This window comes from Gossypium hirsutum, chromosome D08 (genome assembly GCF_007990345.1).
Source record: "Gossypium hirsutum isolate 1008001.06 chromosome D08, Gossypium_hirsutum_v2.1, whole genome shotgun sequence".
In the NCBI taxonomy this organism is placed as follows: Eukaryota; Viridiplantae; Streptophyta; class Magnoliopsida; order Malvales; family Malvaceae; genus Gossypium; species Gossypium hirsutum.
Genome location: NC_053444.1, coordinates 5,673,336 through 5,744,802, shown reverse-complemented (window position 1 = coordinate 5,744,802; position 71,467 = coordinate 5,673,336). Strand labels below are relative to the sequence as shown.

Here is a 71,467-nt window from a genome sequence, read left to right as displayed (position 1 = left end):
CAATAAAAATTAATTCTACTTTCCTCTTTCCTTTGTTGTTATCTTTTTTGCAAAAAAAAAATTCTCAAAAACTCCAACAAAATGGTTTCAATAGCTATCTTCTCGAGGGACTTGTAACTAAGGGCAAATATTTTGCCTTCCTTCTTTTATGGATTCAGAAATCCCTTTCACTGCACTTGCACCACTCATTTTTAATGATGAAAGTTACCAGGTCTAGACAACAATGATAGAGGTTTATCTAGAGACAACTGATATTGGGAAGTTGTGGAGGAGGACTACAAAGTTCCTTCATTACCTTCTAATCCAACTCTGGCGCAAATCAAAAATCATGAGGAGAGGAAATCAAGAAAATCAAAGGCAAGAGCTACGTTATTTGCTGCAGTCTCATTCGAAATCTTTCTCAGAACCATGACAATGAAGTTACCCTTTGAAGTTTGGAATTTTTTTGAAGGGGGAGTATGAAAGAGATAAAAGAATTAAAGACATGAAAATGTTAAACCTTACTAGAGAGTTTGAACTCCAGAAGATAAAGGACTCTAAGATGGTGAAGGAGTACTTTGACAAATTGCTTGGAATTGTAAACAAAGTAAGATTACTTGGATCTGAATTTTCTGATTCCAAATTAGTTCAAAAAATTCTTGCCGTTGTTCCTGAAAGTAAGATTAGTTTGGCAGAGTTGATGAATGCTTTGCAGGCACAAGAGTAGAGAAGATTCATGAGATCTGAAGTGTTTGTTGAGGTGCATTAGCTGCGGAAGCTTAGTACGGTCGAGGAGGAAAGGGAAAGAAACATGAAAACAACAAGAAGGAAAATTTAGGTTTTGATTCTTTCATTACAAATATAGGAACAAAATCTGATTTACCTCCATGTAAACATTGTAGAAGAAAGGGTCATCCACCTTTCAAATGTTAGAGAAAGCCAAATGATGCAATCGTAAACCAACTAAAAATTTGATTAGTGCATCTATCAATTAATAGTATAGTTACGGTGAGCATATATATCGTTCCCACGAAGACTATAAGTACTAGTAATTACCAACTATCTATTATTTAACCGGTAAATTCGAGTGAATGATTAAAAGCTAAAATTAACTAAATTAATTAACTACAAACACGTTAAAGAACAAATCAGAAAAAGTAAATGAATAACAACCAAGAAGCGAAACAATACTCAGGAAAGGATTCACCTAGATCTCATCTATCATTATCAATCTAAATTACACAATTTCTTCACTTAATATCTTGATTCATAGAAATCTCTAAATTATGTTAATATCTCTCTTCAATAATAATATCAACTAACTCTAGGTTGATTAATTGAATTTTCTTTCTAATTAAAACTCCTATTATCACATTAATTCGATCTATAGATTCCCCTATTAGATTTGACTCTAATCCGATAAATTTATGTTGTCATATTTCTAAGATTGCATGCAAATCCACTCAATTATGCTAGATCTACTCTTAAACAGGGTTTATTACTCCTCTAATTTAAGCACATCAAACATGGTTCATCTCCTCTAGGTATTTAGAAAATTAATTCATGCTTGCAAATAAAAACATCTCAGACATAGTATAACCACAAGAAATAAAGAAATTTATAATAATATTCAAAGAAATTAAAAGGGAGTCTTCAAACTTTATGAAAATTTGTTTCAGAATCGGCTTCAATGGTATTTTTCGAGTTATTTTCTTGAATATTCTATGATAGCTCACTCCCCTCTTCTTATTTGTGTCATATATAGGTTTTAAAATGTCCAAAAAAAAACTTAAAAAACACGTTTTCCCGCATGTTTAGAGTGCGATTCACGATTTCGACACTACTTGGCACATGGTCGTATGACAGGCAGTGTGGCTTACACGGCCGTGTGTCTAGCTCATGTGGCTCTTGAAACTTGCTATGATTTTCGCTCATTTGTCACTCATTTTCCTCCCAAATGCTCTCCTAAGTATATAAACATGAATTTAAAGGATTGGGAGCATAAAATTCACCATTTTAAATCGAATAATCATCCAAAAACGCATTAAGAATAAGGCTAAAATATGTTACTTGCCAAACCAACAATATGAAAAGTGTCAGAAGATGAGGCACCATCAAAGAATTTGCAAAAGCAATACTCAGCAAAATGATGTCGCACAACTGAATTTGCAGCAAAAGAATGTTGCTCAAGTTGTTGACGAATAAGAGAAGGAGAAACTCTTTGTGGCCACTTGCTTTGCAATCTGTCATACAAGTGAGAAGTGACTCATTGACAGTGGTTGTACCAATCATGTAAATTGTGATATTTTCTAAGTATTGGATATTTTAGTAGTTGTCCAAGCAAAGATTGACAATGGAGAGTACATTGCCGTTATGGGAAAAGGCACAGTTGCAATTGAAAGCATTTTAGGTACAAAATTTATCAAAGATGTGTTATTTGTACTTAACATCAGTCAAAATTTGTTGAGTGTTGGCCAGCTAATTCAAAAGGGTTTTAAAGTTATCTTTGAAGCATATTAGTGTTTAATCCAAGATGTAAATGATAACGATGTATTCAAAGTAAAAATGAAAGGGAAGAGCTTTGCACTTGATCCATTGGAGGAGGAGCAAGTCACATTCTCTGCAACAAATGTCCATGCTAAAGTTTGGCACTAGAGGCTTGCACATTTCAATCATGCAGTTGTTGTGAATTTGCAAAGAAAGGAACTGATTCAAAGTCTATCTTGTTTTGAATCTAAAATTCCAAATTGTAGTGTTTGCCAACAAGGAAAGCAATCGAGACTTCCACTCAAGCAATCAACTTGGAGAGCTACTGAAAAGTTGCAATTGATACACATTGATGTTGTTGGATCTCACAATACTTTAACTTTCAATTGAAGTAGATTCAGAACAATGACGAGGGTAAGTCGAAATTTTAGTGATACTGTGCAAAAGAAAGCACTTTCAGCTGTATCAGCTGATGTAATATTTCCTTCGAGACGTTTTCCCAATTACAAAATTGGTGCAAATAATCATATTGCTAATGTCAAAGGAGATCCTTTTTTGTTTCCATGAAAGAGATTGTTGCACGTAAGACTGCATTGTTGTTGTAGCAACAGAGTCACCTCTCTGTTCGTGACCTTGCTAATAAATTCGATAAGGGGTTAGCTACTACTGCTAAGTTGTCTGAAAAGGCTAGACTCAGAGAGGCAGCATCACTAGGGAAACATGTCCGTTGAAGAAGTTTAGAAATGCGTTAGAATCTTTAAAAGGAGCGTGGCTGGAAGATATAAGGAAGGTGTAGAAGAAGCTATTGCCATGGTGGAAGCTCTAGCAGCTTTTAGAAAGAGCTAGCAAGAAGTAAGTTTGAGTTTCTTAGAGAGAAACTTGAAATTTGCTGCAACTAAAGCAAGGAGGAGTGTTGAAGATTTCCTTCCGTTACTATAACAAAATAATCTAGCTAATTTTAGTTCAATAAAATACACACTTTCCATTGAAATTATTTCTACTTCCCTCTTGCTTTTGTTGTTTTTTTTTTTTTCACTAAAAGTTTTTCTAAAAACTCCAACATAAGTAATGAAAGCCCAAATTGCATAAATAATGCCATTGCTACCAACGGTCAAGCCTTTAGCTAGACCTTGCCTCGACCCGAACTTTACACATCCTCGTAAAGCTTCGGACGGTTTTGTTTTCGCCGACAAAGTTGTAAACTGTTCTTATACAAGACATTGCCTGCTCTACTACTGTGTTGGCCATATTCAAGTCCACCATAACCTTCCTTGCAAGAAATAGTGAAACTTTTCCATATATTAAAGTAGGAAGCAGCAGCAGAAAGAAAAGGGAAAAACACAATAGCTAGTCTCCATAGTATCAAAAAAGCTGCTATGCAAGTTCCAATAAATGTGACACCTCTTGTTATTAAAGTCGGGACCTGACATAACAAAAAAGTCAATCAAAGCAACCTTCTATACACAAATATATAGATATATGTTAGAAGCATTTACAACCTTCTCACTTATAACTTCTTGAATAGTGAAACAGTCATTGGCAATGCCTGCGATTACTTCAGCTGTGTTTGTCATATTCAAATCAAAGTAGCCTACTTCTTGTCTTAGAACAGCTTTCAAATACCTTGTCCTCATTCTTGTGGCTTGTCTTCACCTGTTCTTGTCCAACAAAATCCGTCTGAAAATTTAAAAATGGAAAGAAATAATACATGGATTTTAATCTCTTTACTTAGAATCACCCAAGTAAAGAAATAAGCGTTGGGACTTGGATATATGAACTTTAAAATCACCTAGGAGAGAACCAACCCACCTCCCACAGGCAGTCAAAACCACATATAAATCAACCTGTTAGCCATAGAAGCAAATTAACCAAAAGGATCTTAGCCAGATTATATACACAACATAATTTGAAAATGACAAGGTACCTGGTGAACGTTGTGGGTGAGCATACCAGCAGCTGAAGCTGAACTAGCCCCACCAAACCAATATTGTAAAACATTCGGCCAATCAAATATATTATCAATGGTGCTACACTGCCATCTGCAACACCACCAATGAAGCCTGCACCCATCAACCACATATCTACACCATCGGCGTGCATGAAAATGGAGCCTATACATCCCTTTTTTCACCTTCTTTTTCTTATCTGCCGTGGCTTTTCGATTTTCTTCCTCCATTGGTATCAAAAAGTAGCTGTTCAGTTCAGCAGATTTACGGACTCACAAATTACAAACTAATAAAGAATGATTTGACTTGCATATTTTAAGTAACTTGGAGCCTTTTTTTCAGTTCAATTAGAGGGAAAATACAAAACTTTTTGACTTATAAAAAGATACTACTAATCAGTTATGCAGCAAAGCAACAAATCCGATGATATTTAGCATTTAATTATTAGCTATAAATTAGTAGAAATTTATTCATATGTTGTATATTTTATTGGATTATGAACTTAGATGAAGCCAACCGTTATGTAGGTTACTTTCTTCTAGAAAAATGAAATGATACTTAATTGGGTAAACTGCGGTTACTCATAGTCAATAAAATTTTATAGTTTCAATTATAAAAAATTTTAAATTTGTCGCTAAATTTATTGGGTTGGTTTCTTTTTCTTTTTTTTCTTTTTTTTTTGTCCTTTTTCATTATGTATTAATTTGGTCATAATTAACTCTTAACATTTATAAATTATCTCGATTTAACCCTCTAACTTAGACTGCCATGTGGATGTCATGTTGTAAACTTTTTTTATTCATTTTGGAATAATTTGACAAATAATGCAAGTTTAAGAGTTAAAAAGAGACAAAAATTAAATGAATGACTAAAATAACTTTTTCTTATAAAATTAAAAGGCCAGATAAATTATTATACCGAAAGGATCTAAATCAACTTAAGTATGCCTAAATTCAACAGCCATAAGTGTCAACTTCTTTATTAAAAATCATCCATGAATCGAATTCCTATTTCATCGCATCGACTCCCTTTTTGTGACTATAGAGTACAAAGAATTAGGATTTTCAGTGCTCACTAGTGTCAACTATGTCTTTTCGACAAATAAAATTTATACATATCCAAAAAATGTACTTTAAGAAATAAATATGAATGTAGCTAGAATTGGAAATAATATTTTATTTAGTTAAATTAAAACAAAAGAACTAAATACTCTTACGATAATATTTATTAATTTAAAAAAAGAAATTATCAATGAAGTTTTGGCTCACTGATAGAATTGCAGAGAATTTTAATGTCCAAGTTTGAGTCTTCAAATGATTTTATTCTAATGGTTGTAACTTTTAAAAAAAATACTATAATATTATTGAACTCGTGACACAAATGTAAAATACCTTAACATGAAAATTGGTATGGATATACGAATTGTCATCAATGCAGTTGTAGCTCTAAATTACATGTAGCACCCAAATGAATCTCCTTCTAACATAAACCAATCCACTTCTTGAAACTCAAAGCAGCTTCCCTCTTCTTTAGCTGGGATTCTGTCTGGAATTTAGGAGTCTTGCCCTTATAAAGTGTTTTATGGTACTTCAAGTAGAGGGTTCGATACTTGTATTTATCAATGAACATGTTTCCTTTTTCCATCATATCAACAACTTCGTTAGCTCGAACGAAAAATCCGCCCCTCACGAAGGTATATAACAAGGAATCCAGAAGTTCCTGATCAAACTTCATTGGAGCAGAAGAAGCAAGTGATTTCATTTCACCCCAGAGCTCGGTTACCTCGATGTATTTTCCTCCAATAGCAGCGTATCCAGTGACCATAGAATGGAAGGTTTGAGCATTTGGAGTATGCCCCAGGCTCCTCATTTTTGCCAAAGCTTTCTCAGCATCTGCCATTAACCTTTTCTTACAGAAAAAATGTATTACATTATTCCAGTCATGTACTCCACTATCCAGTTTCTGGCCTTCCCTGATTTCTCGCAAGAGCTTCGCCATTAACCCTGCTTCAGCATTGCCTGCACATCCCTCGACCAACTGCTCGAATTCAGGGTTACCACCTCTGGGTATCTTAGCCTCCTTCATCTCCTTGAATAGATCAAGAGCTCCTTGAGTATCCTGTCGAAGCACTTGGGATTGTATCAATGTGTCATAACAACTAGAATCTAGTTGGATCCCAGCCTTCTGAGCATCTCGTAAAAGTGAAGTCACTTCTTGTAGGCGGTTTGCTTTACAATATGCTTTTAACAGGGAGGCATATACAGAAGAACCAGTTCTAACTCCAGCAAAACGCATCTCATCCAAGAGGTCATGCGCTTGATCTAACCACCCAAGTGAAATGCATGACTTGATAACATGAACCAATGCCGAATCATCATTGGAAACTGGGGAATCTTCTTTCTCAGCCTTGATAAGAAACCGAGCCAAATCCTTGAGCTTCCCTGCTTCAAGGAAAGCCTTAACCAATTTCACGTAAATTTTTTCTGTTGGTTGTAGAATGCCATGTTCAGTAGTAATCAATTCAACTTGTGTCTGCAACTTAGCTAGCAAACTAAGAAGTACTTCCTTAGCCTCATTTCCAATTTTAACAAAATTTCTGTCTCTAGAGAACTCATCATAAGATATAATCTGGTGCTCTATTAATCTGTCCTTATGTGATCCCTCTGGTTCATTTTGGCTCAACTTTGGCCCAGAAATACGTGCAGTAAAGGCTCTGTTATCATTTCTAGCAGTTTCAAGCACAAGCGTAGCAACAGCAAGAGAATTTCGCGCATCCTTTGCTTTCCGTAGCATTTCCAAGACCATATTAGAGGCAGAATCAAGATCACCAAATTTTAAATGGCATGTAAGCAAGCAATTATAAAACTGTCGGAACTGAATATCAGTTAAGTTACAAGCTTCATCTATGTGCCTCTGAAGTTTCTTCAGCTCTTCCCTTCGCCCATTTCTTTCATATATGTGTGCCATTACAATCAGTAAGTTTGCATCAGCTTTTACACAAATTCGAGGCATTATGTCAAGGAGCTGCTCTGCTTTTCTTGTTGTGCAGAATAAAAGGCACCCGGCCAAAGCAATGTTGAAAGCGGTAGTATTAGGCTTCATAGCAATCAATGGTGCATTACTCTTCTTACGGGGGTCCACCCTCCCATCCTGGAACAAATAACCTATCTCAAGAATCAATTCAGCAGCTAGGTAAGCACCGGGAGCTGTTTGTGACATGTGGGCCAAGATGGCTGACCAGGCAGTTACAGGAGGAAATTGTTCAGTTTCTACCAATTTTCTCAGAATGGTCGATGCAGGAACCGGCAAACCGCATTTGGCAAGACCAAGAGAAAGATATATCAGAGGCTCCTTCTCCAACAAATTCTGTTTACTCTCCTCAAAGGCTTGTTCAACCATCGCATAAGCCTTCTCAAGCCATTTAACATCAAGGCTTTCCGCAAAACCTGTCAGAAGTCTGTTCACAACAGATTTTCGAGGAAACCCTTCCATCTGCATGTGCTGTTCATACAGCTTCCATGTATCTATATATCTTCGTTCATCAATTGCATTCAGTATTTCCATATTTAGTTTGGCTGGGTCTCGAGCCTGGACCAAGATTGTACCAGCCATTGTTGAAAATAGCATCAACCTATTAGGAGAACTTGAAGATGCGTTTAGTGTATTGTTTGACAACGAGTCGGAAATCCCACAAACCCACCTATGACTCCCATGAACAGGAGATGGGCATCTGCAAATCCTAGCAACACTAAAATGCCTACAAGAAAGTAAGGCAGATAAAAAGGAAGGGGAGACTGACGCGGTTGAACGTCTCATTTTCCTCTTGGCAAGCAATTTCCCAGAAATAAAATGTTAACAAGGATCAGAACCTGCAATGTTAGTAGATTTTCTGAGAAACCTAATAGACCGAAAAAAAAACCTTGAACTGACTTAAAGAGAGTTCAAATGAATATAAACCTAACTTCTACGTTTAAGAACCATCCAAAAAAAGGTGCAACATGGCAAGGACTCAATCAGCATTTCTATACGAAGAAAAGGGTTAATCATATTTAATCGATTTATAGAAAATAAGAGGCTTAACTTTCATGCAAGAAGAAGATAGAGAGCAGCAGTCTACTTCTCTCTGAGACATTTTATCAAATAAATCAAAGACATAAACCAACTGATGACACTTTTGCTAGGAAATGCTAAAAGCTTACAGGGTAAAAGTCAAGCTGACAGTCATTATTAAGGGTCATCAAAATTGGCACAGAGAAACAATGCAGGTGAGCTAGAAACTGGAAGTAAATGATGGAGAGTTTCCTGCATGCTGTTCTTCACTTGCAGTCTGATTCTCGATGAGGCATTTTATCAAATAAATCAAAGACATAACCAAACTGATTATACTTTTTGCGTAAAAGAAAAATGAATAAACACCCTTCTTCATTAAAGGGTAAAGCTGAAAACATACAATAACAAAGTGAAGTTGGAAGCCATAACTAAGCAAGGGTCATAGAAATTCGCACGGTAAAATGATACAAGTGAAGACACTCGACACAGCACGAATGTTCTTTTAAGGAAGCCGCATAGAAAAAGAAAATAAAGGAATTGGGGGCCCGTTTGGTTTTAAGTTTGGGCTCAAAAAAAGAAGAGTCCGCTTCAATTTTCTTAAACAAGAGGGAAAAAACGAATTGATTTATTGGTTTTTTAGTAAAGTAAATAATTATGCACTGATTTTAAATTTTCATTACAAAATTCATAGCATAAAATTAATAAAAAATACTTTCATTACTAGGGGTTCGTGTAAAATTAATTCAATTGGATAACATTTTTAAACTTTATTTTTTTTTAAATCTTGTTAAATCGCTAATCAATAATTCAACAATTTATACGTAAAGAAATAGCAAAAATTAACTGTTCGACCATTTATATGTAACAGATTAGCAAAAATTAATAGTTCATGTGTTAACGACAACTTGAGTAAATTTTAAATTTTCGTAGAGTATAAAGATCAAATTCTGACAAATTAAAGTAAATAAACTAATTTCTTCTTTACCGTAGAGTAAAAAAAATTATAATTAGACCTAAAAAAAATTAACTATGGCATAATAAATTCAATGTTTACAAGACTTAAACAAATATTTATTTAGATTTTGTGTTGATTAAAAAAAATAAAGGAAAATTGTTTTCTAATTATTAAATAGTAATTTTGGTTGCAACAATATGCTCCCAAATTTAAATCGTTGAATTCCATATTCAAGATTCAGCCCGGTCGACTATAGGTTTAATGTTGAATAGAAAAAAAAATGGAAGGAAAATTTTTAGAGATGAATAAAATATCAAAATAAAATTGAGCAGCTAATTAACTAAGACCAAATTTATATTATGCAATGAAGAACATAAATTTGATTGAACTAAGAAGCATTAGAGGCATTAATCTTCGTCGATGGAAATTGTGGGATTAACTAAATGACAATATTGGACTTAGTTGCAACTTGCTTCGCATCATAATCAGCAGTTCACTTCACCTCTTAAAAGGCTTTGTCATAATCATCGTTATTATATTTCTTATTACAACCTTTGAAGCATGCATTGAAACGATTGGAGTCTGCCTCGATTGGCTGAATGCTTGCCGCCACGAGAGCAATGCACACCATAATTCACCTTCCAACAAACTTGTTGGCCATTTCTTTTGGTTTCTATTTTAAAATTTAAACAGCTATTTGAAAAGACAAACAAAAACTTATTTTGGCTACTCATAGGCAAAATAAATAACTTATAATTCTCAACTTATAATTCTGATGAAGAAACCACTTCATCTGAAGAAGTAGACGAAGATATAAATATCCCAGACCCTATGGATACTGAACCACCAGATCTATATAGAAAAAGAAAAATAGAATCAGATAGTCAAACAGATGATTATCTTAGATTTTCTAATAAAGACTTTGAATTTGATAATGAAAAATTTAGGATTTTGGGTAACAAAACTGAAAATATAGCTACTAATGATGTTAAGCCTGAATATCCAGGAGAAACATCAAGTCAACCTGATACCAAGCACGGGGGGAGAGAGTATGAGGGATTTGAGTGTAATGACCCAAAATTCACGGGCATCGGAAAAGTATAATATCGGGCCTCCGTCTTAGTAAATTGAGTTTGAAAATAATTATTAGAAATATTTACTAGACTAGTTGTGTGTTTAAATAGGTTTTAGATAGGTGAATTTAGTCTGATTAAGAATAATTAGGGAAATTGATCAAATTGAATAAAGAGTGAAAGTTTAATCATAGATTAAAAGAAAGTAAAAGGGGCTAAAATGGCAATTAAGCCATTTAAAATGGTTGAGGCGGCATAAAGGAATAAAATTTAAGCTTTTATTTGTTTAATTATATAATTAATGATATTTAAATATAATTTATATTATACGAATTTATGATAATTAAATTATAATGATATTATATTATTAAATAAATCAAAATATGTCAAATGTATGATGATAAATAATACATGTGTAATTAAAGTATGTATATATTTGTAGTTTATAGATTTAATTTGCTTATTAATTAGTATAAGATATTTATTATTTATTATTAGTTATTAGCTATTATTAAGTTAAAAGATATTTAATAATTAAATAATTAGTATAAGATTTTTGGATAATAATAAATTATGATTTTGCCAAGTGTGTGGTAAAAATAAAATACAAGTGTACTACATTTATTTATTTACTTGAAAATTTAGTAAAAGATAATTGTTAATTAAATAATAATATTATGAGATTTTTATTAGATAAATTAGTTAGATTGAGACAAATGTATGGTAGTGTTAATAAACATGTGTAAAATACATAAAATTTCATTTGTAAACTATTTGTATATTTCTTAAATAATAAGCAAAAGATATTTAATAGTTATAATTATATTATAAAATAAAAGAAGACAAGTGTATGGTGATGATTTAATACAAGTGTACTAATAAAATACATACATTTGTAATACTTATAATTAATTAATATAATATAAAGTAAATGAAATAAAAACAAAGCAAAAGAAAGGAAAGAAACAGAATAGAAGAGACGAAACAGGGGAAAACAGAACAGAGAAAGAAGAAAAAGAAAGAAAAAGGGAAAATAGGGTTTTTGAAGCTTGAAGTTTAATTGGTAAGTTAAATCAAGTCCTTTTCTCATAAATTTGATATTTTTGGAATCCTAGAGTGAAAAACTCTTGGATTTAAGTTGAAAATTTGAAAGTTAATAGATTTTTGAGTAGGGTTTATGTTGAATAAATGATGGAATTGAGGGTTTATTTGATAGAAATTTTAATTGGAATTGAATAAAGGATTGAATTGTAAACTAAACCTTAAGTTTTATATTTTAGGGACTAAAATTAGAGAAATTCGAAATTAGGAAAATATGCTGAAATTTTAATAGTTAAATTTAAGTTTGGATGAAATTTGAATAGAAATGTAGTGTGAATTGAATTAGGAAAGTGAGTGAATTTAGTTAGGATTAAATTGAGAATAATGAAGAAATTGAATAGAAATTTAATTATTTATCATAATTAGTGCTGAAATTAATAGTATAAATTATTATTATTTTCGTAGCTAACAAAGAACCCGAGGCATCGGCATCAAAAGGAAAAGTGAAAGCTATAGAGGACTAAAGCGGGAGATTTACGGTTTGTATTACTATAATTCAAGTTATTTATTATTAAATGCTAAATTTTAATTTATGTGTCTAGTAAATGAAATGTGAGGTAAGTATTAATATTAGTATTAATATTATTATTATTATTATTAGTGGGAATTAAATTGAATAGTTGATATGAATTAATATTTGAATTGTTTGTTGATTGAAAGCGGGAAATGAATTTGAATCGAATTGTGAATGGTATTAAATTGTATGGAAATGTATTGAGTTGTGAAAATGTGTGAATTTGTGAAATAATTATTGATTGAAAGGTGGAAAAATGATTGAATTGAAAATGTGAGAAATTGTGATTGAATTGAGAATATATGTGATTTAAATACCCTATTAACTAGTCGGGCTAAGTCGGATATAGTTGGCATGCCATAGGATTGGAAGAGTTCAGGGATACTTCGACCTCGAGTTGATGAGACACTGGGTGTCACTATATTTCTTCGGATAGATTCGATGAGGTACTGGGTACCAACTTTCTTCGGCTTTGCCGATGAGACACTGTGTGTCAACTATTGCTTCGAACTATCCGATGAGGCACTGGGTGCCATTCTGGTGTGTTTGGTTGGATCCGTGTATCCGCCAAAGTCCGAGTTTTGTTAATAGGGTAAATGATGAAATGATAAACCGAACGAATTGGTCAAACGAGCTACTGAAATGAAATGAAAAAGTTGAATTGTGAATTGAAATGTGATATGAAATAGAGGAATGAACCTAAGGTTCATGATTTGTTCAAACTCAAATTGTGGATATATGATATTGGTTGATGAATTGCTATTGTTGAGATATTGAATTTAAATTGTATATACGAATTATGCATTACATGTTTAAATATTGTTATAATTTGAATTATGGTAATACCACTGGGTATGAAATACTCAGCGTACGGTTGTTTCCGTGCGCAGGTCGATAGAAGTCAAAGGTCCCGGTTCAGCATCCAGACTAATCCCAACTTCAGCATAACTTTGGTGATGTATATTTTCCTTTGGGTAATGTGGCATGTACATAGGATGTGTATAAAGGTTGTTATGTTTTAATATAAATGGTTAAAAAAATGTTAGTATTAAAAGTTTATGAATTATTATGAAAGAAGTTTATCTATTTTGATTTATTTATTACCTTGTTAAATTTTAAATTGATATTATGTTGATTGAGTTTGATTAGAAGTATTTAGAATAGAAAATGTGAATGTGAAATGAATTGGTTGATTGGTTATATTTGAAAATGATATAGTTTTAAATTGCAGGGGGTTTGATGTAAAAATAAGCAGAAATGTTGCCGAAATTTTTCTAAAAATGAATGAAATCAATTAGTAAATTTTATAACAATTTATGAATTATTTTAATAGGATGGTTATTTATTTAAGAATTATTTTTAAATTGCTTGGTATGTCTGATAATGCCTCGTAACCCTGTTCCGGCGACGGTTTGGAGTTAGGGGTGTTACATTGAGAGTATGAGCGGAAGGGAATATAGACTCTTTATTAACAGAAGGAAAATGTTACAAAAGAGAAAACTAAAAAGTAAAGTATTTGGTAATTTACAAGATGCTATACAATTGAGCTTTCCTCCTTATTTATAGAGGAATTCTAAAAATTTTATACAATTGTATTTTGAATCCCGAACAGTGTTTCTGATAAGGACTCGGCTTCTTTGTGGATGTGGTTGCTTCCACGTTTCATGTCTTTTTGCATGGCTATGGTTGCTTCCATGTGTCATGCCTGCATTTATGACCGCTGTTGTCACTGCTTGTGTCACAGCTGCTTTTGTCATCTCTTACATCATCATTGTTTTAATGATGATTAAGACTTTTTGTCTTCATCTGGATGTCTTCATCAAGCATTAATGGCTGCTTCCATCTTGCTTGCATCATCAATCTATCTTGATGTGATCTATCATTAATGGTTTATTCCATCATAATTCATCCCTCAAAATGATAAATAGTAGATATATCTTGATGATAATTTTCCCATGTATGTTTAATTTGCTCTAGAATGTAGGATGGGAAATCATCAATGTCCATGTCGACTATCTTTTTTAATAGGCGAATAGATTCTTCATCTTTTTCTTCTATAATTCCAGTATGATATGCCAGTATTCTTCTTCCATCAGTTCTGAGTTGAAAGTCTTTTTCTTGAAGAATATATTTGGCTTTTCCCAACAAATCAATCCCTGTTTGGATTTGATAGTTGTTTAAATTATTTTGACACCTGTCAATTATTTTTGTCAAGTGTTCTTTATCTTCATTTACAGCTGATAGTCGGGGGCTTTCGAGCATTTGCGAATTTCTCATATTTGATATGGCTGAAAAAATCTTTCTTTTTCAGAAATACTAATAAGAGTACTTATTTGAATATAAAATTAATAGAAAAAGTCATCATTTTTTATGATGGTTTGTAGTAAAGATTTGACAACTGCTGGAAAATCTTTTAAAAGATGAAAAGAAAGATTTTGTACTACTATTTCTCTAACAAAACCCCATTCGATACTTGTTATATCAAACGGTTCATGATCCAATCTAAATTTTATAGTTGGATATTCGTTACTTATAAAATTTGTAAAAACATAATATTGTAGAAAATATTCAGAAAAATATTTTTGGAATTGAGTCTGCTGGTTACAGATAATTCTATTGATTTTGTTAAATATTTCTATCGGTAAAATCTGTCTAGATTTGTTATATAAACAGATTCTAAATACTTTATTCATAATATAATTATTTTTTCCTTTATGAATAAAATATTGAATGATATCAAGAAGAGTGTTTATCTCCTTTGTATCCATGAATTCTAACTGGAATTCATCCCATTCTCTATATAAAATAGATTTTAATAATAAATCATCAGCTTCATTTTCTTTAGTTGTTTTTTCAACTAAAAATAATGAAAATCTGGTAAGAGTTCTTCGAAAATTGGCTCTTTGATTTGAAATATGGGTTTTCCATATCTCATTTATAAAATCATAATTTTCTGGTGATAAACCAGGATTATAAAAATCTTTAATTTTTGAAAGATCTTTTAATTCTTGAATTTGTTGTTGGTTCAACAAATTCTCAGCTCCTTTAATGACTTCAGCATAACTTGTTTGTGATACTGAATTCGGATTTTGGGACCATTGTAATTGACTTACCGTGTTTGGAGTCAATGAAAACGTATTTCCCATTGGTTTACCATCGGGTAATTTAAAACATTTGATCCAGTTTACCATCGGATAAGACACATAATATCCTTGGTTAGGATAAAATGATATTTGTGCAGGTACAAATCCTTTTTTGGAGTTTGATTCTGTTTTCCCTTTGTTGGGCTTTTTGTGAACGGTTGTCCATTCACCGACTATTTCTTTTAGAGGCTGTTTACCTTTATCCATAAGGCCTGCTCAAGAAATCAGCAAATATTAGTAATAAACTACTAATTAATTTTAATAGGTGTAAATTTTTTATTACACACAATTTTTTTATTTTCTTCAATTGGAATTTCTATAAAATCTTCTTTTACTGATAACCAAATAGAATTTTTATCTATAGTAAAAGGTAAATATTTACATATAAAATTATTTCCTAATAATATATCTCCTTTCATGTTAGGAAAACATTCACCGACTATTTCTTTTAGAGGCTGTTTACCTCTATCCATAAGGCCTGCTCAAGAAATCAGCAAATATTAGTAATAAACTACTAATTAATTTTAATAGGTGTAAATTTTTTATTACACACAATTTTTTTATTTTCTTCAATTGGAATTTCTATAAAATCTTCTTTTACTGATAACCAAATAGAATTTTTATCTATAGTAAAAGGTAAATATTTACATATAAAATTATTTCCTAATAATATATCTCCTTTCATGTTAGGAAAACATACAATTTTAAGAATCACAAATCTAACATTGTTTATGTAGATTGGTAAATTTTTAGCTTTATAATGTATAATAGTTTTACTACCGTTTATTCCTATTATTTTTATAGGTTTTTTCATTAATTCCCATTTTTCTACAGGAATTGTATTTCTTCTGCAACTACAAATTGTAGCTCCAGTATCAATAAAAGCATTTAAAGAATATTTTTTATATTTTCTAAATTGAAATGTGATTTTGATATTTATTCCAACTTTTGACTTTTTATCAATTGTTGAAGTTTGAATTTCTTCCATTCTAGTTTTTTTAGAACTATTACTAGGATCAGTAGGAAATATAGGAATTTGAACAGTTTTAATTCCTATTGGTGTACTATTTGTACTAATATTATCCTCTTCTTCATCTGGTTGAGAATTAGAGGGTAAAACTAAATTACCATTTGTATTTGTTATACAATTATTTTTAAAATACAATTTATTACCTGATGACATATATTCTATAGTATTAACTGGTTTAGAAGTACTAGAACTATTAATCTTTTCCATCATCCAATCTCTTGGAATTGACAGATCTCTTAAATCTAATAAATTTGGCTGAATTTCAGTAGTGAACCTGTTTGGTTCAAAGAGTTCAATAATTTTATTATTAATCTCTTTTATTTCTACTTCAACAGTATTTGTATATTCATTAATGGAAGTCTAGCTGATTGCTAGATCTTCTGCTAAATCATTAATATCAAAATTTTTTGTCTGAATTCTAAGACAAAGACACTCTTCTATTAGAGGATCTGTAATGGAAATAAAGTAATTTGGTTTAACTTTAAATCCTATTACTCCTGTATGTAAATTAGATTGAATACCTCCAATAAGTGCTTTTATTGGATTTTCAAATCTTTTATCTAAAAGGACAGCTATAATAGGAATATCATGACCTCTTCTAAATAAAGCTCTAATAGTAATCATGATTATACCTAAATGAATATATCTAACTTGAGGATATTTCTTTTTGATCCTTTTGATTTTTTCTTTAGTAAAGAGAGAGATTTCTGTTAATCCTCCTCTTGTATCTTTAGCGACTGTGTTACCGCTAATTTTTTCTATATGTCTCTGAGTCCATATTTTGAACTTAGAAATCTTATATATTTCTTCTTTAGAAATATGATTTTTATTAATATTTTCTATCATTTCATCAGAAAAGTCTTTTTCTTCTCCGATTAAATTTCCTAATTTAATATCCTGTTTTTCAGGATTTGGAATTTCTTCTAATTGATTATTAGAACTACTTCCTATATTAAACATAAATATATATTCATCGTTACTATCAGAATCTGTTTCTCATATTAACTCATATAAAATTTCTTCAGGATTTGTTTCCTTTTGATAACATATTTCTAAATCTTGTTTTTCAAGACTTCTTATCATTTTTCTAGCATTTTTCCCTTTATTAGGACAATTACTAGCTATATGACCATCTTCATCACAAATAAAACATTTACAAATTTGTTTCTTTGGTTTGGAAGTCTTTTTCCTAACCACTTTTTGATTTTTACCAAAAAAATTTTTATTACCTGGTTTCCATTTTCTTAATTTATATTTTTTACGTTTTTTATAAGTGTTGGGATATATTTGTTTACACCCAAATTCTCATTCATTTTCTAAAATTTTATAACAATATTTATGACTTAACTTATTTTTGACTTGTTTAACCGCTTTACTTTGCAAACAATGTAAAGTTATTCTTTCTTTTGCAAAGTTAATTCTATTACCTATAGTATCTATATTATCTCTTCAAAGCCCTGAGTTTTTACCGTGCTTATCTAAATAAGATACATATTTGTTTATACATATCTCATCCCAAGGTGGGGGTAATTTATGAAAGTATTGGTTTTTCCAAAACTCTATATTTTCATTTTTTTAGTTTTTGATATTCATGAAGGAATTTTTTAGAATATTCTTCTAAATATCTAATATTACATAATTTTATTTTTGAGATAGTGTAACTAGCTACACTATCTTGATCTTTTTTATCAAAATAACCACAAAATTTTGTTTTTAGAATTGAGGTTAAACTTTTTAAAAGGTCTTTAGGAGTTCCTATTTGACTTAATAAAAGCTCCTTTTGTTCTTTTCCTTTCTCAGACTCTTCCCAACGTCTAAGAAATTGAAGGACATCACCTTGAAAAGTTCTTACAAAATAATTTAAGAACTTTTCTTTTGATCATGTATTGTTGTTTACAACAATAGTCATTGACTGTGCTCAATCTTCTATAGTTTTTTCATAATTTGAAATAGGAGTATTAGATAAATCTAAATATATTCCTCCTTGGGCAACATTTCTTTTATTTAAGTCATCTATTCGTTGTCGAACAGGTTGACTTGATGTTTCTCCTGGATATTCAGGCTTAACATCATTAGTAGCTATATTTTCAATTTTGTTACCAAAAATCCTAAATTTTTCATTATCAAATTCAAATTCTTTATTAGAAAATCTAAGATAATCATCTGTTTGACTATCTGATTCTATTTTTCTTTTTCTATATGGATCTGGTGGTTCAGTATCCATAGGGTCTGGGATATTTATATCTTCGTCTACTTCTTCAGATGAAGTGGTTTCTTCATCAGAATTATAAGTTGAGACTTTTATATCTTCACCAGATTGTTTCTTTAATAATTCTGTGTTTTCAAAATTACTCGAACTACTACTATCATCATATTTTAGCATATAATGATAATTAAACAAACTGAATAGATCTTTATGTTTTTCATAAAGTTCTTCAATTAGTTTTAAATATTCAACTCTTTCTAGTTGATCATTACTATTAGTAAATTTTTCTTTCCAATGTTCTATAAGGGTTTTATAGGACTGGAAATCATATTCTTTTTGTTTATCATCTTTTTTTATATTTTTTATGTTTTTTTATAATTTTTTAACATAGATGACGATTCATCAGATGAAGTGTTTTCTTCATCAGATAAAACAAAAATATGATCTTGACCATTACCATAATATAAAGGACCTAAATTTACATCGGACTCAATATTATTATTATTTAAAACCTGATCTAATTTATTATTAACACTAGTTAATATTTCTTTAGACTTATGGTTTAAGTTCAAATCTTTTATATTACCTAAGTTATTTATTTTTTCTTCTACAGAACTGACTTTACTAAATAACCTACCAAAATAAAAAGAAGTCATATCAACAAGACTATTAATACCCTTAGAGATGAAACGTTGTTTTCGTTTCTAGAGTCTATATGCGTAATATGATCATAAGTTTTATCTTTAAACTGACACTCAATTTGCTTCATAATGTTTGTCTCGGGTACCTAAGACCGGCCTGTTATCCTAACGTCTTCACACAACGCCTAACGTTCTCCCTGGACTCAACGGCAACAAGAAGACAGATAAACAGATATAGGTTTTGAAACAAACAACTGTGAAACAAACAAAAATGTAAATCAAAGACAAAAACTTACAATGAATATTACGATATTATTTCTCCAGAAACTCGTTACACCGGCACCTCTAATACCAAGCACGGGGGGGGAGTATGAGGGATTTGAGAGTATGAGCGGAAGGGAATATAGACTCTTTATTAACAGAAGGAAAATGTTACAAAAGAGAAAACTAAAAAGTAAAGTATTTGGTAATTTACAAGATGCTATACAATTGAGCTTTCCTCCCTATTTATAGAGGAATTCTAAAAATTCTATACAATTGTATTTTGAATCCCGAACAGTGTTTCTGATAAGGACTCGGCTTCTTTGTGGATGTGGTTGCTTCCACGTTTCATGTATTTTTGCATGGCTATGGTTGCTTCCATATGTCATGCCTGCATTTATGACCACTGTTGTCACTGCTTGTGTCACAGCTGCTTTTGTCATCTCTTACATCATCATTGTTTTAATGATGATTAAGACTTTTTGTCTTCATCTGGATGTCTTCATCAAGCATTAATGGCTGCTTCCATCTTGCTTGCATCATCAATCTATCTTGATGTGATCTATCATTAATGGTTTATTCCATCATAATTCATCCCTCAAGATGATGAATAGTAGATATATCTTGATGATAATTTTCCCATGTATGTTTAATTTGCTCTAGAATGTAGGATGGGAAATCATCAATGTCCATGTTGACTATCTTTTTTAATAGGCGAATAGATTCTTCATCTTTTTCTTCTATAATTCCAGTATGATATGCCAGTATTCTTCTTCCATCAGTTCTGAGTTGAAAGTCTTTTTCTTGAAGAATATATTTGGCTTTTCCCAACAAATCACAGATCTATACAATAAAATGAATTTAGTGATTAATATATAAAGGGTGTAATTGAAATTAGATCCCATAATACTATTTAACTTGGTTGCAATCTCCTTGGCATCACAGTTAGCATCGCACTTCACCTCTTCATAGGTTTTGCCAGTCATTGTTCTTGCATTTTTTGTTACAACCATCAAAGCATGCATGAAACGATCGGAATCTGCCTCATTGACTGAATGCTTGCCGCCACGAGAACAATGCACATCATAATTCACCTTACAACGAACTTGCTGCCCATTTGTTTTGTTTTCTATTTGACAATTTAGACAAAGTTATTTGAAGATAGAGAATCTAGTGATTAATATTTAAAGAGTGTAACTAAAATTAGATCCCATAATATTTAAATGGTAATAAAATATTGAACTTAGTTGCAACCTCCTTGACACCACAATCACCGATCGCACTTCACCCCTCAATAGGGCTTTGCCATAGTCATCGTTCTTGCATTTTTAGTTACAACCTTCGAAGTATGCATTAAGACGATCAGAGTCTACCTCGATTAGCTCAATGTTTGCCGCCACAAGAACAATGCACACCATGTTTCACCTTACAACAAACTTGTTAACCATTTGTTTTGGTTCTATTTGAAAATTTAGACCAGAAGATTATTTGAAGAGGCAAACAAAAGCTTATTTCGATTACTCATCTGCAAGGTAAGGAAGCTAGTAATTAATATTTAAAAGGTGTAACTAAAATTAGATCCCATAATTTTAAATACAACAATATCAAAAAACCTAAGACCGAACTCAATATTTATATATTCATCAATCCAAATAGTCAATATATGGAAACCCATAAAAGTAAATTCAAATACGTTCAAATAGTAACTGAATTCAAAATCTAAAATATCCCAAAAATTGTTAATCAAATGATTAAAATTCCAACTACATTTTACCTATAACTATTAATTTGACAAATTTTCCTTAGCTAAAGCCAATGAAAGTTGATTTCTAAAAGCTTTAGTTTTTTTCATCATAGGGAGTCTGAATATTAGATGATTATGGAATTTTGTAGATTTAATATTCATAAATTTCTGGGAGTTCATGTTATTCGAAAATCATTTATGGTGTGGGAAACAAAGATGGGGGCAAACAGATTGAATTTAATGGTGGCGAATTCAAGCATCTTGAACCCAAACCCTAATTGTTCGATCCCCGTCAAGCCCAGCAGAGGCGATTTTATTCTCAACGGGATGGCAAGTCACGGATATAACAGTATCCGAATGGCCTTCGAGTCTCTGAATCATGGCTTTGGATTGAAGATCCCATAGATAAACACATTTATCCTCTGATCCACTAACGATGTACTTCCCACTCGTAACCGAGAATGTTGATGTTATACAGTAAACTCTGTTTGTATGTCCTTGATAAATTTTCAGAAACTTACCGGTTGAATAATTCCACAGCTTCTGCAATCAAAATCAAGAGTAATTTCTAAAATCTCAATCGGATTCGGTTTGATTTTGAAAGGTTAAAAGATGTTTTTTTTTAACTTACAAGAGTGCTGTCGAGGGTTGCGACCAGAATGAATTTCCCGTTGGGGGAGAATTTGGTGAACGAGACGGCGGGATCTTTGTCGTCGATTAGGGTTTTCAAGCAAGTACCTTCTTTGGCGGCCCAAATCTTGCATGTCCCGTCGTGGCTGCCTGATACAATCAGCGAACCGTCGCGGTTAAAATGAACCGACGTCACCGGCATGGAGTGGGCTCGGATTACCCTCAAGCACTTGCCGGTTTTCACCTCCCAAATGCGAATCGTCTCGTCGAAGGAGCCTGAGACGATGAGATTCGACTGCGGGTTGAAGTTCACGCAAAAGACGAAGTCGGAATGTCCCTTGAGGATCTTGAGGCAATCGAACGGGGGTCGTGCATCCCAGATGCGAAGGGTGCGATCGTCGGAGGCGGAGCAGATGTAGTGAGAATCGGAGGACCAGGCGAGGTCTGATATGCCTTCCGAGTGGCCGACGAGGCGGTGGAGGAGGGAGAGGGTCGAGGCGGACCAAATAATTAGGGTTTTGTCGAGGGAGGCGGAGGCTAAGAGGGTACCGTCGTTGGAAAATTTGACACAGGATACGGCGCGTTGGTGGCCAGCTAGCGTTTTCAGGTGACGGTAGGGTTTGTAGGCGGCGGTTGGTTGCTGGTTGGTACCACCGCTAGCCATTGTTCAGATACGGCGGGATGAATGTCGAAGCTTTAAAAACCTTTACAATCCCTATATTCTCCACGCCAGCCAGCCCGTTAGCTTGATGAGCACCCAATGTCGACCCCCTTAGAAATGCCATTGGCTAGTTTTTAATAAGCTGATTTTTCATTTTAATCAAACCCCATTATGAAAAGTTAGCATTTGATTAGGGATAAATATCAAAATGTTAAAATTTCCCATAAATCTATTTACTCTTCACACTATGAAATTATTATTATTTATTTATTAGTGAGACATTTTAAAATAAAATAAATATTGATATGATACTCATGTAACTAAAAAATTATGTTTTAATAATATAATTTTAACAGTGTTAGCAATTGAATCTAAATTTTGAAATCTGAAAAATGAAGAACTAAATTTTTGGAATAAAAGTACAAGGACTAAATTTTGAATTTGTGAAGAATACAAGGACTTATTGTCGATTTTAACTATATCAACTTATATACATGAACTTTAATTCAATGTGCAATTTGATACATTAACTTTGATTTTGTACAATTATAAACATAAACTTTGATTTTGGTACAAATGTGTACGTAAAATTTTGATTTTGATTTTAATTCAATCATTCACATTTAAAAATAAATATATGAATTTATTTTTTATATTAGATAAGTATAATTATTTTTCCTGTAATATGTAAACATAAATGATGTATATTGATAATAATGTTAAGGATTTGTGAAAATTGAATTAAGTCAGAATATCATATACAAAATTACATAAAATTAAACTTTATATATAGTATTGCACATTAAATAAAAATTCATGTATAATTTTAATATTTATCTCATTTGATTGTCCATCTATTTTATATTATATTTGTTGACCACCCATATGTTAATGGACTAAAGGACCAAATGGAAAGAAATTAGAAAATTTAAAGTTTTGAAAAATAAAAAGATATAAATTTTATATAGAAGGATTTTAAAAAATAGAAAATTTAAAGGATGAAAAAATAGAGAGATGGAAAATATATTTTTTTGTGTTTTGTTGGAAAAATATGGATACCACATCTATAATAAGAATAATTGCATATTATTATTTACTATCCTAAAATGCTAGCTCAAATTAAAAGTGATCTAATTTGATTAAGGCTTATTGGGCTTCGTTATTAAATAAATTATGAGTCAAATATGTGCAGATACTCTATAAACTAAATTCTAATTGATGATGGATTGATTAGAAATTAAGGTTAATGTGCAAAATGTATATATTACAGTTATGGTCCCAAATTACAGATATAGATAACTTTTCTGACATTCTATCTTCAAAAAGAGAGAGAGAGTCGCATTCTTTAAAATATTTGTGTGTTAATTTGAGAGAACAAAACCACAAGATTCGAAGATCTCAAGAAATTAATAGATTCAAATACATAGTTTTTGTTCTTGATGATCTTATATGACAAATCTTGGTTTATGATTTTAAATTTTATATCAAAATCTTATGGTTCTAACATGCTTGGTAAGAAATATGAAAATTTTGAAGAAAAAAAAACATTTTTTCCCATTACTCAGTATAATTAAAAAATGAGAGGAAAAAATGGAATTTTGAAAAATACATAGTTTGGAACAAACATACAAACCATTCTCATTTTCTTCTCTCATCATTCTAATTTGGAATGGTTTGTTTTTATGCATTAGAATAAAAATTGTCATCTCTCTTTTTTTTTCCAAACTTTTCTTCTCTATCAAGCACACTCAAATCTATTTTGGGTAAACTACTTTAATGGTAATTGAATTTTTTTCATGTATTTGTTTTGGTCATTCAACTATAGAAATTTTCAATTTAGTCACTAAACTACCCAAATTCCGTTAAAGTATAAATGGTTGGATGACGTGGAATTTTAAAATTTTTTATTTAAAGTAGTGGACCCCACCACATCATTATCTTTCTTTCTTTATTATTATTTTTGTTTATTTTCCCCTCTCACATCATTTTCTCTCATTTATTATTTTTTTTCATTTTTCATTTTCTCTTGGGGTTTCGAAATCATTTTTTTCGACACCAGTGAAAATCAGGCTGTTACAAAGTACATCTTTAGTGGATCAAAAGATAAATGTGTTTATCTATGGGATCTTCAACCTAAAGCTATGATTCTATAATGCCTCAGTTTCCAATGGTATTGAAAATTGCAATTTCGAGATCCTATTTTCGTAAACTGAGCCATAGACGAATTGAATTTTAGATAATTAATTTAGTCAAAATTGTGATTAATTAGGGCCCAGTGACTAGATTGTAAAGTCCAATCACTATAGATTTTTAATTAGGAAATGACCTAGGGACATATATTGCAATTAACCAAAGGTCTAAAATAACAATTAGACCATGTCAAATTAAATGTTAGTGGACAGCAAGGTTAATTAAGACTTAACTTGATTAAAATAAACTTTGTTTAATTAAACTAAGATTAATTAACTTAATTAACCTAATAATCCTACTATAAAAGACCAAATTCGATGGATGGAAAGGGAATTCCATCTTCTTCAACTGAATGTGAGAAAGAAAAGGGAGCTCCACGAAAGGGAATTCCATATTCTTCAACTGAATGTGAGAAAGAAAAGGGAGCTCCATGTCATTGTTAAAGGGTTCCAAGCTTTTAACCTTAAATTCAAGTAAGTCTCTGGCCATTTTAATTTGATTTTTATGTTTTTAAGGTCATGAGAGCTTGTTTTAGCTAGCCCAAGTGCCAATTTGTAAAAATGTTACAATTTTAGAAAGTTTCCGTTGATTTCTTGAAGTTTTAGGTGTTAAATTGATAGATTTTAAGCTTAGATGTGAAAAATGACTAAATTGTAAAGCTTAATTGATAGTTTGGCACATTAGGAACTAAACTGATTAAAATATAAAATTGGAAGTAGGAATAAGAAATAGAAGGTCCCTAATTAACAAATGTGAAATCAAATTTCAATCCAAAACTTTAAATTGAAAGTTATGCTAGTCTCGGTTTTAGGAACTAAATTGAATAAATTGTAAAATAAGTGTGAGTTTATAATTGATTGTGATTTGAGCTAGAATTTAATATTATGTATTTTCAAATTATAATTTGTTGCTAAAGACGACGTGGGAATGTCGAGAGGGAAAGGAAAGACGAGATCCGACGACGAGTAGCTCGAGTGTTCGGTTTGCATTTCTATAATTCAAATCACTTTATTTGTTGCATATTTCTATTGTTTAGCATGGTAAGATGTGGAGGTAAGCTTAGATTGGTTTGTTGAATCGAATTGGTATGATTATGTTTGATTATCGAGATAGAGAACTAAATTGAATAGAATTAAAAATAGTGAAATTTGATGAAATTATGGAATTGACTTTGAAATTGAGCTGAAATAGGATATGCTATGTGATAAATTGATTATTTGAACTATGAATTGAATTGATGAGATGAGAATTGAATAAAATGATAATTTGAATAAATTGTTACCTTATTAACTGTTCGAGCAGAGTCATGTATAGTTGTCATGCCATAGGATAGATTATGTAGGGGTTACTTCGACTACATGTTGATGAGTTTTGGGCACAACTTTTACTTTGGTTATACTGATGAATATTGGGCGCAATCTATTTACTTCGAATTTTTTGATGAGACACTGGGTGCCAAATTTTGTATGTTGGTTGGATCTGTGTATCCGTTCGAATCGGAGTCAGGTTAATAGGGATTTAAAATGTAAAGTTGATAATGGTATATGAATTGAATTGCCATTGAGAAAGAGTATGCGAATTGGATTTACAAGTTTAGAAGATTGATATGAAAAATTAGACGAATCAATTGATTTAATTTGAAAATTGGAATGTTATTATGATGTCAAACTCGGCTCCCTTTAAATCCTAAAATTTGGAACAAATTAAGGATTAAATTGAAAAAAATGTAAGTTGGCAGTCTCTACTAAAAAAATCAAAGAAAGATAGTAACTGAAATTGGACAATGTTAAGAACCAGGTCTGGTTTGGTTGGATTAAAACCAGTCGATCTCTTAGGGCTAGTTTGGCAATGCTTTTGAAAAGTGCTATGTAAAAAGTGCTTTTAAGAAGTGCTTTTAAAAAGTTTGGTTTAAAATTTGAGTGTTTAGCATTACTGTAAAAAAGTACTTTTGAGAAATAAAATGTCCATTTTAGACATGTTATTATCAAGTAACAAATATGCATTTAAATAATAATTAAATTAGTTAATATTATTATATTTTAGTAAGAATATAAAAAAATTATTATAACTTGTTGTTAATATTTTAATATATGAAATATAAATTTTAAATATTTTTAAGCAATAAATATTAATTATTTATAAAATTTAATTAGAATATATAAACTATAATTTAAATATTTAAATATAACCATAAAATATTTGTAATTAGTATTTTAATTTTTTTTATTTTTAATCAATGATTTTAACACATTTGTAATTAAGCACCAAGAAAAAAAAGAAAAGTACTATGTTATTGGAGGGGTGAAAAAGTAATTAAGCACCAAAAGTGCTTTTGGGAGAGGAAAAGCTAAAAATTTCAGCCAAAAGCAACTTGTTCTGCACAGCTTTTCTTCCAAAAGTGCTTTTGGAGTCAGAAATGCTTTTTTTAAGCAATGAAGAACAGGCCCTTAGTGAGAGACATAATGATTTTAAATGGATGGCCTATAAACAGTTAAAGACCATAAGAGAAAGGCTATAAATAGTCGAGAAGTGACTTCCAAAAGTGGATTCATATAAATTCTGTTTCATTTTCTTCTATTTATTCATCTTTTTCGTCGCTCCGAAGATAGGAAGTTTTGCATGGAGTAGTGATCATGAGTTTTGAGTCGAGAAAATAGAGGATCCAGTAAGCTGGTAAAGTTCTAAGTCCTTTAGTGTACGTATGGTTTAAGAACCAATGTTAAAGGCTTCCAGAAACCATTTTAATGATTTTGTATGTTTCTGGAAAATTAAGTTTAAAAGTGGGATTTCTAGGTTTAACTCATGAATTGGTTGTCTTGATTAGCTACCTGAAGAATAGAAGCTCCGGCGTTTGAAAAAGCTAAGCGAACAACGCAAAGAACCATCAAGTGAGTTTCTGCATTCAACCCCCTAAAATGCTATGTATACTGTAAGGTAAGGTTGCATGGGTTTATGAGTATCCGCCATTTTAGTTCAATGTGCATGAATTAGCTATGATTCCATGGTATTGTATCCATGAAATGCATGTAAGGGAAAATTGCTGGGTTTAGGCGAAGTTAGGAAGGGAAAATGGGATGATTCTGTTAGATACTGTCATATGGTGTTGTTGCGTACACCCATGATAAGCGAAGCTTCGGGCCTTGCGGAAGAGATGCTGTGGTGTTCGGGCATCAAGGTATAGGATGGTGAAATTGAGGAATGGATGGAATGAAATGGGAAGAGTAAAGATCATCTCTAGGCCATAAGACCAATTGGAGGCTATACGCCTAAAATGAGTAAGACCATAGCTGAAAGATGCTATGACACCATAACAAGAATAAATACGACCATAGTTGAAAGATGCTTTGACATCATGACATAATTAAGTAAGACCATAATTGAAAGACACTATGGCATCATGGTAAGCAGGTTAGGCTTAGTTCGAGATCCTGAACATCGATTTCAGCAACCAATCAAAATCCTAGACTCAACAATGTTTGAGAACCTCTTTTGTTAGTTAAATGGCATGTAACTAGTAAAGTCATTTTGGTATTTTGTTATGTTTGATGATGTTGAATTTAAATGTTCGGCATTTGGATTTGAATCATATGAATGCAAAGTTGGTATGTGAATTATCATATGGTATGTAAAGAATAAAAAGGTTACTTTTTCTAATGGTAATTGTGGATTAGCATGTATATATGTGATTCGATGAGTTGTGTTAGGTTGATAGATTATAAGTAATATGGCATAGGTATGTTATTGATTAAGGAGCTAATGAACTTGAAATGATGTTTGAGAGGTATTGGTATTGGCTATTTATGAGCTAAGCATGTATAATAAATGTTTATGATGACATTGCAAGTTGATGCCTAATAGAATTTGCAAAAACAATATGTGATGTTGCGACGTCATACAAGTGTCGTTGCGACGAGATATAGATTAGAGTATGTCACGGCGCGACGAGGAACCCCTCATGTCACGACGTCCACCTGATGATTTGAAGTTCTTATAATTTGGTCATAAATCTATTATGGGTTAGCTTTAGAGCTTTCGTAAGCTTGTATAAGACCTAAAAATGCTTGTTTATCGTATTGAATGCATGTTTTGGCTGAATATAACCATTAAATGGTATAAATTTTTTGTGAATATTTGTAGTTGCTCCAGAATGTGGCACCTTGTAGCGCAGATCCAGCGATCGGGTCGGGTACTTGGTGTTCTAGATTCAGAGACTCAAAAGCCATTCAGATATTATTATATTTGTGACTTGCCATCACGTTGAGAATAAAATAACCTTTTCTAGGTTTAAAGGGGATCAAAAAATTAAGATTTGAGTTCAAGATGCTTGAATTCACCGTTAAATTCAACCTGTTTGTCCCCACATTTGTTTCCCACACCATAAATAATTTTTGAATAACATGAACTCCTAGAAATTTATAAATATTGAATCTAAAAAATTCTATAATCATCGAATATTCACTACTTTTAGACGCCCTATGATGAAAAAAAGTAAAGCTTTTAGAAATTAACTTCCATTTGGTTTAACTAAGGAAAATTTGTCAATTTAATAGTTATAGGTAAAATGTACTTAGAATTTTAATCATTTGGTTAACATGGGATATTTTAGTTTTTGAATTGAGTTTCTATTGGAATTCATTTTGATTTGAGTCTTATAACGTGGGTTGTATTTGAATTTACTTTTATATGGGTTTTTATATATTCACTATTTATATTGAGTTCCATTTTAGTTTTTTTGATATTTTTGCATTCAAAATTATGAGATCTAATTTTAGCTACACCCTTTAAATACTTCCCATCTTGCGGATGAGTAGCCAAAATAAGCTTTCATTTACCTCTTCAAATAACTTTGCCTAAATTTTCAAATAGAAATCGTAACAAATGGCGAACAGGTTCATTATAAGGTGGATTACGGTGTGCATTGTTCTCGTGGCGGCAAGTATTAAGCCAATCGAGGCAGATTCTGATCGTTTCAATGCATGTTTCGAAAGTTGTAACGAGAAATGTAAGAACGATGACCATGGCAATGCCTATTGTGAGGTGAAATGCGACGTTGATTGTGGTGCCAACGAGGTTACAGCCAAGTTCAATATTGCCATTTAGTTACTTTCGTCGTTTCCGTTGACGGGATTAATTCCTCTAATGCTTCTTCGTTTAATTAAATTTATGTTTTTTATTATGTAATATAATTTTGGTCTTAGTTAATTACTAGCTCAATTCTTTTCTTTTCTTTTTGGGTATTTTATTGATCTCTTGAAAAAAATTTCTTTCTATTTTGTTCTACTCAACATTAAACCTATAGCCGACCAGGTCGAATCTTGAATATGGAATTCAATGATTTAAAATTTGGAGCAAATTGTTCCAATTTTAATAACTAGAAAACAATTTTCCTTTTATTTTTTCTAATCAACACTAAAATCAAAATTAATATTTATATAAAACTTGTAAATATTTAATTTATTAAGCCATATTTTTTAGGTCTAATTATAATTTTTTTTCTTTCTACTCTACAGTAAAAAGAGATTAGTTTATCTATTTTAATTTGTCAGAATTTAATGTTTATACTTTACGAAAATTTAAAAGCTATTCAAGTTGCGGTAACACATGAACTACTAAATTTTGCTAATTCGTTATATATAAATGGTTGAAATGTTAATTTTTACTAATTTAATTAACGATTTAACATCAAAGTTTTAAGAGGTTTAAAGGTATTATCCAATTCAACAAATTTCACACGAGCGCCTAGTTTTAAATGGAGGAAGAAGATGCATGCATCTTTTAATTTTCCACCCACTTTCAATTCATCTTCTCCTTCCATTGTTTTCATCAAAGAAAGAAAGAAGCTAAGGTTCAACATTCGGCCATTAAAAATCAAGGTTTCAAGCTATTTTTATTAAATTTTTATAGGTTCTTGATCATGAGAGTTTAAATTAGCTAGCCTATGCATCAAATTGTTCAATTAGCTAATCTTTAGCAAGTTACCATTACAGAGAAATTGATAATTTAGAGCTTAATTTGAAGGAATTGATAGTTAATATGCTTAGATGATAAAAAGGACTAAATTGTAAATCTAAATAAGTTTGTTTGCTAACTTTGTAACAGTTTATTATCCAAATGGTAATAGTTAAATTTGTTAGGTCAAATATACTATTAGTCATGTATTAGCTTGTTATGAATTAAGTATTGTTTTAATTTGATAATTTTAGTTTCTATATTTTTCGAATTTTAAAATTTCAATCATAACTCAAACGACAGTCATTAAATCCATTGAAAGAAATAACACGATTTTTTAATACCATATAAAAATAAATAATAAATTGATATGACATTACGTATGTAATAATATGTTTACCTATAAGGTTTTTATAAAAAAAACATGATTTAATTTAATAGATTTAACATATACCATTTGAGTAAAAATTAAAATTTTAAATTTTAAAAAATAAATAAACTAAAAATAATCGGATTAAAATACAAAGATTAAACCAACAATTTATGCATACTACAGGGACCTAATAAGACAAAATAATTTTATCATTTGAATTTGAAAACTTAAAAAGAAGCCATCATTTCCCTCCAATTCCGCACGCATTCTTTTGATTTTTCTTATTGCCATCTTCTTCATTACTCTGCACCACTCTTCACTATTATTAAAAAAAAAATCAAAAAGTAGAAAACAAGAGAAAAAGAAGGTATTTTATTCTCTGGTCTCAATGGAACTCTATCAATCTTTTTTTTTCTTTTTTCCATTCTACGTTTTTGTTTTAAAAAGTAGAGCGTTTTTGTCTGTTATTTGCTTTTTTATTGCACATATAAAATTGCAGATTTGTTTACTGGACGGATAGAATTGAAATGAACTAGAAAATCGAGTGGATAAATATTCGGATTCTTGTTTTGTTTCGGGTTCTTGGTGAAAATCGACCGTGCAATAGCAAATTTTGTTTACAAAACCAGGGAGTGTTACAGGTGAGAGATTGAACGATTATTTAATTTATTTTTATCTACAAAATTTATGTTATGAACTAAGTAGTTTTGTAAATTTTCATTTTAGGGTTTCGAGCACTATTTTTACTCCCTTTAGGAAGGCTTTCTCACTTATTTTATTTCATTTCCATATGATCTAGTAACGAGCTAGTAATGAATTTTAGCTATCTTCATTATCCGATTTTGATGGGAAAAAAGAATGATAAGCAGGTTTTATGTGTGTTATACTATTCATTTTTCTTGGGTTATCCACAGCAGATAGATATCTAGATACTGATACAAGGATATAATTCTTCAACTATATGAAAGATTTAGAATAATTTAACGTATCCATTTTGGACACTCTCAGTCACTTCTGAGTTTGAGTAACTTAAGATGTTGGAGTTTTGGAACAATATTAATTAGTCTTATGGAGCATTGGAAGACTAATTCTATATTAATTAGGAATAGACTGGAGATGAGTTTTGTCATAAGTGCAAACAACCTTGTATGTTCATATGCTTTGCTCAATAACTATAGAATTTGGGAATATGAGATAGGTTGATTCTTTGTCTAAATCAGAAGTTTTAACCAGTTTGTACAATTTTGCAATTAACAAGGTTCATGTAAGAAATATACAGTCAACCTGGATCAATACATAAGTTTGAATATTGACTAGTTTCAAGCTTTTTGGCTGTGATGTAACATTATTTACTTCCATCCGGAATTAGCATCGCCTCTGTTATTGCCCTTTTGGTTCTTTCAATCAAGACCGTGGCTTTGTACATTGGGATTTCTCAATAAAAGTATATTGCTAACATATTTGATGCCGTTGGCATAGCGATTGTTATGTAAATTAAAGTCTTTTAGTAGCATATGGAAATTGTTGGGATTTCGTTTCAGATATTTATCTTTCTATGCACTTTTTAAGTGTTGCAAAGAACATTTTGTTTCATTATGTTGTACAATTATTTCATTTAACAATACTTGAGAAACCGGCTTCATTTCTCATCTCGTTTGTTCTTGCATTTAGAAGTCCCTTATTTTCTGATTTCGTCTCTATTAGCTGTTTTGTTTCATTCAATGCCACTACCATGTAAATAATATGTAAATAATACTCGTATGATTAGAATCTGCATTTCTGAAATCGTGGTATATAGAAATGGTTACAGATCTCTTTGGCCATCTTCATTACTCTTATTTTGTCATGTGCATGCACCAGCAAAGTATCCTGGTTTTGTTATAATGTATTTGCAACATGTCATGGTCTTAGGTTAATTAAACATGGGATCTGGAACACAAACTTTCCAACACCGCTCGCTGTCTGTGAAATTGTGGCCACCTAGTCATAGCACGAGGCTAATGCTTGTAGAGCGGATGACGAAGAATCTTACAACTCCATCCATTTTCTCTAGAAAGTGTGGCCTATTAAGTAATGATGAGGCCGAGGAGGATGCCAAGAAAATGGAAGAGTTAGCTTTTGCTGCTGCGGATCAACATTACAAGAAGGAGCCTGATGGTGATGGAAGTTCTGCAGTGCAAATATATGCCAAAGAATCCAGTAGACTGATGCTGGAAGTTATTAAAAGAGGCCCAAAAGTTAATGATGGAGAGTTGGCAGATAAAGCTACTGATCTTCGTGGAACCATTTTTGATATATCAGGAGGTCACCGGGAATTTATAGAGGCAGAGGAGGCTAAGGAACTATTGAGACCACTGGGAGAGCCAGGAAATTCCTATACTAAGATATGTTTTAGCAACAGAAGTTTTGGTTTAGATGCTGCAAATGTTGCTGCACCTATCTTATCAACCATTAAAGATCAGTTGACAGAGGTAGACCTTTCGGATTTTATTGCAGGAAGGCCAGAGTCGGAAGCTCTCGATGTTATGAACATTTTTTCTTCAGTCCTGGAAGGTTGTCACTTGAGGTACCTGAATCTTTCAAACAACGCCTTAGGTGAAAAAGGCGTCCGGTCATTTGGGGCACTTCTAAAGTCACAGAATAGTTTACAGGAACTTTATTTGATGAACGATGGTATCTCGGAAGAAGCTGCACGAGCGGTTTCCGAGCTAATTCCTTCTACTGAGAAACTGAAAGTACTTCATTTTCATAATAACATGACAGGGGATGAAGGTGCGTTCGCTATCTCCAAGATAGTGAAACGCTCCTGTTCATTGGAGGATTTCCGATGTTCTTCTACAAGAGTTGGCACAGATGGTGGTCTGGCCTTAGCTGAAGCACTAAAGAGATGCGCACATTTAAAGAAACTTGATCTACGTGACAACATGTTTGGTGTTGAAGCTGAAGTTGCTTTGAGTAAAGCAATATCTCAATTCACAGATCTCACCGAGGTTTACCTCAGTTACTTGAACCTTGAAGATGAAGGAACCGAGGCACTTGCCAAAGCTCTAAAACACTCTGCACCTTCACTTGAAGTTCTTGAAATGGCTGGAAACGACATTACAGCCAAAGGCACCGCTTCCTTAGCAGCCTGCATCGCATCGAAACAGTTCCTTACGAACTTAAACTTAGCCGAGAATGAACTTAAGGATGAAGGAGCTATTTTGATTGCCAATGCATTAGGAGAGGGTCATGGTCAGTTGAATGAAGTTGATATGAGCACGAATGCCATTAGGCGAGCCGGTGGTAGACATTTGGCTCAGGTGGTCGTGAAAAAACCCGGATTCAAGTTGCTGAATATCAATGGAAATTTCATATCCGACGAAGGGATAGATGAGGTGAAGGAAATATTTAGAGGTTCCCTCGATATGCTGGGACCTTTGGACGAGAATGATCCAGAAGGAGAAGATGATGAGGAAGAGGAAGATGAAGACGAGGAGGAGAATGCAGAACATGAGAAGGGATTGGAATCCAAGCTTACGGATCTCAAAATCAACCAATGAGAAGAGTTTGCTGGGAACTGGATTCATTTCAAGCTTTTTTATTCCGTTTGCTTCTTGTCCTATATTTAAAATTTAATCCAATACTTTTAAGTAATTTAATTAGGTTAAAAACTAATTTGTATTCTTATGCGATGGATGGATCATGTATATTAAATTTATAATGTTTTTTATAATATTATTTTTCTCTAAAAAATTTAAAAAATTTCTTAAAATTCATTAATAAATTTTAAAAATAATATAATTACAAAATATTTTTAAAAATATTTAACTAATTTAAAATAAATTATATTAAAGTTATTTAATTTTAAAAATATTTAATATTAAAATAATACAAAAAATTCATCATGGATATTAATACTATTATATTACAATTCAAATAATATTATTTCTAATTTTTTACATGTTATTTATTTTATATATTGTTAAATTAATCTATTTTAATATTATAAATGGTTAATATTCTATTTTTGGTAATTTTATATTTATATTTATCTTAGTTTAATAAATGAGTGTAATTAATTTTCATTATATTTGAATTCAATTGGATAAATACTATTAATATTATAACATTAAAAGTTAATTCAATTAAGTAAAATATTAAAAATAAAGAGATAATTTATTTAAAATCAACTTTATATTTTAACATATAAAATTATAATAATAAAAAAACATGAAATAGCTTTTAAAAATTAAAAGGTAAGAGATAAAAGACTTATATATCCAAATTATAAGTAAATGTTTAAATTGAGTGCCATGTGTTAAAAAAAAACCTGTGTAAGGTAAACATGATTATTTTTTTAAGGTCATATTGCTATAGTATATATACATTTGTCAACTTAGCATGTTTACTTTCTATCAATTCCATCAATTATATGTCACGTTATATTAGGATGGTTTAATTAACATGTTAAATTGACAATTTTTGATAAAAAAATAAAACTTTGAATTTTTTTTTTGTAAAATTCATGTTCTTTGTAACATTAAATTTTTAGTTAAAATCTAGCATAGGTCTTTGTACTCTTTACAAAATGGGAATTTAATTTCTATACTTTTATTTCCAGAAATTTAATCACTTTACTTTCAGATTTTAAAATTCAAGTTTAATTATTAACACTGTTAATTTTTTGTTAAAATTATTGGTGTGAGATTTTGAAATAAATAAAATACTCACTTTATAGCAATATAACTAAAAAGTTGACGTTATAATGAACTTAAATTTAATAAAATAATCTTAACAATGTTAACTGTTGTATCTAGATTTTAAAATCTGAAAAAAATATAAAGATTAAATTCTTATTACGAAAAATACAAAGATTTATGACCTATTTTAACTTAAAATTTTTATTACATAATTATAAAATTGATATTTAAAAAGTAAATTTCTTTAAAAAAAAAGAAACATCAAACTTTAAATAAAATTCCTTAAAATAATTTAAAGTAAATGAACTACCAAATGGGAGTATTCCAGCTTAAAGAAACTGAAGCTTGACTCAAAATTTAAGGGTTGACTGAATTTTATTTAAAATAAAAATAAAAACTGGATATCAATTCAATTTAAATATTGAATTGTCCGAGTAGGTTTGAAAATGTCTTTAATATTATTTTTGTTTTTAATGTGTCTAAATAAAAGGTTAAATACAAAATTAATATTCGAACTTATCCATTTTTTCAAAATTGGTACTTATAGTTTTTTTATCCCAATTTGATACTCGAACTTTTTTTCCATTCATTAATTTGGTACTTGAGTCTAACGGCGTTAAGATTTTACTGACGTAGCAGCGTTGATCACTAGTGCGCCGCCATGTGTCACACTTCCAATATTGGACCATTTTTATTTTTTTACCAATTCTTTTAAATATTATTACTTAATAATATTATTCCTTTAAAAAATGTTCTTTGTCATCATCTTCAACCTCTTTTCTCTTCTCTCTTTTGTTTTTCTCTCTTTTATTCATTTGTTTCTTCCTTTTTGATCATCTCTTTCATTTTCTCCTTCACTTTTCGTTTCCTATCACTTTCGTTTGCAATGTGAATAGAGTTTTGTGTTCTCTTTCATTTTCCATCTCCTTCACGTCTTCACGGAACGCGTTTAAGGGTTTTCTATACCATTACGGTTTAAGGGCTCCCGTTTATAATGCAAATATTCCACGGAACAAAGGGAGAAACTTTTTTGGTTGTCCAAACTTAGCGAACTTCAAAAAGATAAATTGTTGCTTTTTAATTGTTATGTTGAAGGAAATTAGGATTCAAATTTTGGTCCGATATTGTTGGGTGTGTAAAAAATAAAAAGTTCTGTGATCTGAGTTGAAACATTTGTGTAATTTTGTTTACTTTCATTTTGTTGCAACTTGGGTTGAGGGTTTTTTACTAAAAGAATACAAAAAAAAATTTTAAAAAAATACCAAAATAGTATGACTTTTTTTATTTACGGAAATGGTACAAAAAAAAGTTAAAAAAAAAGCTGAAATCTGGGCCTGCCACAGGTGGCACCAAAGTTTCCTGTGGCAGAGGCGGCACCAAAGGTGCCACTGGCACACATGGCACCACTTCAATTATAATAAGCCCGATTCAGTCCAGTTGAAGAAGAAAAAGAAAAAGAAGAAGAAGAAGAAGAAGGTGGTGCCAGAAAAAGAAAAGAAAAAGAGAGAAAGAGAGAGAATAGAGAAAGGAGAAAGAAAGAGAAGAAAAAAATAGAAAAAAAAGTATTTTTCTAAAAAATAATGGATTATATTGTTATTATGTTTTTTGTATAGTTTTTATCGATTTTTGTTGTTAGTTTAGTTATTATTGTTAGTTATGAAGATTAATAAAAACCCAAATTATTATTTTAGTTAGTAATATTATTGTTAGTTTTTAGGGTTTAGTTATTAATAATTATCGTTACTTAGTATTATTGTTAGTAAAAAACTAATATTGTTATTATGGTTAGTTATTAGGATTAGTAAAAACCCTAATTATTATTTTAGTTAGTATGATTGTTAGTTTTTATATTATATTATTGCGATGCTTGCAACTTCAAAACAAATTTAGTAAAAAACCCTTATTTTGACCATTTATTCGTATTTTTTTTCTGAATTTTATTACTTTTAAAAAATATACTATTTTCTAATTTTCTAATTTTACATTATTTTAGTACATTATGTTTGAAATGTATTAATTTAGTGTGTTTTTTAAATAAAATTTTTAAAAAAACCTTATTTCGGCCCTTTGTTCGTATTTTTTTCCGAATTTTATTACTTTCAATAAAAATATATTATTTTTATATTTTATTATTTTACATCATTTTAGTACATTATGTTTGAAATGTATTAATTTATTGTGTTTTTTAAATAAATTAAAAAAACCCTTATTTCGGCCATTTGTTCGTATTTTTTTTCCAAATTTTATTACTTTCAATAAAAATATATTATTTTCATTTTTTATTATTTTACATTATTTTAGTACGTTATGTTTAAAATGTATTAATTTACTGTATTTTTTAAAATAAATTAAAAAAACTCTTATTTCGGCCCTTTGTTCGTATTTTTTCCCGAATTTTATTACTTTCAATAAAATATATTATTTTCGTATTTTATTATTTTACATTATTTTAGTACATTAGGTTTGAAATGTATTAATTTACTGTGTTCTTTAAATAAATTTAATAAAAAACCCTTATTTCGGCCATTTGTTCGTATTTTTTCCCGGATTTTATTACTTTCAAAAAATATATTATTTTCGTATTTTATTATTTTACATTATTTTAGTACATTATGTTTGAAATGTATTAATTTAGTAAAAAACTCTTATTCCGGCCATTTGTTTGTATTTTTTTCGGATTTTATTACTTTCAAAAAATATATTATTTTCGTATTTTATTGTTTTACATTCTTTTAGTACATTATGTTTGAAATGTATTAATTTAGAGCGTTTTTTATATAAATTTAGTAAAAAACCTTTATTTTAAATCAATTGTTCGTATTTTTCTTATTTTCGGATTTTATTACTTTCAACGAATATACTATTTCCGTTTTTATTTCTTTTCGTATTTTATGTTTTCTTAAACATATTTTTTTATTATTTTATTTTTAATGTTATTTTTGTAAAAAAACTCATTACAACATGCTAAATAAATTTCATTACTTATATATCTAATCAATATAGAAGGTACATAACATGGGTTTTTTCATGCTAAATAAATTTTAATAAAAAATATATGCTAAATAAAATAATAAAACACATACAATGTACATAATATAGATTTTTTACACAAATAATACAAAAAAATACCTTTGCTTATTTTTTTCTTTCTTTTTCCTTCCTTCCCTCCCTCTTCTCCTTTCCTTTTCTTTCTTTTTCTTTCTTCTCCTTTCCTTTCCTTTCTTCTCTTTTCCTTTTCTTTCTTCTCCTTCTTTCTTCTCCTTCAGCCGAATGGTCCCCCCAAATATAAAGGCTGGGGCCGCCTGTGGCAGGCCCTCCACCAGGGTCCTGTCACTTCAATCCCCAGCTTTTTTTTAACTTTTATGTTTTTTTTTAATTTTATACCATTTTCGTAAATAAAAAAAATTATACTATTTTAATATTTTTTTTGATTATTTTCGTAAAAAACTCTTGGGTTGAAGAATTATTCTACAGAATTTAATATTTTAATGTGTTTATTGTATGTAAAAAAACAGACCGAGGGTGTGATAATGACTCAAAATTGAAGTAGGGGAAAAAACTTTGTTTATGAAAAAAATCCAATATAAACTACATCACATGAAAAAGGGAAAAAAAGAAACCTCAATTGAATACTCAAGAAGACTGAAAAAAATCCAAAATAGAGTAATCGATGATGAAACCGGAATTCTCTCATTGAGATAATGAACAATTTTTTTAGATCATAAAGGTTTCTTCAGGAATCTAAGAAAACCTTTCACTAACCATGCATGAATGTATTTGAATGGATTTTTAATCTTTTAAGAAATTATTTGAATCATTTTTCCCTAATTAAAGGAATCCGGTCAAAAAAATTAAAAATGGTCTTTGGGAGTGTGATGCGTAGTGTCGCGCGAGGTCAGTGCTGTCTATGTCAACAAAATTTAATGCAGTTAGTTTTAGGTACCAAATTAGTGAACTAAAAAAAGATTCGGTTACCAATTTGGGATAAAAAATCGTAAGTACCAATTTGGAAGAAATGGATAATTTTGGATACTAATTTTGTATTTAACCCTGAAATAAAATAAATAAAAATGAAATAAAATCAAACATCTATTTGTTTTTTTCTTTCTTTTTCAAAGTCGTAATGTATTAAACGTGGAAAAAACCTAATTGAAAGCAGGTGATACTGAAAGAAAGATGAAAGATATGGTTGATACCGACAGCTTCACTGTCTGTTGGTTCCAAATGTCAAAAATTGTCTCTTTCTCTCCCACGTACATAATCCACCCAAACCTACCAACCTTCAATGCTCAAATCACCTTGCCTGAAAGAAACAACACAACATAATGCTGCGAAACGTCGTCGCATTAGCTCCCACAATCATGATGTCGTTGTCGTCGCCGAGGGACATCGTATTTGGCCCCGATGACCTCCCTTTTGGCACCGTTGAGTGGTTCGTTTATACCGGATTGTCGTGCTTGTTGGTGATCTTCGCCGGGATAATGTCGGGACTTACCTTGGGGTTGATGTCTTTGGGTCTCGTCGAGCTTGAAATTCTACAGAGAAGCGGTACCATCGTTGAGAAGAAACAAGTTTGTAAGACCTTACGTATTTTGCTTTTATTAGTAAATGATAATACTTCGCTTCACTCGTTCAATTGTAAGTGAGTTGCGAGTTATTTGAGGTTGAATTCAAATCGGTTGTGGTTGAGTAACCGAGTTATATTTCGTGTGAATTATCTTTTTGTTCTTTAATCGAAGCGGGCATGAGCATTGTATAAATGAGTCTACCGAAGCGAGTTTTATTAATTTAATCTTTATCTTGAATTGAACTCGAGCTTTAAAAGTGGGACTCGGGTCAGATTCGAGCTCCAGTTTCTAATTATTTTGGTTTCGGGTCGGCTCGATTACACCCATAGTTTTTTTCTTTAATTCTCAAGATCTCTCTCTCTCTTTCATGTCTCTGCAGCTGCTATTTTACCAGTCGTGAAAAAACAGCATCAACTTCTTGTAACTTTGCTTCTCTGTAATGCTTGTGCAATGGAGGTGAAAAATTTATCTGTTTTCTTTACAAAAATTAGTAATTTTTTTATTTTTTATTATTTAAAAGAAAAGAAAAGAAAAACTAAAGCATTCCTGGATTTATCCTTATTCGTTGGATTTTGTGTTTCTGCAGGCCCTTCCTATATCCCTTGATAAAATCTTTCACCCCTTTGTTGCAGTGTTGCTGTCTGTTACTTTTGTTCTAGCCTTTGGAGAGGTACTATGTTTTTTTGTGCTTCACTTTTCATGTATTTATGTTCGGACTTGGATGCAAGTGTTGGACAAGGGAATCTATCCGATACGAGTATATTCATTTTTCTCTAAGTTTACCATGGATTTGGAGGATCCTTGGAGGCTCATATCTCCAGTCATATTAGACACCGGTGTTTCAAGAAAAATGAAGAGTTGGACCCTCTAAGGACAACATATCTGCATGGAAAAACATGGGAAACTTGAACATGCCCGTGTTTGACACATACTTGTGTACAACACTTGCACATGAGTCCGAGTAGAATAACTTAAGCATGTAGATTGAGAATTGTTTATTTTATAACCACTGTGAATCAGATTATTCCACAAGCAATATGTTCAAGATATGGACTCTCTGTTGGTGCAAGTTTCATGTGGCTTGTGCGTATTCTGATGATAATTTGTTATCCAATTGCTTACCCTGTTGGAAAGGTAATATCCCAATGAGTTGTGTTTGAAATTCCTTAGATGTATGATATTTCTTGAAAGCTGTAGGTTTATTGGATATGAAATAATGTTTCAGATTTTAACCCAGCAATCCTGGACTCGAGAAAATACATGAACATGGCATGAATACATGAATTGTTATGGTTAAGAAATAAACATGTGTGCTTGAATTTCATATTGCTTTCATGGACATGGTTTTTAGGTTCTAGATGTTGTGATTGGCCATGGTGATGTTTTGTTTAGACGAGCTCAGTTAAAAGCCCTTGTTTCTATCCACAGCCAAGAGGTAATTGCTTGGACCAGACAAGATAGTTTTGCTTAAAACAAGTTTAGTCTTATGTTACTCACTCGGGTTTGAGTGTCAGATACAGGTATCTCTCCGGGTGCAAATATGTTCAATCATTTCTAAGATTTTTCATGTATTTCGAGGGTAGTTGGAGGATCAAATCCTTGTACCCATGTTTGAATGTGTGTTGGTTATGAGTGTTAAACATGAGTATGTAAAAGAAAAATGAAGAGTCGGAACAACACAATTTGTGTTTGATTCATTTGAATTTTCAGTAACTTGTTACTATTTTTGTACTTGCTTAGGCTGGCAAGGGTGGTGAACTAACACATGATGAGACAACCATCATTAGTGGTGCACTGGATTTAACTGAAAAGGTAATTGTACCATGTCCAAAAATGTGTCAGAAATTAGTGTTTGATAGCTAAGTTACTCAGATTCAGTTGTGGGTCTCGAATATGAGTATGAGTTAGATATGGTATTTTTATTTTTTTAAAAGCTCTTTCAAGTATTTGGAGGGTTCTTGGATGGTCATATCCGTATACTCGCGTCTGGAAATGTGTCGGACACATATATCAAACACAAATACTTAAAAGCACACAGACACACACATATTATGTTGTTCTGGCCCTTCATTTATCTTGAAGCACTCGTGTTTGGCATTCGTGTCTGACGCATGGTATAGGGATATGACCTCCAAGATTTTCCAACACAAGGAAGAACTTGGAAAAATCTGATTATGCTCATGTTAGACTCATACCCGTATATAACGCTCACCTGAGTCCGAGTAATATAGCAATTAATTAGTTTCACGTCCAATTTTCCACTTAGGGATAACTAAGAACCTGATAAGAGTTCATTGCACTGTCCTTTTCAAAGTGATTGAATCCTAATGCTTTTTATATCTTGCAGACTGCGGAGGAGGCTATGACACCAATTGAATCAACATTTTCCTTGGACATAAATTCGAAATTGAATTGGTGAGTTTCAGTTAGATGGTGTTCTTTTGTGTTGCCACATCATTAGTGCTTCTTCATCTTGCATGGTTGGATACCCTTATCACTTGGGCTCGAGTGTGATTGTTGGACATAAGTACGTGTTCCGGTATTTACTTTAAAGATCATCTCCTCTTAAAGTGGTAAAGTTCTGGTGAATAAGAGGACCCCTCAAAGGTGGTTTATACATAAAGTGCTTTGTCTACTAGTATACTGCTCTGTTGTTCCAACTTTTTATTTTTCGTGAAGTACTCATGTTCAATACTTGTGTCTGGCACATGGGTATAGGGATATGATCTCCATTTGGGATGGAAAAACTAAGAAAATTTTCACTATACCTGTATTGACACGTATTTTATCCTACACTCGCACCTGAGTTCAACTAACATAGATGTATTATATTGAAGTTAGGTTTTCAATGAATTTGTCTACCTTTGTTCTGATGCAGGGAAGCAATTGGAAAAATTATTGCACATGGTCATAGTCGTATCCCCATTTATGCTGGGAATCCGAAAAATATCATTGGGCTATTATTGGTGTGTTTAATAACGCACTGAATTTCTTACAGTTTTATTTATGTTGAAAATTTTGTGTTAAAGGTTGCTAGTTTGATGTGGAATCATTTTCCCTTTCTTCGGTTCTTTTAAATCCTCCTTTGTTTTTGAGATGTAGGTTAAAAGTCTTCTCACTATACGAGCTGAGATGGAGACTCCAGTCAGTTCTGTTTCAATCCGGAGGATTCTTAGGTATACACGTATTCTCTCCATCACATTATAATGTTTCTGAATAAATTCTCATGCATTGACATATCAGGGTTCCAGCACAGATGCCTTTGTATGATATCCTCAATGAATTTCAAAAGGGAAGCAGTCATATGGCAGCTGTAGTGAAGGTTAAAGGAAAGACCAAAGACCTTCAATTTGTTGATGATGGAGAGAGATTTGACAATCATAAAGTCACCAACCGGAATTCTCAACTAACTGATCCTTTGCTGACCAAACAAGATAGTGTTTTAGTCAATGTTGAGAAATCTTCAGCCATCAAGGAAACTATGAATACTTTGCAATGCTTTTCAGAGGATACCGAAGATGGGGAAGTCATTGGTATCATTACCTTAGAAGATGTATTTGAAGAACTTCTTCAAGTAAGTGCTGCTTCCATCACTTTCCTCCATCTCTTATTTATCTTCGAATATGTCATGCATTTGATGATATCTTTCTGCATTGTAGGAGGAAATTGTAGATGAGACCGATGTATATGTTGATGTACATAAAAGGTACAATAGTATTCAGGTTAAGTAGCTTTTTTATTCACCGTCACTCTTTCAGTTTTGCTCATTATATCATCCAACATGAAACAATTTCTTCAAGGATATGCGTCGCTGCTGCTGCTGCTGCTGTTGCTTCATCTGTTGCACGGGCTCCATCAGATCGAAGATTGATCGGCCAAAAGCCTACAGTAAGTACACAATGTTTATTTCTTCATATCATGTTTCTCTTGCATGCATCATTTGATCATATTGAGGTGATGTGGGACCTAGGAACAGTGTGCATGTTGGATATCAGTATATGTTTGATATGGGCATATTTATTTTAAAACTTGTCTATGTATTTGAAGGGTTATATCTTTATATCCATTTCTAAATATGTGTCAAACATGAATACTTAAAAGAAAATGAAGAGTCGGAGCAACATAAATTGTATCTCTGTAAATAGCACAATGAAGGGAAACTTTTGGGCTATGGATCTTTTGGGGGTTATATACTTGCACCCATGTCCAAATATGCGTCAAATCTCGAAAGATAAAACAAAGGTTCGGAGCAACATAGTATTAGAGACTTTGCCAGATCTGGCTAATAATTTGGAAATAGAACATATAAGCTTGTGGACTTTTATAGATCAGCAAATGAGAAATTTCCGTTAGTCATTAATTTTAGCTTTCAATATCCTTTCAGGGTGTTCAAAGCAAGCAAGGCAAATGAACAAAGAAGCCTGCGGATGATGATGATTCAAGAACTGGGAGATCTCTGGTTTAACCAGGGAACCCTTTGCAGTTACTATCTAGAGATCTTAGCTAGTCGAAATAGAATCGGATTCGTGTGTTTTTTCGATCTTGCTTTTGTCTGTTGTAAATTCTTGAATTAGTTTGTGTATATTGCAGATTATGCATGTAGTTCAGAGTGAGAAAATTAGGGGAAGTCTTGTATGTGGTAGTGTTACTAGTTCCACTAGCAAAACCAGCTACCTATGTATGAATATGAACCCTAAATATGGTTTTCTTGTAGTCAGAATCGAATTCGTGGTTTTCTCGATCTCATTATCATCGGTTGTTGATCTAAAATGAAATTTTTATATATTTGGAGGACACAAGTATAATTAATATTTTTTAATGAAATTAACAGAAAAATGACTTCATTTATTAATAATATAATTTTAACAATTAATTTGATGAAATTAAAAATATGTGACTGATGTTAGAGTTTGAAGACTATAAATCACTATTAATTAATTTACTCAATATTTAATCCATTACCTTAAATTTTATAAAAGGAAATTAAAAAGCAATTTTTCTGAAGGGGAAAATGTTTTGTACCAATAATAAAATAATTTAACATATAATTATGAAAATTACTAACGGCTAAGTTAGAAGCATCGCAAGTCCAAGTTCTTCGTTTAGATATTTGTCCAAACTTATTTTAGTTTATATTTCAATATTAAGTGAATCGTATTTTATAATGATTAATTTTGGTGATAATTATCTCGAAATGTATTTATTTTTTTATATTATACTTAAATTCGTTGATTGAATTGATATCATTTCAATTGCGATATAATTATAACAATTATTTTTTACAAAATAAATTATATTATTAAAAATATATTTTTATTTTTATATAAAATTAATAAAAATCCATGATAAAGCTTAAACATAATACACTATAATTTTTGGACATTTAACTTATCATTTCAACCAAAATTTTATATAAATTTTTCATATATTTTTTTCCCACGTCATTTGAATGATTATACTTGTAAGGTAAAATAAAATAAAAAATATCGAAAGCGTTAGGGGGTAATTTCGTCAACAAAGGAAAAAAAATGGTTTTAAAGAAGTTAAATTGTGCCATAAGTCCCTGTACGTTTCACGTTTTTGGAGATAAATATAAGGATTAAATTTAAAATTTTAGTAGAATACAGGGACTTAATACGAATTTTAACCTTTTAAAAACGCTTCGACTTTAATTGAGTTAGTTTATCAGTTGTACGGACAAGAAAAAAACGGTTTTCCGTGCTGTTTTATATTTTTGCCGCCAAATCCCCCATTTCTCTCTCTCTCTCTCCTCCCCCCCCCAAAAAAAACTCTCTTCTCAAGAAAAAAGCAGAGACGAGAAGAAAATAGAAGAAGAAAAATATAGAAAAAGATCTTCCAAAAATTTCAACGCAATTTCCAATAGAATCAAGTTCTTGTAGATATCTCTGAGTTTTGTCGATTCAGGAAAGTCAAGTTCAGAAAAGCTACGCCATTGTTAGGTTTCGTTACTTTGTTTTTGTTTTTAAATGTTTAAATTTTTTGTATGCATAGAATTCAAATTTTAAGGTGGTAGACCTGATTGACGTTTTATGATGTTTGTTTGATTTCAGAGTGAATTGAATCGGCGAAGGAAAAAAATGGCGTCTCTTCGAGATATAGTTACATCAGCTTCTATCAATCTTCTCTCAGCCTTTGGATTTCTAATGGCTTTTGCAATATTGAGGATCCAGCCGTTCAACGATAGGGTTTATTTCCCGAGATGGTACAAAAAGGGGACAAGGAGCAGCCCTACTCGATCTGGAGCATATGCATCAAAATTTGTCAACTTAGATTTCAGGACATATTTAAATTTTTTGAATTGGATGCCTGCGGCTTTGAGAATGCCTGAACCCGAGCTCATTGATCATGCAGGACTTGATTCTGTTGCCTATATTCGGATTTACCTTCTCGGGTAAGTTCTTTTAGATGCGGTCTGCAACTTTGCTTGATATGTTTGCAAAGAAGGAACATAAAAATGAAATATTTATGTTAGAATTTATGAGCATCATTTATAGCCTAATAATATGATTATGACGGCATTTTTTGCGCAGCTTGAAAATATTTGTCCCCCTCGCTGTGTTGTCTTTCATGGTTTTGGTCCCTGTCAATTGGATAGGGGATACATTAGAGCGTGCTAAGGATTTAAACTTCAGCAACATTGACAAACTCTCAATATCAAATGTTCCAGATGGATCAAAAGGGTGAGTAGTAGTTGTTTTTACTCGGTTCTTCTCGAATGCTATACTCTGGTTGTCATATGGATTTCATCAGCTGCAAACATGGAAAATGTTGGTGTCTCCGTTTAATTTATGCGAAATACTAGACCTTGCTGTTAACACTGGTGCATGTGTTGTATTCAAAGCAGACTGTGAGACAGATTTCTATTATTTCAATATCTATGTTATATGCAGCACTGAAGAAGTGGGTTTCAAACTATACTATATACCGAGTTATTGTATACACATTTTGGTTTCTTCTACCTCTTCTCAAAGTCCTTATGCAATAACTTACATTTTTGGGTTCATGGTTGAAACCTCTGGTGCTGTTATTGTAATATTAATAAAAGGGCAAAGTAAAGTTTATTAACTGCAAGGCACTCTCATTTGAAAGGTTTGTGCATGAGGAGGCACTATTAGAGATGAAAATCCAGCTTTAGGCCCTGATCCAAACAATATAGTACATTGTCTCTTCTCCTTATAAGCTTTTAAATGAACCTGGGTATTATATCATAAAATTTTCAATTTGCATTTCTCAGTTAGGAGAAAGTCTCAACTTATTCTTTTCAGGTTTTGGGCACATATCGTTATGTCATATGTATTCTCGTTCTGGACATTTTATGTGCTATATTCAGAATACAAAGTGTTAGCTACCATGAGGGCGGACTATCTAGCATCAGAAACTCGTCGTCCTGATCAATTCACAGTGAGTTTTTTTTCCAAGGGCTTATTAATAACAGTATTGTTGTTATGCAGATATTCATATGCTTCTTTATTTTATAATATAAAATGCATCTCATCTGTTTACAACTGTTGATTATCTTAGACAGGTCGATTTGTTGAATGCTTTAGAATTTTTTATTAGAAGGGGAAAATGAATATTAAATACATGCATATCTAGATACTGTCACAATATCTAACGTAAACATTGAAGGGGATTACTTTTCATATTTCAAAAGGTTGTAATTAAAATTTCCAATCATTAAAGGGTATTTGTTTCTCATTAAAGGGCGGATTAAGATGTTTTTCACTTCTATGAAGAATTTCAGGGATCTCCATCTCTGACTAGACTGGTTATGCACTTATTTGTAATATCTAAATCAGATGTCGGACTTAATTTAATCTCATAACATAGCATACAATTAGAGTGGAGAAGCTTTGCTTTATATTAGAGGTACTCCAATATTTTTTATCCATTAATATTAATCATCATTCATAAGTATAGTTTACATAATTCATATGTGGGCTTACACATATAAATGATGATTTGTGTATTGAAAAGCAATAGACAAAAAGGTAATAGATCAGATCTCAACCATATATTAATTTAGTATAAATAATTTTTTGGTCTTAGGCCATCTTGTATCTAATAGTGACATTGGGTTTTAACTAAATCTGGAGGGAAGCCAGGTCAGATTTCTAAACAAAGGGCAAAGCTCTCTCAACATTGTTTTCTTCTTTTACAAGACTCAAATTTAGAGCATTAAGTTCCTTATTAGTTGACCCAACAAGCGTTGGTCTGTAATTTAGTATGTTAACACATGATTACATACATATATCTTAAATGATGTGAAATATGATCGTATACTGATAAAAAAAATATGTGATCGTATACTTTCCTATTTATCAGGCTATGACTTATGAAATGTCTTTATAGATGGTTTTGCATCATCATTGCTAATAATTTTAGCACTCATATTTGGGGTTTCCCCCTTTTCTCATTCCCCAGTTACGGTGTTGCTGGACCTTTTTTTCTATGTAACCACGTACTATTGCTGCCTTATTGAATCATAAACAATTTTTTGGTACACTGACCCTTGGACTACATGACGGGATGTAGCCCTCCCATTCCATAAACCACACCTCTGTTTAAAACCATGAGAGCCCCGAGTCATATATATGTAAGTCCTAAAATATAGATAGTGGTGTCTGCTTGAGGACCTTTCTGTCATTCTACTCAAAGTTGAAGGAACCAAAGGGCATTGCTGTTTGTGGCAGATAGACGGTAGTTACGGAAAATACCTATCACAATCAACATACATGCGCATGCCTGCTAGAGCAGTTTTATCTCATCCTTCTTTAATACTTATATTCCATTTTGCCTTTTTCTGTTTACATTTAAAATGTTTTGCAGGTTCTTGTAAGAAATATTCCTCCTGATCCGGATGAATCAGTTAGTGAGCACGTCCAACATTTTTTTTGTGTAAATCATCCTGATCATTATCTTACTCATCAGGTGTGTTTTCCTTTGACAAGTTTTCACCTACAATAATTTGATTGTTAAATAAGTTCGAAGTAGCACTACTGCAGGGAATAAGGAAAGTAGGTGTTCTAACAGGAAATTCTATGTTACAGTTTTTGGATTCAAGTATTATGTTTCTATTTGCCAGTGATATAAATTTCTATAGCATTAATTGCTTTACACTGTAACTTTGATAGATTGTATATAATGCAAATAAGCTAGCGTCATTGGTTTCAAAGAAGCGCGACTTTCAAAATTGGTATATTTACTACCAAAATAAGTTCGAGAGAACTTCAAAGAGGCCGCTCACAAAGGTAATATCTTCTCATGACAAACTAAATTTTGCTCGATTTCCTTTCTTGGTGGAATAGTTTGTTTAATGTTACAGCAATTGCCATTTAGTATTCCATGTTAATTTCAGCTGTTTACTTCGTTCTCCAAATTTCTTGTTATTGTAGACGGGTTTCATGGGTCTCTGGGGCACTAAAGTTGATGCAATCGATCATTATACTTCTCAGATTCAGAAGCTGAATGAAGAAGTAAGTAACATGGTGACTGTACTAGGATTTTTTAGAAAAATATCATATGATGAGGTAATAATTATATGATTAGAATTTCCAATTAAGAGTTTATAAATATATAATATATTAATGGTCTATATTACCCGCATTCCCTCTTCTTTTTTTTGAGAAACGCATTCTCATTTTTTTTAGTATCCATATATGATTTTCAACACATATCTAGATTTTTATATGGGGTATAGTACCGTAAGAAATCTCCTAATACATAAAAGAAAAAGTTAGACATATCCGTGCTGGACACATTCTATATTCGAGACTTACATCTAAGTAACATGGATATTGGCTATAGCTACATTGTTTCTCTTGGTTAAGCATCACCTCCCCAACATCCTTCCAGGCACATGTACATTCTATTTTCTATCTTTTTATTCTACTAAGGTAAGAATATGTAAGTATGATCGAAACATTAAGATGATATACAGTTTACCTTCCAGACAACATAATGTTATCTCCCTCGCCTTGTTTCTTCCCTTAGTATTTGGTGTTCTTTTTCTTTTTCCTGTTGTCAATGTGTAATTTAATTACTCATGACAAAACTGAAATTCCTTCATTCTAATTTAGGAAGCCGTAGAAAGAGAAAGAGTCAAGAAAGATCCGGATGCTATAGTTCCAGCGGCATTTGTTTCATTCAAATCGCGATGGGCGGCAGCAGTCTGTGCTCAAACACAGCTCTGCCGTAATCCTACACTTTGGTTGACGGAATGGGCCCCTGAGCCTCGTGATGTTTATTGGGATAACTTCGCTATACCATATTTTGAACTCACCATTCGAAGGTTGATAATAGCCGTTGCTCTATTTTTTCTAATTTTCTTCTTCATGATCCCTATAGCTTTTGTTCAATCTCTAGCCAATATTGAGGGGATTCAGAAGGTTTTCCCCTTCTTGAAGCCATTAATACGAATGTAAGTTTCTTGTCGCTGTTTTCTTTCTACTAACTACGCACCTCCTCATGTCTCTCTTGATATTTTCTCATAGTCATTAAATATGATACTCTGAATTTTCATTTTGCTTGAAGTACCTGTATGGCTGTATCTGACATACATTTGGATATGAGTATGGAGATACAACCCTCCAAATAAATGAGAAAACTTAGAAATTTTGAACATATCCGGTGAAGAAAAGGTTTAAAAGACAACTATTTAGTTTTCAGTTATGCTACTTCGACTCTTATTTTCAGTGCTAACACATTTAAATAGGGTACAAGGTACGATCCTCCAAAGTTTATAGGAAAACTTTGAAAAACTTAATTGTATACACTCAAATGTGACACTCAAGTCCGAGTAACTAGGTTTCCCTTCCCTGCTTGCAACTAATACTATGATGTTTTGAGACTTGTAGCGGCTAAAACTTTCCAACTGCTCTAAAACTTTGTTTCAGAGAGTCAGTCAAATCCGTTATCCAAGGCTTTCTCCCTGGGATTGTATTGAAGATATTTCTTGCTGTACTTCCCCAAATCCTTATGACAATGTCTAAAATAGAAGGATATCCATCCATCTCAGCTTTGGATAGAAAATCAGCTGCGAAATATCACATGTTCATTCTTGTCAATGTATTTCTTGGAAGCATTATAACTGGCTCAGCACTTCAGCAGCTTAAAACTTTCATCGATCTGCCTCCAACAGAGTATGTATTTTTGCTTTTCCCCAGAAAATGGATGGGTTTAAATATTTTATACTTAATGATATTCACATGCAACTTGAGTACTGAAATAAATTTATGGTGGACAACCATGGTTGTTGCATGAAGAAATTAAGTTAGATCAGCAATTATTGGTAGCTTATTGCACGGAATTCATACATATCGCACAGATATACAACCATAATGGTTCTAAATTGATGCTGGAGATAGACTTATGAATTTCTTCATTTTTTCATCCTTTGGTTCCTTATATTTTCTTTTCAATTGCAACGTTCTACCTTTTTCTATATCCTCCATTAATGTGTTTATGATTTACTATTCTGCTGATGAGCTCGTATACCATTATATCCGCCTAAATTGCTCCAACTTTTCATTTTTCTTGAAGTTTATACAACACTTGTATTTGATGCATATCCAAGCCCAAGTAATAAAGATGTCCGCACGCAAGAAACATAGCTATCTTTCTGAATACTATTTACATTATATCATAGTATTTTATCTTAACGTATCTGATAATATGGAGGTGTGATTAAATTACTTTGCTACTTTGTGCAGGATTCCAAAAACCATTGGGGTATATATCCCAATGAAAGCCAATTTTTTCATTACTTATATAATGGTGGATGGATGGGCAGGGGTTGCTGCAGAAATCCTGAGATTAGTACCATTGGTGTTGTTCCACTTGAAAAATACATTTTTGGTTAAAACAGAACAAGATAGATATGAAGCAATGGAGCCTGGTTCCATTGACTTTCCAGTAGGTGAACCAAGGATCCAATTATACATCTTGCTGGGACTTGTTTATGCTCCCATCACCCCTTTTCTTCTTCCTTTCATTATCATCTTCCTTGCTTTTGCCTATGTGGTATTTCGTAACCAGGTACACTACTAGCCAAACCAAATATCACATTGTCCTCCTTGCATGGTTTATATTATATGGAGCGTGATACATTCCTTGTTAACCGGATTAAGTGTTGGATATGGATGATGTATCAATCCTAAGTTTGCTCTTAGTGTAAATCTACTTTTATGTCCAGATATGGGTCGGAATCCGACAAATTCGATTATTTCTTGCTTTTACTTGAGCGAAATGTTGTTGTTTGTTTGTGCAAGGTTATCAACGTGTATGATCCAAAGTACGAGAGTGCAGCAGCATTTTGGCCAGACGTGCATAAGAGAGTGGTGATAGGTTTATTCATATCTCAACTTCTTCTACTGGGATTGTTGAGCACAAAGAAGATCGGGCGTAACCATTTTGCATTGCTTCCCCTTCCCGTTCTGACCATCTGGTTTTTCATGTACTGCAAGGGCCGCTTTGAATCTGGTTTCATTAGATTCCCTTTACAGGTACCTAACTATCATCTAATCTTTTATTATATCATACTTTTAGTTTGCCATGACCGTGAGCTTAGAGGCACCTCTTGATGGTTGAAAAGGCAAAATCATGAGTGCTAAGATATAGAGGTCACGTGAGCAAATATCCTAGAGGTTATTGATTAATTATGGACACCGACCATGTAGAAAGCTCTTCAAGTATCATGGTTTCGCAGCATGCAGTGTCATACTTGCCCACATGATATTTATATTTAGAGGCTGCAAAGTTCTTTAATGGTCATAGTTTCGCTTATTCAGGTATCGAGAGAAGCTCTCTATAAAACTAAACACGATAACATTGTCAGCCCAATGCTGTTTTACTTTTTATACAAAATGCTTGCAGGACTTGTAATATTTGTTTGAAAACACACGCACACACATATACAGGAAGCAATGGTAAAAGATACATTAGAAAGGGCAACGGAGCCACAGTTCAACTTAAAAGCATACCTAAAAGACGCATATATGCATCCTGTATTCAAAAGCAGCGACGTGGAGAAATCGGATTTCACATTTGAAGAAGAGAAAAGCCCACTGGTTGCCACAACCAGGGTAGCCACCAAACTTTCTCCCGATGTGCATTCTTCCTCCCCCGTTCAATCGGATGCTTGATTTGTTTTTCTAGTTTCTTACCCGAATACCATCCCTAATTCGCTTCTCCAGTTTCAACTTCATATCATATATGTGTATGTATCCTTGTATATATGTATATGATATAACTTCAGCTTCTCAACACTTGATTTATTGGCTTCTCAATGGGGACAAAAAAAAATAGAAAAAAAAAGGGGAGGGGTGGTTTGCTTTGTTAAATTTGATATATTGACAGTCACATTTAAATTTAGGTTTTTATGTCTTTCTTCTTATTCATTTTATTCATATATGCTTGTACATATATATCTCACGGGTCACAGATTAAGGCTCCATTTGTTTTATTGAAAATGGCTTCTGTGTAAAATATTTTCTTTTGTTTGGTAGGTTCTTTAAAAATATTTTATAAAAGTCGTTTTCAATTTAACAAACATACATTTGAGATTTTTTTTTCATTGTTTAATTGAGTTATTTTTATATCTATAATTTTATATTTTACATTGTTTTTACATATATTAAAAATATTTTGTTAAATTTAGGTTCATTGCAACGATTATTTTTTAGTTACATGACTACTAACTGAATATTTTTTTTATTTAAAAATGTGACATTAACAAAATTGACAAAAAAAAAATTAACAATGTCAGCAGTTGGACTTGATTTTCAAGTCTGGAAAGTAGAGGGACTTAATTCTTGAAAATAAAAGTACAAGAACTAAATTGTAAATTTGTGAAGAGTATATAGACTTATGACATATTTTAACATTTATACTACAAAAAATTTATTATTAATATATTTATAATTGTAATAAATATTTAGTATTAAAATATTAATATTGATATTTTCAATAATATGTGAATAATATTATTTAAAATTATTATTTTTAAAATTTACTATTAAAATAAAATTTAAATATTAAATAATTTATTAAAAATAATAAATTATATTAATTATATTAATAATTTATTATATGACTAAATATAAATAATTAAATATGTATGTTTAATAATATTAAAAAATATAATATTTTATATCAATATTTTAAATATTTTTAAAAATAAAAATAAAATTTATTATCAATATAATAATATTAAACTTAATTTAAGTTAATTTTTATATAAAAGTAAAATTATCTATTGAGTAGCTCTTTTTTGAAAATGACTTACGCTTTTCAAAATGGTAAGTCATTTTACAAGGAAAAAGACTTATTTTCCGTTGACCTGTAAATCATTTTTCATTGACCAAGTTGTTTTCTACGAAACAAACACAGGAAAGTGCAGAAAATATTTTCTGTAAAACCTTTTACATATAAACAAACGGACCCTAAAACCCGTGGAGAATACACACAGAACGTCTCATAGAGATTAATTGATTAAATCGGGTTTATTTAACCCCACTTAAATTGACTCGATTCATGGAACATATGGAGAAGCTCATTTATTTGAAGTCTTAGTAACTCAATGAAACACTCCAATAAAACTGGAATTATTATGGTGAATATTTTGTAATTTTAGGATAAGATTGTATAGTATTTAAATTTCTTAGGACTCTTATCACATAGATAGGCTATGATATCAACTGTTGATGTAATTTAAATTGTACCGTTAGATTTGGGGGCTCAATTATAAATAGAACTCTTCTTTCATTTGTAATCACTCAATTGTATTTCTTCGTTTGTAACTTTGATCCTGCTTTATTTCAGTGTCTTAAAGAATTTCTTTAAAAATTCTCGCCTTCTCGAGAGATAGATGATTCCTTTACTTTAAATTCACCTAAATCAGCCTAAGGTTATGAGCAATTTGTCAGACTTAAATTCTGGTCTCATGACATATACTTGAAAATCAATTATTTTCAAAAACCAAACTTAACGTCAAAATGATTTGATGTTTTGAATCATTCATTTTATCAGATAGATTTGATTATACTCGAGTTTGGACATTGAAAATGATATTGTCGGAAAGAACAATCACCAATAATTTTTATAAATCATAAAACTAAGGTTGTTTGAATTAGATTGGACTCGCTAGTTGGACCAGAAATTGGTTGTGGTATCAGTTTGAAGATGCGCATTGAACCAGTTGATCTGAGAATTGGTAGAACTGGTTGAACAAAAAAAAAACAATTGAAGGATTGCTAATATATTATTTTTATGAATTTTTAAATGATTTATTTAATCGAATCAGATAGATTGTGTAATATCTCTTTTTTAGTGGTGTCAAAAATAGTGGTTTCGGGACCACAAGTCCGACATGTCAGTTTGTAAATATTAAGTAATTAATAATTACGAGGTTATTAGTCTAATATTAAATTTTGGTCAAGAAATTATATCGTTAGATAATTAATTAAGTAAAAATGACTAAATCGTAAAAGTGAAGGAAATTGGTCTCCATTAGTTAAAGTTATTAAATAGTTGTAGAAAACTAAGTTGAAGGATTAGAATGGAAATTAAACCATCATTATCCTTAGTGGACGGTAATGGACTTGAGGTTGTGAATTTTAGATGACAATTTAAAGGGTAAATTGGTAATTAATTAAGTAAATTATAAACTAAAACATGTAAAAGTTTCTATCATCTTCTTCCTTGTAATTTTCAACCGAAACCCTAGATGAACTAGAGCACACATTCGGCCAAGCTTGGTCTCATAATAGATTAGGAACGAGTTGAAGGTCGTGGAAAAGAAAAGGTTGCGAAATAGTCCTCATACTATCGTTAGCGTTGCAATTTAGTCCAGTAAGTTTATTCGGTTTAATACTAATGTATTTACATGCATAATTGATGAATTAAATTATTTTGTTTGAACATTATAATAATGTTGTGTATATAAGAATTGAAGTAATGGATTGTTATAGCATTGATCACTAATGAAATGTTCTGAGCCGGATGAACGTAGGATAGAGTACGATTAGCATGTCAATAGGTTATTTGAACGCAGTATGGGGTTGATCTAAGTAGTGGAGATTATTTTTATATTTTCCCTGTTCACTAGATAAACCGAGGTCCTACATTAGTTGCAGACTATCATGTTATATTACAATGTTATCTGGTGTGTTGGTTGGTTTGGCTCATATGAGCTTCTTGTGTGTTGGATGGTTAATCGTGTACTCGTATCCATTTATCGTTTATCGGGCCATGTTTTTATTGATCTCTGTAAACTACTAAATTGTGGAAACTAATTTGTACTATTGTATTAAGCATTACTCAATGTTGTGAGCTGTGATTGACAGGAAATATGTTTTTTAAATCTTGTTATTTGAATTGTTATGTTTAATTCGATAAGATTTTTTGTTTAATCGACGAACTTACTAAGATTTACATAAGCTTACTCGTATCTTGTTCCTTTTCTTGTAGATTACATTTTGTGAAAGGGAGATCGAATCAACTCGCAAATAATCACACTATCCCGAGGACTCTTTTGGTAGATTTTGTAAACATTTTGGTTATATGACATGTAATAGGGCAAATGATTATGTTTGTAATGTTTCAGAGCCATGTGTGGTGTTTGATATGTTTGATGTTGTGGAATGGTAACCTTATATGGTATGCTTGTTAAACTCAAAGTTAAGCTTGAGTTTTTTTATCTAAGGAATGATAAGTGTCATGTTTAAGTATGGTATGATGAGATTGAAATAGATTAGTTGGTATGTATATTATGACTTGTAGGTGATACGAAATGATAATGTTTGGGTATGGGCATTATTTTGTAACTTCATGTATGACACCTTGGTTTGGTCTTAGGTGGTTGAAATTGACATGTTTTGGTTGCTTTTAGGTGTGGTTATAGTCTTGTGATCATGTGTTATGAATTGGTTTAGGCACCTATGTAATTGGATGAAAAATGAGAATGATTTTGGTCACTTTTGGGTACACACAGCTTGGGACATAGGTTTGACACAACCGTGTGTCACACACGAGCAACCCACACAGGCATGTGCCCCTAGCGTATTAGGTGCGGGGTTCACACGAGAGGGCACAAAGGCTGCGGCACGACCGTGTGACTCCAGTCAGAGAGTTACACGGCCCATGCACATGGGCGTGGCCATTCTAGAGCCACACAATTTGGACTCTGTCACATGGCCTGGACACACGGTCGTGTGACCCCTATTTTAAAAAAAATTCATTCTTGTCCCAATCTCTTTTTTTGTTCCCAATTAATCTCTGATTATTCCTAAACTATTTTGAGGGCCTCGTAGGCTCAATTTAAGTCCCGTGAATGTATGTCTTGCTTTATTTTGAATTATTTATGAATATTGTTAATTAATTTGATGAATTGGATACTATTGTAATAGAATGTTCCAAATTATACAGTAATCCTCCGTAAGCCTATTCCAACAACGAAAATGGGTTATGGGTGTTACATTTAGTAGTATCAGAACTACGATTTAGTCGGTTCTCAGACTGAACGTACCATAAATGAAATATAGAAATTACATGCCATATAAACCTGTGATAGTGTGATATTGATTGATCCGATCTAACCCCTATTTTCTTGTAGATTTTAAAGATGTCATCTGATTCTAATCGTTGAGGTTAACAGTAATATTCTGACTATTGATTCTAGTGCAAGTCATAATATACTAATTCCACAAATGTTTGAAAATGAGGCTAAGAATATGTTTTTCGATTTAATGGGACAATGGTTCTATGAGTTTAAGAGAAATAATTTAGTGTCTTAGCAACCTCCATCCCCTTATTGTACCCCTTGTTACACCTCCTGTGATTACTCCACCCCCTGTTACACGATAACGGTTCGAATAATGCTCCGGATCCAGCTTCAAGATTTAGGGCATCTGAACATCCACCCCACATGACCAACATCAACCTATTTGCCGGTGGTGGTTTAAAGTTCCGACAACTCCCATACAAAATACCTAGCCATGCAAGCTCATCGTCAAATGTCCAGGTATTTGAAGTTGGCATGGAGTACCCCAGAAAAGATGTTTTTCTTGCTGCACTGAAGCGATACAGCTTCAAGAATGGTGTGAACTATCATGTTACAAAATCTCATTTGGAGAAATTCGAAGGAAAGTACGCAATGAGCGACGGGAGGTGCAAATGAAAACTTATGGCATCTTTTTAGAAAAAGACAGACTTGTGGACGATAAAGAAGTATTCTGGTCCACATACTTATGTTACAGCAGGTGCGTGATGTGATCACCCGATTTTCTCACATAATGTGACTTCACCAATGTCTTCATTTTTTCCAATAGTATAACTTTAACTTGTAATTTGTAGGTATAAGTCAGGATCATCCGCAGCTAGACTTCAACATGATATCTGACATAATTCTACCTATGGTGAAAACGAGTTCCAGAATTCTCGTCTTAGTGTTGATTGTCAACATCCATAGCCAGTACGATTACATGCCATCATACTGCGAGGCATGGGTCGCAAAACAAAAGGTTATAGATAAGTTGTATCACAATTGGAATAGTTTGTGGCAATGGTATCAGGTACTAGATCGGTACGTACCAAGTTTTATAACTGATCTAGAAATGCACCTAATGTATTTCGGTGATCATCTAGTCCCTGAAAAAAGAGTATTCCACCGATTCTTTTGGACCTTCGATCAATGCAGGGAAGCTTTCTGAATCTGCAAGCCTTTGGTACAAATTGACGACACCTAACTATACAAGAAGTATAAGCATCAGTTGTTGATGGTCGTTGCCCAAGATGGTAATCGGAGGATTTTGTTGGTAGCATTTGCAACAACTCCTTTCAAAAAGATAGATGGCTAAATTTTTTTCTTAATTGATTGTGTTGTTGCATTTGCTCGTAGACAGACATATGTGTCATATCCGACAGGGGAACCAAAATCGTGGTTACTATTGAGCGGCATGGTAGCCTTTGGGATCACACCTATTATAGGTACTGTATAAGGCATGTCGGCTCCAACTACCACTCAAAATGACCTTCACAAAGTGAGTGAGATCAATGCATTGGCATAGGTACGTAGTTACCACTATTTCTGTAATCATGCTAAACCATATATGGAGTATATTCTTTGCATTCATGGGTATACTTTTCTTGACAGGGTATGAGCTCGTCCAGCATCATTTTTATGAGATGTTGGATAACTTGCGTGCCATCAACAATGCTGGTGCGAACTACCTCGCCATCATACCCTTTGAACAGTGGACACAATCATATGACGAGGGTCTACGATATGGGCACATGACAACGAACCTATCTTAATGTGTCAATCTCGTACTAAAGAGGACGTGTCATTTACTGATAACCTCGGTTGTCAAAGAAACATACTTTACCTGGTTGCCTTATTTTCAAAGCGAGGGACGGCATATATTGGTAGATAGTAGGCGGTCACGTTTGATGCGAAAATGTAATGAAAGAAATTAGATGAAATGCAAAGAGAGCAGACACTATGTACGTAGTGTGTCACTCGCGTCCAAACCTGAGATTTTGGGTCACGGAGTATGTTAGGCACGACCAAGATATGTTAGGGGCATCATACCGTGTTGACCTACCAGGAGGGACTTGCGATTGTGGGAGGTTCCAGACACTTCAATTCCCATGGGCACATGTAATTGTCACATGGGCAAATGTACGAATTAAGTACACGCCTGTACAGATTGGAACTCATGTACAGATTGGAACGCGTTACAATGTATGTAGATTTGAATTCTCACCCATCCCTGATTAGAATATGTAGCCACTAGTATCCAACGACCCATTCGAGTTGTCCCTGAACATAAACTTGCATCACATCCCGAAAGGTCATCCAACTTCCACTCAGATACGCACCAATATGGATGTTTGGGATAAGGACAATCAACAAAGGTTATGCAAGTATTGTAGAAACCCAGGGCATACGAAGACAACATGTTCCTTACTAAGGGATACATTGAGGCCTCAACGTTGTTAGCATTCTTTTTTTTTTCGCGATATAAAATTTATTACAATGCTTCCTTTTTTGTACAAAATTTGTTCATTATTTTTTTTTGTATTTCATTTGTATTTGTTATTGTCTACTAATATTTATATAGTGGAAAAATTTCTACTTTAAGTGCTACTTCAAGTACCAATTACAATTTCTCTAGCTATTGAACTTTTACCATTTTTACGATTCAGTCATTGTACCTTATTAATCACTAGTTCGATAAAGATACCTATCCAAAGTTACATATTTTATATCAAATATTGTCTATGAAAAATTACGTATAATTTACATTAGAATTTAACAAAGACAAATATGATTTGCAACATAAATAGAAAAAAAAATTTATTTTTTATTGATGTCATTTATATTTACATCACAAAAAGTAAATAAAAATAAATACCAGCGTCGTTAAGCCGAATGTGTGCCATAGGGCGGTGGCTGATGGTTAGGCGTAGGATTTCTACGTAAAAGTTGTGGTGTCGGTTCTTACTATTGGTAGTGATCATCATCCTCATCTTCTTCGTCTTCACCGCGACCCTTGTGCTCATCTTCATCTCCACCGTCGTCCTCATCTTAATCTCTACTATTGGCTTCATTTTTGTCTTCATCGTCTTCCTCCGTGTTTGAGTGCGGTGTCATCCTAGCCTCTCATCATGTGTCCTCCATCCACGAGAAGGTGGTTGCGTCGATGACCCACCTTGATAAAACAGCAATACAGCTGGTGTTTGTGACATTATCGATAGATAATTGTACGATGTTGTAAAACCTAGATACATCGATATTGATGTGGGCATCGATACTAGCATTGATGACGACATTGATTTTGCCATTGATGTCGGTACATGCATCGAAATCTGTGTCGACATTTACGTTAACATCGATGTCAGTATCGAGGTTAATATGTTGGGGACGGAGGTGCCCCAAAATATGTACCTGCGGGAGTGTAGATACAGGGTGCTACGGTGGTGCATAATGCGGTGCTTGTGAATAAAACATGAGGTTAATGAAATGAACATGAATATAAGGAGTGAACTGATTGGGATTTAATGCAAACATCAGTGGCGCTTGTGGGGTTGGAGCTAGTGACGAACCCGTCGTGGCCTCTTCTGACAAAGTTAATATGTTGGGGACGGAGGTGCCCCAAAATATGTACCTGCGGGAGTGTAGATACAGGGTGCTACGGTGGTGCATAATGCGGTGCTTGTGAATAAAACATGAGGTTAATGAAATGAACAGGAATATATGGAGTGAACTGATTGGGATTTAATGCAAACACCGGTGGCGCTTGTGGGGTTGGAGCTAGTGACAAACCCGTCGTGGCCTCTTCTGACAAAGTTTCCTACTCCTCGCCTCCACCGATAGTAGACATGGCTTGTCGGCGACTCTAAACCAAGGCATGTACTCCAAACAAGCCCGTGTCAAATAAGAAGAAGGGTACATAGGTAGGTAATAATTCCATTCTATTGTCTCAAATGTCAGTGTACTCCTTGTGGTAATCTCACCAATTTTTGTCGGTCTTCCCCCGTAGATCAAGCTTGTGTAGTGTTTCTATGTCTCGCAGTAGCGGCGAAGTTTTTTGCCTCCATCTAAACTGTCATATCACTCGATCCGAGTCGTGCATCTCCATCGCTGCATACACTATCAATGGCACATTCGCGTCCCACATACTCTGATGGCCAAAAATTTGGGCGGGACACATTCTATGATATCCGGATCGACGTCTAACATCCATTCAAACTACAGTGCACAATATACATTATGTTATGTACGAAATTTTAAATTTCAAATCATTGTGTGATTATTATAGGTTTAAAAAAAATCAATAACTAACCTCGACTTCTGAGCTTTGATCTAACAGTAGTTAGATATCTTTGAACTGCTTTGATAGTTTCATGTAACTCGACCCATGGTTCCACCTATTTAAGCGATATGTTAATTCAAACATATAATAAATAAATAACATTTACTATATTAACTACATATTATTATCAATGAATTTTACCTTATCACCAATGGGAACATATAAGGGTCGTTCACTCGGGGACGTAGAAATGGTAGTCGCTACCACACCAATGACTGCAGCAGGAGCAGGCAATCATCGATTGGCATCTTATTCGGTTTTATCGTCCGACACAACTCTTGGTGCAACGTGGCCAATACGGCTGATCCCTAACTCAATCATTCGCATTCTTTGAAGCCGACTAGGTGTAGTAGCCACATTATGTGTACCAAATTTTGAGATTTATCAGGCATTAGAATGCCCCCGATTAACCTTAGGCTTAATGCTCGGGCATATTGTTCTTTTACGACGTCGATCGCGTCCTCAAGAAGTTCTTTGAAATTATTTTTCAACCATTTCATATCTATATGGCCACCTTGAAACTTGTTCGGCACCTTCCCCAAAAATGTCTCATAGAGGTCCTCTTTACGGGGAATGACTGCTAACCCCCTAACGACTTGCTCATCCACCGGTAAACCAAGTTGTAAAGCTACGTCCTCAAGTGTGATTGTACACTCACCGCATAAAAGATGGAAAGTGTGTCTCGGGCCTCCATCTTTCCACCAACGCATTGAAGAGTGCAGGATTGAGTTTGCAGCTCCCGAGCATACAAGACACATGGAAGAATCCAGCGTCTTGCAAGTAACCACGAATGTCAATGCCAGAGTTCCTTGACAAATTAAGTATGAACCCCTCCAAAACACGATCATCTAGCTATTTATATCGAAAAAATTTAAAAAAAAACTTTAAATTTAACTGAATTGAAATAATGAAATTTAAAATTTCTTCTTACCGTTATCATTTGAGCAGCGGAAATGTGCTTGTCATTCGTGAAAATTTGATCGAAATGAATATACAAAATAATTAAATAAAACTATAGTATTTTTAAACAAGTGTTTAGGAAAATTTCGAACAAAACTTGAGAAATTTGAGAGAATAGAGAGAGAGTTAGATTTGAGTGAAAAGAATGAAAAATGGTCTAGTATTTATAGGGAAAAAAATTATCGTTGGCCCTTTAAAAAATTTTACCGTTGCCAACGTTTAAAAAGTCGTTGAGAAAATGATCATTGGAGGAAAGCATGCCCATCCTGCCGCCGCCGTCGGCCATCACTAATTTTCTCCGTTTTTCTTTTTTTTTTTCTCCTCTTCTACTTGTAATTGATTTTCTATTCGTTCAACTATTATTTCGATTTTAGAAAGGATTTATTAACATCTTTTTTTCTTCTAATCCATCTTTTTATTTTTTTTTAATATTTTGATTAGTTTGTGAATCTTCCGTTGACTGGAAAGCACATCTAGCGAAACACGCTTTTACACTCTCCCTACAAAAACGACCTATTCCCTAATTAAAAAATAAAAAACTTAAAAAACCAATTTAAAAAAACAGCACGCTAATTTAGCCTAAAACCAAATTTTACCAATTTAAGGCTTGTGTTTTGCAAACTTACTTGGCAATAACGGAATTCATCACTCAATATTAAATAACTCCATATTGAATTGGCCAGTTAATCTGTTAATATTTTTTTTATTAAGGGCTGTTTTATTTGAAATTTTAGAAAATAAACGAATTTCTCAAAAAAAAATGTGTCTTCTATGTTTGTTAAGCCTTATTAAATACGTCTAATATTGTTGAGAATTTCAATTTATGATGAGTATTGATATAGGATGTCATCTTTTGTTTTTTTAAATCCAAATATCATATTTCAATTTGAATTATTAAAAAGTCATAAGCTTTTATATCTATTACGAATTTAAAATTTAATTTCTATACGTTAATTTTTAAGAAATTAGTCCCTATATGATGTTTTAAAATAAAATAAAAATACCTACTTAGTAGACATAACTAAAAAAATAACATTTCTAATTAACTTGAATTTAACAAAATAATTTATAAATTTATAAAAAAAACTACAAAAACTTTAACATGGAAGATTAAATGACTAAAAATTGAATCAAGCAAGGAAAAAAAATAAAAACTGTTAGTAATCCAAATTAAAATTTATAAAACAAAAAGAATTGCTTGGACCATATTCACAGAACTGTACTTCAGATTAGTTTTCATCAATTCCCTGTTTCAAAATTCTTAGAAAGTAATGAAATACATCTACATGAAGTGAATAACTAGCAAATAAGGGTATTTGAAAATTTAAGCTCCGATTTCGACAATCAATTCAGCAGCTGTGCCCGTAGCAGTGGCGCCGCCAAGTCCGAGCAAAGCTATAGCCAGTTCTTCCTCATTCCACTGCCTCAATCCATTGCTCAGCCTTTTCAAAACATCAACATTGACATCCAAAACCCACTTGTGAGTGCATCCTACCATCAGGCTCACAAAACCAGTTACGTATGCACGCCAAGTGGCGTAATCACATCCGAGCGATATTTTCCCATCTAATGCACTTGCAACAAATTCCAAGTGTGAGTCGAGAACTTTTGGTCGCCGTCTTGATTCTGGTGAGACTGAGTCCACACCCCATGCGAATGTACCACAAAGCACAGCAAAGTATGCAAGTGCATAACCCCTTAGCATGGAAACTACACCTCCAGGTTCCCCACGGTCCAGCTCAGGTGTATGGGCTGATATGAACCAAGAAGGTAATGTTTCTTTAATCAATGATTGGACTAAGCTTAACCCACCAGATAGCCAAACCAATGAAGCCCCAAGTGAAGCAGCGAGTTTGACTCGTGTCATTGCTGTTCCAAGAGAAACTTGGCCATATCTCAGTCCGAACGTTGTCTTTTTCAGCTTCTCCATTTTCTCCTGGGATAACCTACTGGCAATCTCTTTTACAGAAAACATTAAAAGAGAAACGATTTCTTCTGTCATAAACATGATATCTCTGATTGTTCGATGTGATCGTAAGTACATAATCCCTGGGGAAACCGGAGCCATTCCCCCTGAGAAATGAGAGCCAAATCCATGACCGAGGAGTGCACCCACTCCACCATTGCTGCACATGATCGAAGGGCTTAATCCAAGAGTAGCCGTGAAGCAACTCCTAAGAAGCTGAACTACAGCATCGCTGTTGTGGTGGAAGACAGTACGAGCAGAAGAGAATACAAGGAAATCATTCCACCGCTTAACCTTCTGAGCCCATAGTGCAGATATGATGGGCATACATGGCCAAGGACAACTCCCACCTAGGGAACTCATTGCTGGGCCAAGTAATACAAGGGAGCGCTCAGAGGATTTATCAAGTTTATAGGTTATCGTGAGGCTAACGAGGGCAGCCAAGGGCAAAGGAAGCATAGCTGGAGAGCTTCCCCCTGTAAGCAAAAAAAAAGAGTGCATGACAGAATATTAGCTGACCAATCAGTCAAATCATAAAACTGCCTAAGTATGCTTGGGGTAAAATTCATTTTTCGGACATTTTTAAAATTGCAAGGACATGTAGGTTGATCCTCAATTTAGATTTCTCATTCCATTTGAGATTCCATCCAGCAATAAAAATTCAATCTTCACTTTCCTCTTTTTCTTTTCTTCTTAATTACATCTAAAAATACAGAAAAAGCAATTCAGTGGCCAGTACTATGGAAGCAACTTTTGTTCAAAAAGTCACTTCTGGGGATACAGATCGATAGAAAAAATATCATTGTCCACAAACTAATAATCGGAAAAGGGGAACAAACATAATGGTATAAAAATAACACCTGTTTCAAGGCTTGGGACATCAACACCTGTGGCAGCTATAAATTTTTTAATTTGTTGCAGAACGACGGATAAATTTGCCAAGGGACTAGGCCAATCTGTTCCATTCATAAAAACCGGCTTCCATATACCTCGTGTTACTTCAGCAGAGAAGTAGCTAATGATGGTTCCCAGGGTTGCTGGAAGGAAATCAGCAAGATCTTTAAGTCCTGAGATATTGCAGGCAAAAGAAAAGAATTATGTTGATATCTTGAAGAACAGGATATTACCAATTCTTTCATAAATTGATTACTGCAGAAGTCCAACACACACACTGTTTACGGAAGATATACAATACCTTTCAGCAACTTAAGAAAGACTGTTCAATTAAGCTTGTGTGTGATTGTTTCGATTATGCAATACATAAACAGTTTGCGACAACTGCTATATACTATACTGCATTGCCATATTAGTTTTCAGATATCAATTTAGACTGTCAAACTAAATCCAGCATCATGCTTTAGAATAGGAAAAAACTTGCAATCGAGTGACATTAAACTTCTGCGGAATACCAGCAATTAACCATAGGGTCAATTTACAAAATTACATTTGACCCCAATGGATCGCAAAGAAGCATATAAAACTCATATTCAAAAAGTAATTCCTATATCAAGAAAAAAAAAAGGTAATTCCTGAAATGTCACTCCAGCATTCACATGATGTGAGATTGAACCCACTTTTAACTTGACAATAAGATATGATATCAATCTATTCCTAAATAAGCTCTTCGTATACTAATACCAGATCCTGCTATACCTCTACCAATATTGTTTTCCATGCATATATTTACTTTCTATGTTTCTCCAACTCCTAGTTTTTCTTGAAGCATGTCTGAAACTTACAACTGGGTCTAAGTTACGTGGCTTTCTTTTAAGCCAAGAGAAAGGCCAAACCTGTTGCCAGCTCACGGGGTGCGATTCTTCCATGGGCACAGGCTGTCAGAGCTGCATCAAGCACATAGGGAGCTCCTTCCAGGATATCCCATGCTGGCACTTTTAGTCTTGCCAAGATATCCTCAGCTCCAGATGCAGAAGAACTACTACTTCCAGAAGTTGTAGAAGTTGAAGACTGAGCAGCCCTGCCTATCTTCCGAAACATCATATTGAGGAGTGCATCAACAATCTGATGAACAGTGGTCCCTTGTACAAGTCCTGATAGGGTCGAAGCAATGCATTTTTGATGCTGCCGGTACCAGCGTTTTAACTTGGGAAAGGAATCCATAAAAATGGGTTCCATACAGAAGTTTAAAATTTTTGACATTCTTCTAATTTTCAAATGATCCTTCGCCGATTTGCCAAAAGCTGATAATTTAGAGTTTCTAACCAACAACAGATAATCGGGACTTCGTTCAGATCCCACCGGCGTTGCATCTCTCATCACATGTTCAACAGGTGGATGATCAAACTTCCATAACATCAGTAGAATAGTGAATGCATTGCTGAAAACCGCATGACTAGTCAGTTCTTCCCCTGTTGGAAGAGTCCACGAACCATTGGGAGCAGTTGACCCAAAAACCTCACAAAGGGGCATCAATGCACCAGCGAGTAGGGGGACCTGCTATCAAATAGCATCAATGAGTAGAGCACATAGGATTTCACATTGTGAATATGTGCCACAAGGGTGCTTCATTATTCACGTAACGTATGTATCTCTTTTAAAGTAGAAAGTAACAGCTTCTAATTTTTAGTTATCCAAAGTTACATATAAATCCCCACAGTTACACACAGACTGCAGAAAATCTAGGGTTGGCAAAATTACCCAAACCTGTTGGCCCCAATGAACCCCAACCCTATAGGGAGTTTTTTCCTTTTGGAAACCGGGTTCAGGGGCAAGGTGGGCTTTTACATTAACATTTACTGGATCCAAGGTGGTTTTAGATCAAAATGTCCCCACCCAGGGAAAATTACTAAAAGGCCCTTCTTTTTAGTTTATAACTAATTTTATACTTCAATCATTATCTGTGAGATTTTATAACATTAATTAGGTTTAGTTCTGTAAAAATTAATATCATATATAGCATTATGTAAAATTTATGGGCAGGCAAAGGTCGGGGTCAAGGGATATATTTTCTGTTTGATGTCAAGGAGGGAGTTGACGTCTTATATTATTTGATGCAGCTTGCGTATGTATACTTAAAAAGTTGGGTTAGAGTCAGGGCAAGCAAAAAAACTGCCTCGCTCCACCTTGTTGCCATCCCTAAGAAAAACCATATGCAACTCATTTGCAATAGCAGGGTCTTTTCAGAAAACTCAATCAAAAAGTAGCTCCAAGGACCTTTCTTTAATTCACAAGGCACATAAGAATATTCCAATATAAGCCAGCTGAAAACACAACTCATGAAAAATAAAACGCACCATGCCATGTAAAGAGAAGATCTGGATGCAATCTACAGGTGATATTCCAACAAGAAGAACATTAAAAAATGGGGCATATCTGATCAAATGGCTCTCACTCCCAGAATAGTCAGCAGGAACTGGTGGCGACAACAAACTTATAATGAAGAGAACAACTTGTTCCTACAAGGAGTTAGACCAACATAAGCCCCATAAATAGCACAAATAGAAAAAAAAATATAAAGAGGGGAAAGTGGATAACCAAACTTGTGAAGCACTTAAGAATGAGTAATGCACACTGTATGAAGTGACCTACTGCAAATTACCTGTATATTCCAACCACGCACTAGAGATGCCCCACAAAGAATGCTAGCAGCAGATATCTTCTCATCATCCGAACCTTTGGTTGCAATCTCGTATATTTTCTCGATCTCTGGTAAGCTTCCATCAAATCCATGAGCTTAAATTCAGTTGCCTAAGGACTGGGTAAATTTACAAAAAAGAGCATCTCATATACCTGGCTTCAGGAAAAAGAATGCCATAACTGAAGACCAGGTCATAGCCAATAGATTACTCTGATACTACAGTTAATCAGTTGAGATACTTAAAATCCCCACTCCCACTCCCACCCACTCAACCCCATCTCACCCCAATATGGACACATTACCATACATTAATGAGATATGCATAGCTGCCGTGCAGATATGCATTTCCAATTTCTCTTTGAATGTATTTATTTTTAAACATATCGTGCTTGTGCATAGGAACTTACCATACGGAAATAGAAAGAGAAAATATATGATGAATGTTGTAGCATCAACAAACAATTAACTTCTATTGTAGCATCATCAAACAAGCAGAGCAAAATGGGGAAAAGATGCTAATGTGCACAATAACTGGAAATAGTATTAAACCCACATTTCTAGTTCCCAACTCATACACTGTACATGGTAACTATAAGGTATAATAATATAACTGACTTGTTGACATCTTTCAACCATCCAATTCAAAAGCTCTCACATTTAGAAAAGCAAAAAGAACCGCCATTGGTGAAAAAAAAAGCATATATTTAAATTAAAAAAAAAACAATTCTAGTGAAGCCAAAAGGCATTCAGATAAAATCAATGGTACAAGAAACTCTCAAAAAAAAAGAAAAAAGACCATGCATTCTTTTTTTAGATTTAAGAAAATAATAAAAAATTAATACATGAATGATGTGGATGACAATTCTAACAAGGATAGTATTAGGGTTCAGAATGATGTTTCTGTTATCGGCCCCATCTTAGTGCTTTAATTAAGCAACCAAGCCAACTACCCTCCCCCATCAGTAAAGCAAAGACAGAAGTAAAAATATCTAAAGAAGAAACATCATTTTGCAGCATACCTAGAAGCTGGAGTAGCAACCAACGCATTTATCAACGTAGGAGTTAGAGGGGATCCTTTCATCAACGACGACCAACCAGGCACTTGACTAGGAACACTAAGGGGTATATTTGCACGTACATTTACATAGCCTGGCCAGAGATATGCTGATGTGTCCAATAGATTTCTGGAAATACAAGCCTCAATAATCAGATGCCGCAAGTTTCCAGCTGCAAGAAATATATAATAGTGTAAAATAGACCAGAAGTGAGAATATTGCACATGAAATTAGGGGAAAGCATTAGGTGGGGGAAAAACCAAAATCTAAGGAAACAGCTACAAGCAGACAGCAGAGAATTAAAAAATGGGACCAAAAAATCTGTCTGAAACGAATGGAGAGAAAATATCAACAAAATTTTCAGAAACTAAATCTAATATCTAGAAAGAGAAAAAGAGAGCTTTCAGTAATTATGCTCTTATATAGTGGAGGGAAAGTTCACAATATTTTGAAATAATAAAATAGTAACTAGCACTGTTCCATGTATACTTCTGATTAGGAGTCTGCACTTAAGTCAACTTATGCAAGAACTCAATACAACCTTATAGTTAACTTGTATAGGAACTCATCTCAAAAAAGACTTAAATAGATAGATAACTTCATATCAAAGACGAAGGATAACAGTGCTTACAGCAATTCATGGGCATGTCATTAATGCTCATGCACTCATAGTATCCATTGCCAACTGTGCGACCAGAATGAAACATGATTGCTTTGGCAGCAGCCTGGTTGGCTACTGAACAAACTGCTTGAGGTGGAGTCAATAAAGCCTCATAATCGCCCAACATCTGTAAGCTGGATATTAAACCCTTACGACATCTTCCCGTGGTTTGCTTCTCTTTTGTTGGATTCGACGGGCTACCATCAGTTTCATCAATCAACTCACTTTCCTCTTCCTCAACAATATTGGCCACCACAAGCGTGGTGATAGACAATAACATGCACAAGCAGGTATCAAGGCGAGGTACAGGACCCTCAATAATGTCCCTTTCCTATGAAACAAATAGGATAGAAAGGAAAGACAGATCAGTTTAAATACCTGAAATAATTGGGAAATGAATATCAAAGTATAATTTGTTTTAGATCAAAAACATGTGTGCTTCTCTGAAACATACTAAGCCTTTGACAAACCAACTTTACTGATAATGAACCAATCATTTCTCAATATCGTTTTCTTCTAGTAGACAGCATTATTATAAAATCCTAGTATTTCCCGAGAATATTATATTAATTACTTGTTTGTCACAACAAGTCTCGTAAAATTGCCTCAGAAATTGACAAGAGTACAAGACCAAAACATAGAACCAAATTTAGAGTTGCTTTAAAGCAGACAGTCCAAAGCCACAACAACAAAGATTGTTTACCTGCAGTATACAAACTAATCCATCTGTATACATGCTAGCATATATGTTGTATCATACATACACATAGACCGGACAACTTTGGACACAATATGATTACATGACATAAAAAAGTAACTAAAACATGACATGACATTTATACATGAATGTCTCACAACCTATATGAAATGAATTATTAACATATCAAAAGTTGTATAAATACAAAACCTTAAACATGATTATGATATGTGAATATATATAAACACGAGAATGCGCCAAATGCCAGGTCTACGTATACACAAAAACACATACATATATATATGTACTTCTGTATGTATATTTGGCATCAGTAAATGAAGTGAAGAATGATTGCCCTAGGTCAACAAGAGCTCAACCAAGTTTGCACAAATTCTTACCCTTTGAACAAGCCTCAAAGCTGCAATCCATAGACCTAGAAATGCATCGTGCCAAG

The 71,467-nt window shown here is 32.8% G+C and overlaps 6 protein-coding genes across 13 annotated transcripts in view; 3 read left to right on the top strand and 3 right to left on the bottom strand.

Annotated features, from left to right (window-relative positions):
* Nucleotides 1-5,810: 5,810 nt before the first annotated feature.
* Nucleotides 5,811-8,999, bottom strand: LOC107960947 (pentatricopeptide repeat-containing protein At1g03100, mitochondrial). The gene is made up of 2 exons (XM_016897199.2): nucleotides 8,612-8,999; nucleotides 5,811-8,281 (listed from the first exon to the last, which is right to left on the bottom strand). The coding sequence occupies exon 2, from the start codon at nucleotides 8,226-8,228 to the stop codon at nucleotides 5,892-5,894; it is 2,337 nt and encodes a 778-aa protein (XP_016752688.2). The 5' UTR covers nucleotides 8,229-8,281; nucleotides 8,612-8,999; the 3' UTR covers nucleotides 5,811-5,891.
* A 12,217-nt stretch (nucleotides 9,000-21,216) lies between these two features.
* On the bottom strand, nucleotides 21,217-22,585 carry LOC107960938 (COMPASS-like H3K4 histone methylase component WDR5B). The gene is made up of 2 exons (XM_016897189.2): nucleotides 21,762-22,585; nucleotides 21,217-21,673 (listed from the first exon to the last, which is right to left on the bottom strand). The coding sequence occupies exons 1-2, from the start codon at nucleotides 22,422-22,424 to the stop codon at nucleotides 21,383-21,385; spliced, it is 954 nt and encodes a 317-aa protein (XP_016752678.2). The 5' UTR covers nucleotides 22,425-22,585; the 3' UTR covers nucleotides 21,217-21,382.
* An 8,600-nt stretch (nucleotides 22,586-31,185) lies between these two features.
* On the top strand, nucleotides 31,186-34,677 carry LOC121220228 (RAN GTPase-activating protein 1). 3 transcript variants are annotated; one of them, XM_041099630.1, is made up of 3 exons: nucleotides 31,188-31,300; nucleotides 31,433-31,574; nucleotides 32,845-34,665. In XM_041099630.1, exon 3 carries the CDS (start codon nucleotides 32,856-32,858, stop codon nucleotides 34,473-34,475), a length of 1,620 nt encoding a protein of 539 aa, XP_040955564.1. In that variant the 5' UTR covers nucleotides 31,188-31,300; nucleotides 31,433-31,574; nucleotides 32,845-32,855; the 3' UTR covers nucleotides 34,476-34,665. The 3 variants fall into 3 exon arrangements, with proteins under 3 accessions (XP_040955565.1, XP_040955564.1, XP_040955566.1); XM_041099631.1 differs by lacking the exon at nucleotides 31,433-31,574 and having other exon boundaries at nucleotides 31,186-31,300; nucleotides 32,845-34,657; XM_041099632.1 differs by having other exon boundaries at nucleotides 31,193-31,574; nucleotides 32,845-34,677.
* Nucleotides 34,678-39,752: 5,075 nt separating this feature from the next.
* LOC107960899 (DUF21 domain-containing protein At4g14240) lies at nucleotides 39,753-44,929 on the top strand. Of its 6 annotated transcripts, none has more exons than XM_016897153.2 (13): nucleotides 39,754-40,190; nucleotides 40,563-40,639; nucleotides 40,770-40,853; nucleotides 41,204-41,317; nucleotides 41,535-41,618; nucleotides 41,924-41,995; nucleotides 42,531-42,598; nucleotides 43,062-43,149; nucleotides 43,286-43,359; nucleotides 43,427-43,757; nucleotides 43,843-43,889; nucleotides 43,984-44,071; nucleotides 44,550-44,929. In XM_016897153.2, the coding sequence occupies exons 1-13, from the start codon at nucleotides 39,941-39,943 to the stop codon at nucleotides 44,592-44,594; spliced, it is 1,422 nt and encodes a 473-aa protein (XP_016752642.2). In that variant the 5' UTR covers nucleotides 39,754-39,940; the 3' UTR covers nucleotides 44,595-44,929. The 6 variants fall into 6 exon arrangements, with proteins under 6 accessions (XP_016752653.2, XP_016752642.2, XP_016752658.2 ...); XM_016897158.2 differs by having other exon boundaries at nucleotides 39,756-40,190; nucleotides 44,568-44,929; XM_016897164.2 differs by lacking the exon at nucleotides 41,924-41,995 and having other exon boundaries at nucleotides 39,753-40,190.
* Nucleotides 44,930-45,971: 1,042 nt separating this feature from the next.
* LOC107949959 (CSC1-like protein At4g02900) lies at nucleotides 45,972-53,689 on the top strand. Its single transcript, XM_016884718.2, has 12 exons — nucleotides 45,972-46,143; nucleotides 46,255-46,595; nucleotides 46,735-46,884; nucleotides 47,470-47,605; nucleotides 49,034-49,135; nucleotides 49,339-49,455; nucleotides 49,600-49,680; nucleotides 50,284-50,624; nucleotides 51,100-51,345; nucleotides 51,916-52,240; nucleotides 52,474-52,707; nucleotides 53,122-53,689. The coding sequence occupies exons 2-12, from the start codon at nucleotides 46,282-46,284 to the stop codon at nucleotides 53,344-53,346; spliced, it is 2,271 nt and encodes a 756-aa protein (XP_016740207.2). The 5' UTR covers nucleotides 45,972-46,143; nucleotides 46,255-46,281; the 3' UTR covers nucleotides 53,347-53,689.
* Nucleotides 53,690-64,200: 10,511 nt separating this feature from the next.
* The window catches only part of LOC107943811 (mediator of RNA polymerase II transcription subunit 33B), a 10,383-nt gene continuing 3,116 nt past the window's right edge, over nucleotides 64,201-71,467 (bottom strand). Inside the window, exons 5-12 of the mRNA XM_016877627.2 lie at nucleotides 71,412-71,467; nucleotides 70,287-70,647; nucleotides 69,620-69,827; nucleotides 68,562-68,676; nucleotides 68,257-68,418; nucleotides 66,796-67,456; nucleotides 65,866-66,072; nucleotides 64,201-65,481 (exon numbers count right to left, since the gene is read on the bottom strand). The exon at nucleotides 71,412-71,467 is cut by the window's right edge and continues 36 nt beyond it. Of these exons, the coding sequence (XP_016733116.2) occupies nucleotides 64,364-65,481; nucleotides 65,866-66,072; nucleotides 66,796-67,456; nucleotides 68,257-68,418; nucleotides 68,562-68,676; nucleotides 69,620-69,827; nucleotides 70,287-70,647; nucleotides 71,412-71,467 (2,888 nt within the window). The 3' untranslated portion in view covers nucleotides 64,201-64,363. The remainder of the gene's footprint in view (nucleotides 65,482-65,865; nucleotides 66,073-66,795; nucleotides 67,457-68,256; nucleotides 68,419-68,561; nucleotides 68,677-69,619; nucleotides 69,828-70,286; nucleotides 70,648-71,411) is intronic.

What these genes read in the sequence shown, in the direction of transcription:
- LOC121220228 (XM_041099632.1), top strand. Translation starts at nt 32,856, where the DNA reads ATGGGATCTGGAACACAAACTTTCCAACACCGCTCGCTGTCTGTGAAA.
- LOC107960938 (XM_016897189.2), bottom strand. Translation starts at nt 22,424, where the DNA reads ATGGCTAGCGGTGGTACCAACCAGCAACCAACCGCCGCCTACAAACCC. An exon ending in CAACCCTCGACAGCACTCTT is followed by an intron (nt 21,674 to 21,761) that starts GTAAGTTAAAAA and finishes TTTTGATTGCAG; the next exon opens with AAGCTGTGGAATTATTCAAC.
- LOC107960899 (XM_016897153.2), top strand. Translation starts at nt 39,941, where the DNA reads ATGCTGCGAAACGTCGTCGCATTAGCTCCCACAATCATGATGTCGTTG. An exon ending in TTGTTCTAGCCTTTGGAGAG is followed by an intron (nt 40,854 to 41,203) that starts GTACTATGTTTT and finishes ACTGTGAATCAG; the next exon opens with ATTATTCCACAAGCAATATG. An exon ending in TTTCTATCCACAGCCAAGAG is followed by an intron (nt 41,619 to 41,923) that starts GTAATTGCTTGG and finishes GTACTTGCTTAG; the next exon opens with GCTGGCAAGGGTGGTGAACT.
- LOC107960947 (XM_016897199.2), bottom strand. Translation starts at nt 8,228, where the DNA reads ATGAGACGTTCAACCGCGTCAGTCTCCCCTTCCTTTTTATCTGCCTTA.
- LOC107949959 (XM_016884718.2), top strand. Translation starts at nt 46,282, where the DNA reads ATGGCGTCTCTTCGAGATATAGTTACATCAGCTTCTATCAATCTTCTC. An exon ending in GTCGTCCTGATCAATTCACA is followed by an intron (nt 47,606 to 49,033) that starts GTGAGTTTTTTT and finishes AATGTTTTGCAG; the next exon opens with GTTCTTGTAAGAAATATTCC. An exon ending in TTGAAGCCATTAATACGAAT is followed by an intron (nt 50,625 to 51,099) that starts GTAAGTTTCTTG and finishes ACTTTGTTTCAG; the next exon opens with AGAGTCAGTCAAATCCGTTA.